Raw genomic sequence first — 72,089 nt, forward strand, 5'->3', positions numbered from 1 at the left:
AGCCATGGATTTTGTGATGCTTCATACTGGCATCCCCAAGAAAGGTACACATCACCCCAGGAAGAAATGGAGAGACGCCTATAAAACAAGGTAGTCACCTGTGGACACAGCACAGGGAGATAAATGAGTAGATAACTCAGAGAAGTGGCACGGCCTGTCCCAAAATAGTTCCCACACATGGGGACAAACAACCCAGACAGGGACCTGTGTTTTTGTACACAGGCCATTTCCTTCCATGGTTCAGATACAAAACAAAGCAGTATGTGTGAGCAGGACTGAGTTCTTCAAGCCCAGATATGTTCACCTCAGCTGAAGAAGGTTCCATCTAACCTCTTGACTGAATGACCATTCAATAAGGGTCTCCCCACACTGTATCTAACTTCTGTATGTTCTTCTCTCACTGAAGAGCTACCCTGCTCTTATTCTCAGCACTTCAAGCCAGCTTCTCAAGGTGGCTTGGATTTATCTAACAGCCAAAAGTTATTCTGTGTCCTTACACAGGTAGCTTGACATAATATAAGTGTCATTTCTGGAAGTAACTCCAGCAGCTGTGTACAGAATGAATGCTTTCTGTGAAACATAGCTGCATTTCCCACTGAAAATATCACAAATCAATACCCTAAAGATCCCTGTTGTGGCCATTATCATCATTTCAGAGTGAGCTGCAGGTAAAGCCTTGCTAACATCTTCTTTTTCCTGTTAATCTAAGAGGCAGCTCAATAAGAAATTCGGATCTACGTTATTGTATTAGCTGTACTGTATTTAGTCATGGGTACTTGCGACTTTGTCTCCAGCCCAAGCATGTGCACAAGGCTGGGTTTGCTAGCTTCCCCAGGTCATTTTCTGGTGCCCCTGGGTTGTTTATTTATTTTTATTATTCTGTTCCCACTTCAGCATCTTGTCCTAAAGGACAACAATATACAACCCTAATTTTTTCCATCTATCTTTGTGTACACAAGAATGTTATTAAGCCATCAAAGGAGCTGCACTGTGCCTGTGCTTATGAGTATAATTAAACTCAGACCCTCAATTAGTCATTTTAACCCATATAATGGATGAGTGCTCATTCCCACATTGCCACTAATTCTAGAGTGACCTTGAGAAACCCCATCGTAAAGTAATGCAAATGATAATCACGCTCTAGCTGGAATGCTCCAAGGACGTTTATTTTATCCTTTACTCTTGCATTAGCCATGACTAAGGAGGAGAAATAGTACTATTTTTGTGTTAAGGTCAGGTTATTGCCAGTATTTTTCATCTATTCAAAAAGTGTCTTAAAAGTGCTTTTAAAGTGTTGTGTGATGAACTGTGGACTGCCTTACCCCAGTCTCCACCAGGCCAAGGGTGTGCAGCTCTGCCTGGAGTACTGTCTTTCCAGGGTCTCTGGAAGGGACAGGACTTCGTATCTGTGGTGTGAGAACAGAGGAGACACTCACCCCTTGCCCCATCCCTCCCCATCTCCCAGACTCTCTCTGTAAAGCAGAAGAAGTTCTTTACTGGGTATTCTCCATGTTTAATATGATCAGAATACCTAGTTTTCTTGAGTCAAGGCTCAACAGAGAAGGTCATCTACTGTGGAGGAAACAGAATTCACTGGGAGCATGAGCAGGGGTCTTAAGAACTCATCCAACTGGTTGGCACCCACCAGAGCAGCCCCACTGGGGACAGGGCTTCCACTTCCCCAGCATGCCTAGCTCACTGATCCCAAGCCCAGCCAACAGGAGGTGGTGGTCTCTACTTGCATCAGGTTGCTCAGTTGACATGACAGAGTACCTAGGAGAGGGTGGCTGGAGTAATAGAGATGTCTATAAGGATGTAGAGGCCAGGAGTCTGAGTCATGATCATCAGGGTTGGTTCTCTGAGGTCCTTGTCCTTACCTGTAGCTTTCTGTCTTCTCCCTGTGTCTTCCCATGGCTTTCTTTCTGAGTATGTGTCCAAATTTTCTCTTCTTATAAGGATTCCAGTCAAGTTGAATTAAGACCATTGCTAAAGACTTCATGAATTGTTTCTTTAAAGACCCAGTCTTCAAATATAGTCGCATTTTGAAGGACTTCAAGTGAGGACCTTGAGTATGAATTTTAGGGAGATAAAATTCAGCCTGCAGCTCTCATAGTGGGTTTCCCTGTTTCTTTTCACTCTGGGAAATAATTTTTAATAAATGAAACATTCTTATGGCAAGGTCACAATGACCAGTATGAAGCATATTTGATTCATGTGCAATACAAATAAAAATCATACTTATTCTCTAACTTTTAAAAAAGCTAATGTTATTAGTCTCTATTTCCAGATGGAAGTGATCATAAAAGTAGTCTATAGAAAATTTTCCATACACAAGCTAACACTCTCACAAAAGTTCCTGTATGAGGGACTTTCAGAAAAGTCCTTATATAGAAGACTATAAAGGCCAATTAATGAGTACTGGACTTTTTTTTTTTTGGCATAGTTAACTGATGAAATCAATAGTTTCATTTAGTGATAAAAGATGACTTTCAGAGAATCTCGGTACATATTCATCATCAATTCTAATTGATGAATCAAAGAGTAAATAAAATGACCTCTGATTAAGAATTAGGTGGTCTGCATTTGTACCCCAGATTTGCAGCATCTTGTCCAGTGTCCTGAAGGAAACGTGGCAGCTTTATCTTGGCGTCAGTTTCCTGACTTTGAAGAAACGTTTGGACTGCACACCTTCATAAGGTGACAAAGAAACTACAACACAGTTGGGGTATTTGCTAGCTGACCCCAGACATTCTCTAAGTGAGGATCCAGAAGAGATATACCCAAGTGGGCATATCTCTTCTGGATATGTCCACTTGGGTCCCCAAGTGGGTTCTCCTCAGGAAGTGCCATGTCTCTGTGGCCCAGCTGTGGCCTTACTGGTGTAATACTGGACCTTGAAACTGCAAGACCATCGGGAGGAAATTAATTTCTGAAAGAGCCCCTTCTAGAAGCCCATTCTGATGTTTCTATAACATGCATGTTGCCTAATGCAGCTGTCCCAATAATCCTGTGAGGCAGGAATTCTGATCCTGTTTACAGATCCAGAAGCTGATGCTCATAGAATAAGCATAACTTCCCCGAGACATACAGCTTGCAACTGAAAGAAGAATGCATATAAAGCCCAGATTGCATGATGATGCCTTTAGGTCCCTGCCACTCTGCTGTGTTCCACAAGACAGAGACCAAGCGATGACCCCAAGGATGTGCATATGTGTTTGTTTACAGTGAGGGCAGATGTGACACTCAGTCCACATTCTGGGTCTAAACACCAAGTTGGAATTGATAGTCGATAAAAGAAATTTACTTAGGGAAAACACCTGAGAGGAAAATGGGAGGGAACCAAAGAGAACTGGGAGGACCCCCAGTGCCTTCTCCTGCAATACTCTAAGAGGACCCCTCAGGTGATGGTCCTGCTGAGGGGGGTGGAGAGCAGGCCAGGCTGAAGGATCCAAGGGCAGGAGGGGCACAGTGCCTGTGTGCACTTTTGGGGGCCAGCAAGTGGCTCTGTGTGGATTGCCAGGGAGAGGTTGACAAAGAGGGTCTTGAGAGGGGACAGTTTAGTGGGAGTTGAGGTGGGTGAGGAAGGAGGGTCATGTTTCTGTGGAACCATGGAAGCTCGACTAGCAGGAAGTGCCTCTGTGCTCTAGAAATGTGGCAGTGTTCACGGGGGAGGAGAAGGACGGGGGCGGGTTAGGAGGTGGCATGGGGCAGGAGGTACCTAGGACAGCACTGGGCCCCTTTGCTTATCCTGGACTGGGTCCTAGAAGCTACAGAAAGAGCATCAGTCAGGGACAATATCATTGAGTTGAACGTGATGTTGATATGAGATGAAATCCAACTGTATAGGAGCTGCATCCATTCCCAATCTGACTGCAGACCTCGGCTGGGTAACCTGGGGTCACTGAGGTAGCAGCTCTGTGTCTCAGTGTCTCTGTCTGTAAGTGGGAATGGGCATGTCATGCAGGGCTGGGTTGAGGCTAAAGCGAGACCAAATGAGCTATGCCAGGTTGGAGCCCATCTTTACCTAAAATGGTGATATGTTCATTATGGATTTTTTTTTGCATCAATTTTGATGAAAAGTTATTTCCTTAAAATGTTATTTATCACAAACATGTGATCACACACAACACTACTGAACTATATAAAATGGTTAAGAAGGTAGTTTTGTGTCTGTTTTACCCAAATTTTACATTAAAATAATTAATGAATTTTTTTAGTGCCCTCTTAGCATTCCGAGCTGTAAACAGACAGTTGAGTTTCCATCTGTTTTCTGTGTCATATTTTTCAGTGAAGCCTGAACTTGGCAGAAAAAAAAGGGGTTTGATTATTGGGCTGCCAAGTCAATAATTGAGCCTGAGTGATAATAATGTGTGACAACACATGTGCTGGAATGAGCAGAAGTCAAGGGGGAAAGAGGAGGGAGGAGGAATAGAGGTCTGTTAGTTCAGACTTCCTCTCCAGCACCAGCAAAACAGCCCACTGAACAGATCCAGAAACTGAGGATCAGAGAGTCTCAATGTATTTTGCAAAGCCAGGCAGATAAAAAGATTTGAAATGCCACACCAGAGTTCTCTGCTGCCCCAGGAATGCCTTAGGGAGTAGAAAATATTTCCATTATTTATAAACAAATGATGACATTGATATGCATAAACTCATATGGGAGAAGATCAGGACCTGACAAGGATGTATCCTGATGTGCACCTTGTGCTCTCCATACCCTCTTCCTGGGTCTTCCAGAATGCCGACTGCCTTCAACTCCAGACTTTTTGCTTGAAATTCCTATGACATGCTTGAGATAGGAATGTTATCCTGGTTTCTTTCTAATTTCCCTGTGGAATAGAGGTAAAGAAGGAGAAGGCACCAGGAGAATGTGCTACTGCTGGCTTCCCTTTTTATCTCCCTTCTGTAGCTAAAGTCCATTAATATTGGCATCACTTATTCTTTCTTTCTCCTTTAATTTTATCAAGTTATCATTGATTTGACAGTCAAAGAAATCAGTCACAATCCACCATGCATATTCATTCACAGACCAACAGTGGCTGTGGATGAAGACAGGTACCGTGGAGGACGGCCTGCTGCCAGTTTGAGCTCTGGAGTGCAGGCACAGCTGGCCTCAGGCACCTATTGGATTTCTCTTGACCATCAGTCAGAGGTGTCCTTCACGATGTCATCTTTCGTGGCTACCCATTCTTTCTTCACCCTGTGTTCTTGCATAGTCAAATGCAAGCCGTTCAAGTCACTCTTTATTAGATCTTCATCTGCTCTTAGGATAATTAAGCTTCCCTAAAGGAAATTTTTACTGAAGTTGATTTCCAAAGATTAGAGCCCCTACCTTCTAGCTTTAGCCCTTTTATTCACCAAAACTCTCAAGAGGGAACTCTGAGCACTCAGGAATGAGGTACAGTTAATCATATTAACATGCAATTATTGTTAATTACTCTGAACTTTTCTACTATTATATCCACCAACACTTCACAAAATGAAAAAATAATTTCCTTGCTTGTATGTGCTTTTAAAGCAACCAAACAATATGAAAGGAATCAAATAAGCCTGCTTTCCTTCCCTTACTTTCTTAACCTAGAAGTAAACCAGTTAACTGTTTTATGTGTACATTCCAGAAAATGTATGTGTTTGTGGTTTGGGGCTTTTTGTTTTGGAGTTTTTGTTTGTTTGTTTGTTTTTGGTAAATCCAATATGCATCAATTTAACTATGTAAATACTCTCCCAACACTAGGTAGAGGCAAATTATCCTATACACTGCATGAATTTTGGACAAGGGTCTCTATTTCCATTTCGATTTCCCATTGTTTACCCCAAGGAGCATCAGTAATTCTTCTGTAGCTGGGAATGAATGGGCTCTCCTCCTGTCCTTCTCCATATGAGTGTGTCATCATAGTAGGAACTTTGAAGTGCTGGCAAACAGCACAGGTGTCCCTCCATACTTAGTTCTTGGGAATCATTAGTAGATTCTCAAGCAAGCTTGAACTTTATTAGCCCATATAATGAATGAAAACAACTTCAATGTGTTGTTTGCAAACAATTATTAGAATAAAGGTTTAGAATGTTGTGAGACTCACACTAACCTCCACGTTCTCAAGCCTTACTAATAACATCAGGATGCAGGTAGTCCCAAAGCACAAAGAGGCAGTGAGAGGCTTGCTCTGCCATTGATCCTCCCGAGTTCCCCTGCTGTGTCAGGACTTCACTGACCAGGTTAAACATGTGACCTTGAAGAATGGAGGGCATTCCACCACTGGCACAGTGGAGCCTGTGTCAGAGGAGAACCACCCCACCGAATCCAGCAACCTGCAAATATGTTGCCTTGCCTGACAAAAGCAATTTTGAAGATGTAAGTAAGAACAAGGGACCTTGAGATGGGAGACTGTCACAAAAATTCGGCCTGGGCCCAATCTAAGCATGTGAATGAGACCGCAGAAGCAGAGAACTTTCTCTGGTTGGAGTCCGAGTAATCTTAAGAATTAAAGATTGGGCATACCATGGCTGGCTTTGAAGGTGGAGGAAGCCAGATGCAAGCCAAGGAATATAGGCAGCCCACAGAAATTGGGAAAGTCCTCAGGTGACAGCCAGAAAAGAATTGGGGATTTCAGTCCTATGACCACCAAAAACTGTATTTTCTCAATATGTTGAATACTCAAGGAAATGCATTATCCCCTAGAGATGGGAAAGTATCTGTCCTATTGACACCTTGACCTTAGCCCTGGAGACACACCTATGAAGGGCTTCTTTTAGTCAGCTCTTTGCTACTGTGACTAAAACCCCAACCACAACAATTGTAGAGAAGGAAGAGTTTATTTTGGGGCTCACAGTTTCAGAGGTCTCGGTCCATTGATAGCCAGCTTTGTTCCTTGGGGCTCTAGGTGAGACAAAACATCATGGTGGAAGAGTATAGTGCAGGGAAGCAGCTCACATGACTATCAGGAAGCAGAGAGAGAGAGAAACTCCACTGGGTACAAAACATACACCCCCAAAGGCACACCCCCAGTGGCCACCTACTCCAGACATACCCTGCCTGCCTTCAGTTACTACTCAGTCAATCCCATAAGGTAATGAATGCACTGATTGTGTTAAGGTTCTCATAATCCAATCATTTCTCCTCTGAACTTTCTTGCATTGTCTCACACATGAGATTTGGGGGGACACCTCACATCTAAACCATAACATGTAATCTGATGAATTTATATTGTTTTAAGCTGCAAGATTAGAAGTAATTTGATTATTGTGGCAATAGATGGTTTTTTTTTTGGTTATTAAATAGCTTCTGTTTCATATCTGGATAGACTGCTAACTTTGGTGGTATGTTCCATAGGTCGTCGTGGATATTGGGACTGTTCCCAATATAGCATTTCCATATGTAGATAAGGAATTCCTTGCTAGCAAACATCATCATTGTGTTTGCTAAGGGTCTGTCTTTAACATGCCTGACTCATCATCACCACCTGCTTCCCTTTTCAAAAGCATTCTTCCTCCTGTGCCAAAGTCAGAGGGCATCCCAGACCCACTGTTCACTTGTCTTTTCCTGATTTATTTCTCAGTGTTTATCTACAACTATGTGGAAATAAGAAACCAAGGCTTGGAGAGCTACCGTGTTAAGTTTATCAGGATTAATCTTGTTCTTGGACATGGAAAGACATCAAGCAAGGAAATACAAGGCAAGTCCTGAACATCTTGGGGCCTGTATGCTATTTGTAGTCTTTTCCAAATCATAACTTCCTTTAGACTATGATGCAACTGCTTGGCTAAGCTGGAATGAAGAAAAAAAGAGTTGTATATTTTTTATACCAAAGTTGATAAAGTTTCTGACTTTAGAGCAACATTTCATCAATAAAATTGAGACAATGCCTGTTAGTCAGTAAGTAGAAATGGAACAATGGATGCATTAATCTCTCACAGCTTCTCTGTCCTTCATCCCTCCTGACAAATCTAGGGTTAGTTTAGTATTCCTGAGGTTTGATTATGGATACAGTGTTGGCAGTTCAACAGCTATTTATCAAGCTCCACACCAGGTACTGAGCTAGATGCTGATGACCTGAAGAAGAAAGGCCCATTCTCCATTCTTATGCATATGCAGGGAGGAGCATTGGTTGGGTGGGGTTGTGATAGGGAGCCTTGAGTGAGTGGATGAGTCTTGGTGAGGACTTTGAGTTTGACTCTGAGTGAAATGGAACTTCATGGGGAGGACTCAAGTGCCAGTGAACATTTTCGAGAATCACTATACCCCCTGTGTTGTGCCTCCTGGGGAGGCAGGGGATTGAGGAAAGAGGACAGAGGCAAAGGACAGCAGATTGTGATGCAAGCACAAGGCAGTGGCCTGGGGGATTCTGGAAGTGCTTTGGAGTTGGAGCCACTGGATTTGCTGACTGACTGGATGCGAGTGTGTGGGAAAGGGAGGAGTCGAGGGTGTGCCAAACCCAGGCCTACTGAGTGAAGTAGGGTTTAGGTACATGAGGACCTAACCATTAAGGAAACCCCAAGTCAGCCTCCAGTTGGCACTGCCCCACTTTATCCCCATTTCACTTTCACCTGTCTTCCCCCCATTAATTTTTTTGATTTACTCCTTTTGAGCATCACTTGATCACTGCAGTTGTGAATATAATTTGCACTGGTTAATTTTACTCTTCTTGATCTTTCCCTGTTCATCACCATTTTAACTCAAAGTCTCCAATGCAAGGGAAACTCAGAATTTAAAAGAAAACTAACAAAAAGGCTGGCTGACTTCGTGCTGAGTGCTCTAACAAAATATGTTAGTCTGGGTAATCTATAAGCAAGAGTAACTTTTGCTCAGTTCTAGAGATGGAGAAGTCTAAGGTCAAGGTGCTGGCAGACTCAGTGTCTGGTGAGTGCTCACTCCTTGATTCAAAAATGGGGCCTTTAGCTGGATGCAGTGACAATGCCTTTAATCCCAGTGGCTCAGGAGGCTGAGGCAGGAGGATCATAACTTCAAAGTCAGCCTCAGCAATAGCAAGGAGCTATGCAACTCAGTGAGATCCTGTCTCTAAATAAAATACAAATAGTGCTGGGGATATGGCTCAGTGGTCAAGTGCCCCTGAGTTTAATTCCTGATAACTGACCCCTCCCCTGAAAAATGGGGCTTTTATGTACCCTCACATAATAGAAGGGGAAAAGAAACTCCTTTAGCCTCTTTTACAAGGGCACTGATCAACTGCATTAATGAGGGCTCCCTCAACCTGATCACCTCTCTAAAGCTCTCATCTCTTAATACCATGACCTTGGGGGTTAATTTTTAACATATGTATTTTGGGAGACAGAGCATTCAGAACTTAGCATTGGCCAATGCTGACTCCCCCCATGATACATATCAGATGGAGGATGGGTTACACTTGTGGCTTAATCTTGCCACACAGTAAGTGACCAGTGCAGATGGGGAGTGCTAACCATGGCCACACTGTCCTTGAGATGTATCCATGTGCAGAACCATTGTTCTAAGACTGCTGCAATTCTAAATTTCTTCCATTGTAGTAACCTTGCACTATATATTTTATTTTTAACATTCTATATAAATATTCCATGATAAATATTTGTAATTAAAACTGATAGTGCAGTGTGTTTCTTGGAGAATTTTAACAAATTACTGGATTAAGTGAAATCATTTTTGATCATTAGGTCTACTATTCTAATAGTTAGTATGTTTGCATGATATATAAGAATCCTCTCCCTGCATTTCTTCTTATGCAAAAATTAAATCTATTCTGTCTCCTCATAAATTGTTTTGTTCAACATATCTCTAAGAACTTTCCATGTACATATAAGAGATTGGTCAAAGGGGGAATAAAATGAGCATTAGAATAAAATGAGCATTCTCTTGTATAAAGTAGAAATGTAATCTTATCATTTTTCTTACTTTCTTCCATCCCCTACCATCTCCACACTAGATATTTTTTCTTCTCAAAGAGTGGACCACAGACGTTAGCCATGGTTTTTTAACTAATCTAATCTAACTAATCATTTTTTTAACTAATCACTAGCCCAAACTTCCATTTGTTTCTAATGTCATATTCACCTAGCTAGAACCACACCATCATCGCTGGCCAAGCTGTTTAAGTCAGCATTTTCTAGCATCGCATGTTCTGTAGATCAAGTAAAAGACCACCAAGCGAGTTTTCAGAACTTCTGAGTTTATGAGGTAACAAGTCACAGAGATGGGTAATTTTCTTAGTGATTAAAGGAAAACTGGTTTTATTTTTAATCACTTTCTCTCAATTTTGACACAGTACTTAAGCTGTTTTGATCTAAGGACTGCTTTTATTAGCATTTTAAGCAGTGTTTCCCCCTAGGGAATAGATGTAGGAATATTGACTTAGTTGGGACGAGGGACTTATAAAACACAGGAGTTTGCTTCTCACCACTCTGAGATCAGAGTGGCAGTGTAATTGTGTTCTTATGAGAGTTCTTCACCAGGTTGCAGACAATTGACTTCCCCTGGGATCTTGCTTGCTCTCTTTTTTTTTTTTAATTTTTCTTTTGGTACTGAGGATTGAACCCAGGGACACTTTGTCACTAAGCTACATCCCAAGCCATTTTTATTTTACATTTTGAGACAGGGTCTTGCTAAGTTGCTGAGGCTGGTCTCAAAATTGCAGTCCTCCTGCCTCAGCCTCCTGAGTCACTGGAATGATAGGCATGCACCTGAGATTTCTTTCTTAAGGGCACTAACACCGTGCATGACGGCCTCACTTTTTGCTTAATTGATTTGTTTTTCCTTTGTTTCTTTCTGGTTATACTTAACAAGAAAATTGCTTTTGACATAATTATAAAAGCATGAAATATAATTTGCTCTAATTCCATCCCCAGTACTTCCACTTTCCCTCCTTCTCTCTTTTCTCCTATTCCCTTCCCTCTACTGACTTTTCTGCTGTTTACTTATAGTTTTCTTTTATTAGTATGAAGGCCCCACTCTTATGACCTAATCAACTCTCAAAGGCTCCTCCTTCTCCTAATACCATCACTTTGAGAGGATTTCAACATGAGAATTTGTTACAGAGGACAGAAACATTCAGTCCATCACAAAGACCAAAGCTGCAGAGAGAGATGGACACCCGCAGCCACTGTCCTGGAGCCCCTGAGAAGCTGGGACCTTCTCTTCCCCATTCCCTATCATGTGTAGCTGCTGCCAATTCTTTCACCACAGCGGGCTGGGCAAGGCACTGAACAGTTTAGGGAGCTGCTGAGGGCAGCAGTTCAACCTTGAATTCCCAGGCTACAGTGATCCTTGGGAGGGTTGGGTGGGGAAGAAGAGGAGGAGGCACAGACCACTGGCACATCTTTGCCTCTGAATATACCTTCAGTTTTCTGATGGTGGTTGTTGGTGTTTCATAAGCTATCAGTGAGTGATCTGAGCATTCATAAAACCAAGAAGAGCCATCAAGGAAAGCTTACCATCTAGATAAGTGAGCTTTAAAAATCACATGTATTCTCAGCTTTAATCAGACTTTGAAGTATGCATTATTAAATTTTCTTACAAGTAAATAAATTGAAAGATTACATGATTGCATATGGGGAATTTGGTGAGGAATCAACATAAAAGTTAGGAAGTTTGTTTTAATACGTGCTATTAATAATCCAGAACATAATGCCAAATCTTGAATGTCTTCAAACACACAATCTGACATTTAAAAGGGAGGTAGCCAATTACCAATAATCCCTTGTTAGTTGTGTTCTTCCACTTCTTAGAAAATGGAGAACTTGAAATGGAAAGAATTGGTTCACATTGTTATTGCTCATGATTTGCTGAGGATACAATGCTTGTTTTCCTGAAAACCACCTGCTTGGTGAAGTGAATATTGCATTCTATTTTGCAATATTTCTTAGCATATATTATGTACCCAGTGAATGAATGAATGAATGAATGAATGAATATATATATATGTATGTAGGTGTGTGTGTGAGTGTGTGTGTGCGTGCGCGCGTGTGTGTGTGTGTGTGTGTGTTGTGTGTATAATCTAGATTAGCAGAGAAGAAAGAAAACTTGCTTTATCCATTTTTAATTTTATTTGCTTCTGGCCCATGACATTTTCATTTTGCTATTGTTGCATTTGTGACTGGGCCATGTCAGGTAAAATGTTGAACAACTTGCAGCAGTGGTGGTGGTGGGTGGTCTTGACAGGAAGATGGTATGCTGGATCCAAGGATGAGGGTGAGGGCCTTCCAATGTGAGATAGGATTCTGAGATTCTGAGCCCACCACAAATATGGAAGAGGAGAACTTTGGGGGCATTATTGGATAACAGGGTAGGTGGGCATTCACCCACGAGTTGAACTACATAGTACCATTTTCAGCTTCAGAACTTGTCACAAAACTAAACAAAGCCTAATGAGTACAGCTCCCACCCCAAGTGAGGAAACAACAGCGATGGCGAGCACGTGCGTGTTTGTGGAGTGCAAAGGACCACATGCACAATTAGGTTTGCAACTAATGGTTTTAGCCACAGCGCATTTGCTCTTTTATCCCCCTTCTAATTTTCTTGTAATTTTGCCCAATGGGAAACTTCTAGCAGATGTTTCATAGAGCAGTTCACTATATGGTGACCATCAACTTTAATTGGAATTATGTAGCTAAACCCTAGGTAGCACTTGACAGGGAGAGGGTGTCTTGCTAAGTCAGGTATCTCTGGTTCCGCTCTGGGTTTTGTGGAACAATGTTCCCTCATGCATGGCTGACTCCAGAAGGCATGGACCCAGGCAGTTTTAAGAGGGCAGTGTTTAATAGTCAATGAAGGAGGAGCTCACCTGTCTCTTTCTGATGATTTACATTTATGAGGGGACGTGGGGAATATGGTACGAATTCAGCAACTACTGCTCTGAGTGCAGAATGGCAGTGGAGTTCACCACCAGCCCCAGTCAGTAGCTGGGCTTTGGCCACTGAAGAATTCTGTCAATGAATATCAACAGTAATTACTGAGACATCATGATTCTTATTTATAAAGAAATTGCCTTCCTTGCGAAAAGACAGTAAGGAGCATTGTAATTCAAACAGCAAGACTGTGCTAATCTTTTTTAAAAAAATTAGGGGACTTTTTTCCTTGGAAATTGTTCTGACTTGACTGTGATGAGGTGGCAGCTCTGTACCCAAATGTGGAGAGAGAGGTCAAGAGCTGCTCAGGGACGTTCAGCTTCCCAGTGAAAGTCTACAGAGGTGCAGCTGATCCTAAAATGGATAATAGCACCTGGCACTTGTGGTGGGCATTCCACAGTGTTCTGGTCATTTACTGAAAATAATGAGGCCGCCCTGCCGATGCCACTGGAGCAGGGCTAGCACTCTGCCATTTCTCTCCCCCAGCATGGCATGCTCATTTGTGTGCAGACACAGTTGCAGGCTACACTTCCTGTTCATGGAAGTTGTGGACTCAGGTGTTCAGGGGCCTCTTCTGGCAGAAGTAAAAGATATCAAGCAAATAGAAGGGCATTCTGAGACATGCTGATGCCCACAAATTTGTTGGCATTCTTTGGCATAATGAGATCAAAGATGGGGCAAAAAATAAAGTGGTGTACTTTGGCCTCAAGATGAACATTTCCACATCATATCAGTGTGTCTTATGCAGAGAGCCTCCTTCACATGCTCTGGGATATATCCAGGTGAAGGCAGATGACTGAAGGCAGATGACTTATGCCACTATCTACCCCCTCACACATATGCCCCTAGGAAGAATTTTGATTCTTACCTGGTGGCATTTGGGTACAACTCTTTGACCATATAGAAGGACCTTCTTTACTTGCACTCATCTCGTAGTGCCTGTGGGTCAGGAGTCCAGACACTAACCTGCTTCCCCAGTTGATATCAAGGTGTTGATAAGGATGAGTTCCCTGCCAATGGTTCCAGAGAAGAATCTTCTGATGGCTGGTTACTTCTAGTGTTGGCAGAATCCAATTCCTTGTAGCCACAGGACCGAGGTCTGTTTCCTTGCTGCCCACTCCTCTGGCCTTACCTCCAACCTGCTTCTCTCCCTTCCTTGCATGAAGCCTTCTCTATGTCAGAACGAGAATATCGAATCAAATTCTCTTACTTGGGGTCCCTGTGATTCCAGCCAAAAAAGCAGAGAATGCTTTCTGCCTTTAAGGTTCATGTGATTAGAGTGCAAGGACACAACCTAGGACAATCTCCCTGTTTAAGGTCCAAAACCTTAATTCCATCTGTGGAGTCCCTTTTTCCATGTAAGGCCATCTAGTCACAGATTCCAAAGATTAAGGCATAGACATCTTTGAGAGGCCAGTATTTGACCACCTCTATGGCCCTCAAAGATACATTCATTCCCACATACTTTTATCTCATCCCAAGCTCTCTAAAAATTTATCCCATTACAGCATTTGATTCAAAGTTCTAAATCTCTTCACCTCCAAACTCCAAATCTGATTTATCTAAATCAGGTGTGGACGAGCAATCCACTAAGCAAAGCTCCCAGGAAACAGTCCCATCTATGTGAGACCTGTAAAAATGAAGAAACAGGTTATCTATTTCCAACACAGAGTGGATGTGACAACAGTTAGAGACATTTGAGGTCCAAAAGGGAGGAAGTAGAAAGAAAAGTGGAGTCATGCCCCAAAGCAGCCTGGAAATCCAGCCCAGCAAACTCTACTAGGCTTCAAGGTCAAGGTCTTACCTTTTGTCATTCTCAGCTCTGCCCTCTGCATAAGATGTCAGAGAAAGGTGGCCTTGGAGATGCCACTTGAATGACTTGGATTCACCAAGCAGGTCAGGGATACTTGCTTCTGCCTGCCTTTGCATATCCTTATAGCATCATAAACCTTCACTTGCTTATTGCTGTGGAGCCCCGTGGGGCAGCAGAGCCTCTGGTGATCCTTTCCCAGCACTCACAGCTGCCTACCTATGCCATCTAGTACCTAGAGATGTTTAGGAGAGACACAGCACAGGTAACAGGGCTTGGTAAAGGGCACTGACAAGATTACTCCAGTGAACCAGGAGCTAGCCATGATGTTATGACACAGTGACTGGCTCAGGATACCAATAAAATGGAGGTGGTAAAAAGGGCTTGGTAAAAATGGAGAGGTCTTGTACCAGAACTGGCATTAGATGCAGAATTCTACCTCTTCTTGCCAGGTCCTCCCCTCTGTCAAAGGCTTTAGTGATCTGCTAACCCCACCTCTGAGCAGATGTGCAGATTGGTGTGCACACACCATTTAGCTGGACTGCACCTGAGCCCATATCTGTGATTTTATACCACTCTTCCCATCTACCTTTAAAAATAATTTGCACTGAATTCACATGAGATTTGCTTCCTTGCTGGAAACACATTTAATGCCTTCTGTGTCCTTATTTCTTGATCACAACTCACAATTTTCTGCTATAAATATTAAGGAAATTTACCAATGTCCAATTTTAATTCAATTTTATAGAATTACAATTTAAGGAAAGATTCTATTGAATGAGGTGAATGATAACCCTTCCATCCATTTCAGCCTGTGTTCATTTTCTATTGAACATTGAAGAGTCAAGTTCAAAGGTGATTGTTTCCCAAATCCTTCATATTGCTGGTTGCTGCTTGCAAAATATTTAGTCACATTACACACACACACACACACACGCACACACACACACACGCACACACACACACACACACACACACACACACACACACCTGTTTATCTGTAATCTTCTAAAGGTCAAAGACTAGGTATTATGTTGTCTTTTTATCACAAGATGGCATTGAGTATAGAAAAAGCATATATCTACTTTTTTTTTAACTTGAATGGATTTATTTCTGTAAATTCTTTCTTCCTAGAATAGGTCCACAGCATCCATCTGACAAAATCCATAACTATGAACTTTAGCTCAATATTGTTAAGTATAGGAAAAAAGTTAGACATAACCTGAGTGTCCATTTAGGTGCAAAAAGTCTAAAAAATGTGAATCATGATCTGTTTATAAATGGAACACCAGAAGTCATTTTATGACTAAGTGAGATCTGTAGGTACCATCATAAAAAGAGACAATGATACATTTTCTAAGCATAAATGCAAATTTTCTGAGGAAACAGGTGGTTGAAAAACAAAATCATACCTGCCCAGGTCATTTATTAGGAGTGGAAAATAATCTTGGATGATAAACACCAGTGGTCACAGTGATTTCCTTTGGGAGCTCAAGGACTGTGCTCTCATAGCTCTGCAAGAGAGCTCACAGCATACATTCAACTGAGTAGCCAGACCAGGGAAGGTGCACCTGCTGCAAGTGGCATAGGTGTCCGTTGCTGCTGGCCACCTTATGCCTCTGAGCCAACATCATTCTCTGTACTAGTTAAATCAGATGGAATACACAGTGCTCTCACAGACTATGCTGTGGAGCTTACACCACATGTTCAACTGAATGGACCTCCCGTTTCCCATAAAAAGTGCTTCTGGTGCAGATGGCCAACATGTGGGAGATCAAGCCAGAGAGAAAAACAAAAGATGGGATTTGAGGGACCAAATGCTTCTGGTTCCCTTCCTACTTTCTTATCATTTTAAACCTCCATCATGGATTTTGTATTGGAATTACTGAGGCTGTGACCTTATTTCTGCACTGGTTCCTTACGGTGGGTGGAAAGTACATCATTCTTCTTCAGGTACCTGGTCATGTACAGCAAAAGCTGAGTGCTGTAGTTGAAAAAGTGGTAGATCTTGTGTTTAGGAGGAAAAGGTGAAAAAAGGAAAACCTCATTGCCTACAAAGCAAAGCCCGAAGTTTCACCTAATGTGATTTTTTACCAATTCTGTAATAGTTGAATAAAAGTAGAAACTTAGGTCCAAAGGCTTGTATGAAACCATTACCCATAAAAGAGACAAGCACAAGCACATTTGATAATATATATTATGTCCATTTGATAATATATGTTGTCTCCTGCCACTTGCAGACAATAGGCATATGGGTGGGTGGGTGGGTGTGTCTTGGTCCTTTTACCTTGTCTAGTGAGACTATATTAATCTTTCTTGTGTCTCAACATCATGTACATTTTAATTAAAAATATTTTAAATTTGGGAGCAGACTGGACTAGAATCAAATAGAGACTAGAATATGCTGGAATTAATGTTGACAGCATCTAATGTTGATGGACTGTTCATTCCTGTTATTTTCTGCACATTTTTTGATTACCAGTGAAATTGGTAATTATTTTTTAGTAGTAATTGGACAAAATATCTTTATTGTATTTTTTTATTATTATTATGTCGTGCTGAGGATAGAACCCAGGGCCTTGCACATGCTAGACAAGCGATCTACTGCTGAGCCACAAACCCAGCCCTGTGATTCATATGTTTAATAACTTAAGGAAAAGTCTATGGAATATTAATGGGGAATGACATTAAGGAATGATAGGTTTCTTTTAAAAAATTAAGAAATATTAGTTTTCAGTATTATATGTTTCATTTGGAAATGAGAGGGGTTGTTGTTGCATGATTTTTTATTTCTTTTAATTTCAATAACAAATCCATTTCTGGGCTGAGGATACAGTTCAGTGGTAGAGTATTTGCCTAGCATCTGTGAGGTCTTGGGTTCATTCCCTCTTCCTGCCATCAAAAGTTATTAATTTCTTATAATCAATGTGGTCTGAGTTCAAGGTCTAATCAATCACACCTCTAAAAATTTTATTTATTTAATTTTTGCAGTGCTAGAGATCAAATGAGGGTCTCATAGATGCTAGATAGCCAAGTATTCTACCTCTGAGTCACAACTTCAGTACCCTTGAAAGATATGGGCAGAGGTCATTTCTTTCTGTATATTCAGGACCTAGCAAATTGTTTATCATAGTTGCTTTCCCATATCTAATAAATAGTTGGTTAAAGCTCACCATCAAAGAAGTCTCCCCTAGCTTTTTAACTCCACATCTTCCAAGACTTTACCTTTTCTTTGTCTTCATGGGAGCCATTGTTAGAAAAACACCGAAGCAGATGTTACTGCCTTGGGTTCCTACAAGAATAGTACAAGCTCACAGTATCCCCTTTGTAATGACAAAATGATTATTTCAGCCACCCAGAGCATTCTAGACAATAAGTCATGGCCTACTTGAGTATGCAGAGCTCACAGTCTTCAAGGGTAGCTCCCAAGTGAGAGATTTACACAAACACTACCATCATTCCCCTCTTGAGAAGTGTGTACAGCATTGTTTCTCAAAAAAGATCCACCAGCAACATTCATGTCAACAATTTGAGGCCAAGACTGGCCAAGTCAAGTCAGGCCCATCTGTCAGTTGGGTCAGTATCATGATCCCTGGGATCTCCTTATATTGATAATATCAGATAATGTCGAAGTACTCAGAGCAATATTGTTTGGTCCTAGAAGTGTGTTTGGCTTAAAAGATCTGATAAAGCCAGTCAGTACAGCCAAATACCTTTGGCATGTAGACTAGAATGAGCACTAAGCATCATTTCTGCTTGCAGTTAAGATTAAGCAGGGAAAGCAGCCACCTGTGTGTTGGGATTTTGGAGGGTCTTGTTACAGAGCCCAACACTGCTCCATTCTCAATCCTTTTACAGTAACACACAGAGAGGATTTTTCAGACATGCTATTGGGAGCTGTTTGTTCAACATACATGTATGAAGAAAATAGGATACAGGTAGGCCCGTGCTTGCCCTGGAATTACAAACACAATTACCAAAACACATGAGATAGGACCTCCACATCAGGGCTTTAATTGGGCTGAGGCTATGTCCTCGTTTGCACAGAAGCCTCAGTTTATGCCAATTATCCCCTAGTCCATCTGACTTGTATTGTCTTGAATTTCTCCTCGCTCGCTTTTTTTACTTTTTTATTTTTTAAATTGAACCCTGGCCTTGTGTATGCTAGACAAGCATTCTACCACTGAGCCACATCCCCAGTCCTGGATTTCTCATTTAAAAAAGTATCATTATTAAAACTTTTATTAAAATGAGATGGGAGGGCTGGGGTTGTAGCTCAGTTGTAGAGCACTTGCCTATGGAAAGCATAAAAAATTTAGAAAATAATTTTGTGTGTGTAGTTTCCATTCTTAAATATTGATGGCATATTGCTTAAAATCTTTTTCTAACAACATACCCACTGTCCCTTTTTTTTAAAAGGGTTCACATATGTGATTTATATAGCTCTTTCTTGCTGCCTGTGGGAATCTCTCTCTTACAATTTATTCTGGAGCATAATTGGTTTTCTGGATTAATTAGGCTCTTTGTTCTCAACATTCTAAGAAGTGATAAATGTGAAGAGGTACAGATATCTTTCTTTCTTCTGTGATGTCATATTTTTACAGAAGGAGGTGCATTTTCTTGTGACATTACCTGGCCATTTTTGCATGTGACTTTGAACATCTTGCTCCTTGGCAGCCAGGGGCCCCTTCCTGAGGTGCACCTCCCCTGAGGATCAGAAAATAATGTGCTGATTCCAGGCTGCCTTTTCAGAGAGGGGCTGAACTTTTTACAGTTGTGCTGGGCTGTATGGGGAAACTAAAGAAAAGAGAGAGAGAGGAAGAGTGTGTGCCCGATGCCTTTTGTGTAGGAGAATCCCAGCTGAGGAGATAGACAGCCTACAGCAATGGCACTCTGAGCATTCTTTAGCAGAATCAGGGTGGCCAGATACTGTGAAGAGTGGGGATTCTGCTCAGCCTCAAGGTGTCCTGTCCTTACCATGCTTGTGTTTCATTTGTTCCTCCTTTATTAGCTTTTAAAATTCTTTATTATTTTTAAAATGTTATTGTGCCTACTATAGTATACCAAGTGGTGTTATGAAATTAATAGTAAATAAATAAACATATAAATGGTTATTACAGTGAAACAAATGAACATCCATCATGTCACAGTTACCCATTCTCCCCACCCCAACCCCCCATGGCAGGAGCGACTATAATCTACTAATTTAGCAAAAATCCTGAATGTAGCACACCATGTTTAACTGTGGCCCTCACATTGTTTACTAATCTTTAGACCTGTTCATTCTACATATCTGCTACTTATGTTCTTCTCTCACCCACCCACCCCACTTTCCTGGTAATCACTGTTCTTTCTGTATAGCTTTGACTTTTTCTTTTTAGATTCCATATATAAGCAATATTTTTATTTCTGTGTCTGGCTTATTTCACTTAGCATGATGTCCTCTGCTTCATCTATGTTGTAGCAAATGGTAGGATTGTTTAATGGCTAAGTAATATTACATTGTATAAAAGTGCCACAGGTTTTTTTTTTTTATTATTTTGTTGACAAGATACCTAAGTTGTTCTCACATCCTGAGTAATGCAAATAATGTTGCAACAGACATGGGCATGAAGATATCTTTACAGGTAGTAATTTAATTTCCTGGTATATACTCAAAATAAGAGATTCTGGGTTATATGGTAATTATTTTGATTTTTTTTAGGAACCCCATACTGTTTTCCATAATGTTTGCACCAGTCTATATTCCTACTAACAGTGTGAGAGGGTTCCCTTTTCTCCATGGCCTTACAAACACTTGATATCTCTTTCCTTTTCTAACAGCTGTCCAGACAGGTGTGAGATGGTAACACAGTAGCCTGTTAGCCATTTGTGTGTCATCTTTGGAGAAATGTCTATTCAGGTCCTTTGACACTTTTTTTGATACCAGGGATTGAACCCAGGGGTGCTTAACCACCAACCATATCCCTAGTTCTTTTTATGTTTTATTTTGAGACAAGGTATCACTAAATGGCTGAGGCTTACTTTGAACTTGGGACCCTCCAGCCTCAGCCTCATGAGACACTGGGATTGCAGGTGTACACCACTGTGCCCAGCTCCTTTACCCATTTTTTAATTGGGATATATGTTTTCTTGCTACTGAGTTGTATGAGTTCTTTATAAATTTGGGGTATTAACTATCAGATATTTGGTTTATAAATGTTTTTTCCTAATCTATATGTTGTCTTTTCATTTTGTTGGTTGTTTCCTTTGCTACACAGAAGCTTTTTAGTTTGATGTAGTCCCATTATTTAATTTTTGCTTTTGCAACCTAAATTTTTGGTGTGATATCAAAAAAAAAAAAAAATCATTTCCAAGGCCAATGTCAAGGAGATTTTCCCCTATTACCTTCTATAAATTTTATGATTTCAGGTGCTACATTAGGTCTTCATCCTTTTCAAGTTGATTTTTATGTATGGTATTAGTGCCCAGTTTTGTTCTTTTAAATGTAGAAATCCAGGTTTTTCAGCACTATTTTTAATAGCTTTATTTTGTTTATTTAGTTTTATGTGGTGATGGTAATCGAACATGGTGCCTCACGTATGCTAGACAAATGCTCTACCACTAGCCCACTCTTCTCATTTCCAGATCTATTTATTGAAGGCATTATTCTCTTCCTCTCATTGTGTTCTCTTGATGTCTTTTCAAAAATTAATTAGTTGACCATATATGTTTGGATTTATTTCTGGGCTCTCTATTCTGTTCTGCAGTCTGTGTGTCTGTTCTTATGCTAGTACCATAGCATTTTGATTACAATAGCTTTTTGTTATAGAATTTTAAACCAGGAAGTGAAATACCATCAACTTTGTTTTTCTTTCTCAGAATTGCTTTGACTATCCAAAGTCTTTTGTGATCCCATGAAAATCATAGTATTGTTTTTTTTTTCTACTTCAGTGAAGAGTTCCATTGGAATATTGATAGAGATCAAATTGAATCTGTATATTGATTTAAGATGAGCATTTTAGCTGTATTCTTTGGATCCATGAATGTAATTCTATGCTATATCTTTCCACTTAGTTGTCTTCTCTTCAGTTTCTTTTATTGGTGTTTTATAGTTTTGAGTATAGAGTATTTTTACCTCCTTGGTTAAATTTATTGTTTTTTTTTTAATTTCATTTTTGGGGAGGTCATTATTTGGGTACATAAATGCCACAGAGTTTGTATGTTGATTTTATATTCTGAAGCTTTATGGAATTCATTTAGTAGTTCCAATAGTTTTTTGTTTTGTTTTGTTTTTGGTGTAGTCTTTCTTGTTTTCCACATATGAGATTATGTCATCTGCAAATAGAAAGACTATTTTTCCTTTAAGATTTGGATCCCTTTTCTTTTTTTCTTTTATTTCTTTTATTTTTTTCCTGTCTGATTGCCTTTGCTAGTACTACCAGAACTGTGTTTAATAGAAGTGGTAAAAGTAGGCATCCTTCCCTTGTACAATATCTTAGAGGAAAAGCTTTCAGTTCTTCTTCATTGATTATGACATTAGTAGTGTTTTTTTTTTCATAAATGGCCTTTATTGTATTGAGAAACTTTCTTTCTAACCTAAACTGTTGATAGTTTTTATTTAAAAAAAAAAGATGTAGCACTTTGTCAAATGTTTTTCTGTGTCAATTGAGATACTAATGTGTGCTCTATCTTTCTATTAATATAAAGTATCACAGTGATTAATTTGTATATATTAAACCCACCTTGCATTTTAGAGATAAGTCCCTGTTAATCATAGTATACAATTTGTGATATATTATCAAATTTGATTTGCTAATACTTTATTGAAGATTTTTGCATCGATGTTCATCAGGTATATTGGCCTATAGCTTTTCCTTCTTATGATTTCTTTGTCTGTTTTAGGTATCAAGATGACTGAGGTAATTACCTCAATCACTTTTGTTATTCATCTCTTCAGACTTTCTATTTCTTCCTGATCTTACATTGGTACATTTTCTTTCCTTTAGGTCATCAATTTTGTTTGGCCTATGTATCTGTGAATTTTCCAAAATTTCTACTGTTTCTGTTTTATAGTTTCATACCATTTTGGTCAGAAGATACTTGATATGATTTCAGATTTCTTAAATTTGTTAAGACTTGTTTGTGGCCTGCCATATGATCTATCCTGAAAATGTCCCTGGTACATTAGAGAATAATGTACATTCTGCTATTGTTGGATGCTCTAAGGTCCACTTTGTTTAAAGTGCAATTCTGTTTCCAGTATCTCCTTATTAATTTTCTTCCACTGTTGGAAGTGAAGTATTGCTATTTTTATATTGCTATTTCTTCTTTCATGTCCTTTTCATACTTTCTTTATATGTCCGGGTGCTCTGATGTTGGTTAAGTGTAAATTTACAATTGATATGTCCTTTTTGAAGAATTAAGCCCTTTATCATGAAATAATTACCTTCATCATCTCTGTGACAGTTTTTGACTTGAAGTCTAATTTATCTGACATAAGTATACTTACCTCTGCTCTCTTTGGGTTGCTATTTGCATGGACTATCTTATTCCATGTCTTCATCTTTAAAAGTCCATGTGTGCCATAAAACTAAAGCAGGTTTCTTGTAGACAGCATACTGTTGGATCATGTTTCCTTTGAATCCATTCAGTCACTCTGTCTTTTTATTGCACAATTTGTTAATTTCATGAAAAGAAATTACTGATAGGAAAAGATAACTTCCATTTTTTCATTGTTTTCTGGTTATTTAATTCTTTCCTTTTTTTCTGGGATGCCAGGAGTCAAATCTAGCATCTTGCACATGCTAGACAAGTTTTCTAACACAGATCAACTCCCCGTTCTGTTTCTTCCTCTTTATCGTGTATCTGCTATTGTTTTTTGCTTTTGGTTCACCATGAGGTTTACATAAAATATCTTATAGTTATAATAAACTATTATAAAAGATCTAAAAATTCTAGATTTTTATTTCTCTCAGTTATATTTTTTGAAATTGTCATTTACACATTCTTATACTGTATATATATATATATATATTTTTAATATCTTCATTTTATATATTTATTTTTATTTGGTGCTGAGAATTGAACCCAGTGCCTCACATATTCGAGGCAAATGGTCTGCTACTGAGCCACAACCCCAGCCCCTTATACTATATATTTAACAACATATTATAGTTATAGTTTTTTAACTGTTTTGAACTGTAGCATTCATACTAGAGATATGAATGGACTTACAGACTACAATTATAATGTTAGATTATTCTGAATTTGATTATATATTTACCTTACCAGTAAATTTTATACTTTCATATGCTTTTACATTATTAATTAGCTTTTCTTATTGAAGAACTTCTATAACCATTTCTTGTAAGGTAGATCTAACAGTAGACCCCACTCAGCTTTTGCATGTCTGAGAAGGTACTTCTTCATTTCTGAAGGTCAGTTTTGATGGGTATAATATTCTAGGCTGTCAGGATTTTTTTTTCAGCACTTTAAATAGGGCCTTCACATTCTCTACTATCCTGCAAGGTTTCTGCCAACAAATCCATTGAAAAACTATATCCACTGATATAAGAGATCCTTTATGCGTGACTTGTTCATTTTTGTACAAGTAAAATATCAAAAATTTTGATATTTTTGCTGCTTCTTATTTTCTCCTCGGCTTTGCCTTTTGATGGCTTGAGAATAATGTGTCTTGCCGAGGACTTCTTTGGGTTGAATCTTTGAGCTAATGAATCTGAATATCCATTTTCTCTCCCAGGACTTAGGAATTTTTCAGCAATTATTTTGTTAAATAAGTCTTTTGTTCATTTTTCTGCGTTCTTCTGAAATTCCTATAAGGAGAATGTTTGTTCACTTAATGATATCCCATAAGTCTTGTAGCCTGTTTTTACTTTTTTTCATCCTTTTTAACCTTAAGTAATTTCAAAAGACCTATCTTCAAGTTTGTCAATTGATCTTTTGCTTGATCTAGTCTGTTGTAGGTGTTGGCACCAAGATACCTGATAGGTTCTTTTAATGATATCTCTTTGCTAAATTTTTTATTCAAATTGTGAATCATTTTCCTGTTTTCACTAAGTTGTCTCTCTGTACTCATATCTTATATCTTGCAGAGTTTCCTTAAAGTCATTATCTTGAGTTCCTTTTAAAGCAATTCATAAATTTCCTTTTTTTTAGGGTCAGTTACTGGAGAATCATTGGGTTCCTTTGATAGTATCAGGTTTTCCTGATTTTTCATGTTTCTTGTGTCCCTGTTCTGATGTCTGTACATGTGATAGAATGGTCATCTCTTTTAAACTTTACAGAGTGACTTATGTAGGGAAAGACTTTCACCTGCAGATAGGTCTTAGGGTGGTGGCTGGGAAAGGTACATGACTATGGTTCTGAGTAGACATAGTGGTATAGCTTCCATGTAGGTTCTTAGCTGTGGTCAATGTCAGTGATGTCTGCTGATGTTTCAATGGCATAGGCTGTAGGAGATTGTGTCAGTGAATGCTGTTAAAAGTATGCTGAGTAACAAAAGTTTGGGGGTGTCTTCTTGTTCTCACTTTCCCTACAATGATGAGTTTTGGCATTGAGTCTGACATGGCCCACAAGAAGTTGCAGTGGCATTGGGCCCCAGGGTACAGGTTCTTAGAGCAGTTATAGACCCATGGTTCTGGGCTCAGGGTCTCTCAAACCTACAAGGACACCTGGGACTTGGATCCTAGGTTCATTTTTCAAGACACTTTGGGAAGCAGATTGCCTGCATAGCTGATTCTGAAGCACACTACAGCAACTTGGATCAAGGGAACTGGGTTTTACTTATGATTCTGATCTTGCCGTCAGGGTCCAACACTGGCCTGCCTTCAGGAAAGATGGGGTGCTCTGGGGGTTTAGTCACTAGAAAACAAGGCTCAGCTATGATTTGGGAACCAGAGCCAATAGGGACATTAGCAACTCTGATCTAGGAGATAAGGTCCCCAGTAAGATGACACTGGACCCTTGGAATTGTGGGACATGGCAGATTTCCAGTGACAGAAAGATCCAGAAATAGTAAAGCGTAGCTGTGGCTTGGACTCTAGGGGACAAGGATTAATGTAGTGAAGACTACTCCCCAGTAAGTGAAGACTACTCCTCAGCAAGGTTCCACAGTTCAGACTTCAGGGTTCTAGACCAGTTCCAGGGAAGAAGAGTGCTAGAGCTATTTGGCCTGGATACAGCTCTCTGTCCTGGAGGACAGATCACACAGCTCACCCAATACTCTGCTTCAAGGGGGAATGGGATCCCATGCCAGCAGCTTGGCTCAGCCACTGCACTTTGTTCCCTAGGGGCAGGGAGTGCCATACCATTTCAGCTCAGGTTTCAGGCAGAGCATTACTTCCCTGGGAGGTCAAAGCAGGGATTCCCTGAGGGGCAGGGCAGTGCTTCACCTTTGGTTCTGGGGGCCATTACTGTTGTGGGTAGTCAGTGTATCATTCCCCTGAGAGGCAGGGCTCCAAGTCGGCTCAGATCCTGAGCAGCAGGGCACAACATTGACTAGGCAGCATGGGTAGAGTGGATCCATGCTGTTGGTCCCCCAAGATAGACTGTTAACAGCATTTGGCTCCAAGATGGTAAGTTATCAGATGGGGGTGGTATATGAGTACTCTCAAGGGATAGAGAAGTGCAGTAGGTACTCGCCCCCAGACCAGGACAATGTTCTCATTCCACAGTGGTGCAGTTCATTAGCTGCACTTGTCACAGGGGATGGGGAGCAGTGTTGGCTTCTTCATCTGGGGATAATGCAGCTGTGTGGACTCCAGGTAGCTCCCTGAGTAAGGCTTAGTGCCTGTGAAGACTGCAGGATTCCCCAGTGGCAGGGCTTAGGTGGTCATGGTGGTAAGGTGGGCAGTTCCTCTTGCCTACCTTTTCCCTGCAAGGAGAAGTCCTTCCTGATTCCAGATTGATCCTGACTGAGGGTGAGGTGCCAGAGGTGAGGTATTCCTTCCTCTAAGAGGCCATCCTGGTTTTCTGCTCTCTACAGGGTTTCTGCTACTCATTTGATATATTTCAGCATTCTTCAGTTATTTCCATCAAAATGTAGTTCTTCATTTGTGGATTTGGCTGTCCTTTGGGGGGGGGGCACAAGCAGAAGGAGCTTCTAGTCACTCATCTTGCTGATGCCATTTAACTTTAGCTTTTATCAGAGGATATCATGATGAGATTTCACACAACCATTTCTCTCCCTGTACTCCTTAGTACAGTACAGTTTCTCTTACCTGAGTTGGTGCTTAACAATTGCTTCTAGAAGGAGGAGTTGCGTACAGTAATGAGCTAATTAGTTGAGTGAACATGAGCGCGCTGATATCCCCTTTGGAAGGACAGACTGCTTTTGCAGGCAGTAGTAAGTGATTTGAGCCACCATCAATGACTGCGGCCGGGTGCTCCAGTGATTTCAAAAGCCAAGCATTTGTTTCTCTTTGCCTGTTTCCATGGAATTGGCTTTTGCTCTTGCGGCATAAAACATCTGAACTAAAAAAGGGACAGCACAACTATTGAATATATTATTGAGTACTAAAGAAAGTAAGACACACCTTCATTCTCTGGGTGATTGTGTATCTGGAATGACATCACAGTTGCCATTACTCTAGAGCAGGGGTCAACAAACCTCTTCTATAAAGAACAAGATAGTAAAGATCTTTTACTTTGTAGGCTCTGTTACAACTAATTTACTCTTGTAATACCAAAGCAGCCTCAGACAATATATAAACAACCAGGTTCATTGTGTTCCAATAAAACTTAATTTATAAAAATAAGCAGTGGTCAGTTTGGCTCCTGTGGCCCTAGTTTGTTGGCCCCTGTTATAGATTGCTTCATGATCTCTCATGTTCTTTTAAAATTATTATTAATTAAAATATGCTTATTTTGTGGAGATATGTCAGAGGGAGGGAACATGCCTAGCAAGTGTGAGGCCCTAGGTTTGATCCCCAGCACACAAAAACAAAATAAAACAAAATGTGTTCATTATCCTGTTCTTTTTCATTGCTTTTATGGTAGCCAATGAAAGGGTTGACTTATTTTGAATAGCAAGTTTTTTAAAAATTACTTTTAAAGGCATATGTGGTCAGGTTGGGCAGGAGGTGAAATGTATGTCCATTAAACATGGCTACTTAACAGAATGCCATGTTCTTCCCAAACCCCAGTCAGCTCAGCTTCATAACCAGTCCCTTTTCACTCTTATCCTCCATAGCGAGGGCCCCTCTCATATGGCCCCAAGACTCTGCCTCCCTCTAGCCAGCATGACACTCAGGCAAGACTAGCCAGCAGCTCACCCCTTCTCTTCTGTCACTTCAGCCTTGATACAAAGCTGTGAACTGAGTTCATGCTGACCATACAAACTCTCTGGAACCTCTTTAGTTCCCTTCCCACAATACTGAGTTCAGCTTATGGTTGGCACCCTTTGGTACACTGCCCCTTTCTTCACCTGCCCTTCTCACTCACTTGCTAATCTTCGTTCCAAGTTAAAGGGTTATCATGAGGTTGAAAAAGCCAAGGTTTTCTCTCCACCATATTTTACTCCCCTAAGGACATGTCTTTGAGTCTAGATTGGCCAAATCAAAAAAGTCTGGTTGGCAGTTTTACTGGCTTTCTTTCAACAAGGAGAGTGAAATTGCTGGTTTCCAAGCAACATATATGCCATGACTTCTTCTAACAATGTGAGGTTCAAAAAAATAGCAAGAAACATTTGTCTATATCATCATATCATGAGCGGGGATCCTGTGGGACAGGCAGGGCAAGCAAGTTGATACAACAACATACTATCTTTTCATTCCAACTTTGGTGTCTTTCCCTGGAGACTCACCTGGAGAGACAGAGGAGCAGGCCTTCAGCTCGGTGCAATTGATGGACAGACTTATCATGAAGAATGCCGTAGTATAGTCAGTCACCACCATTTGTAGATTCTGTAGTTGCAAATTTTCCTACTTGATAAAATTTCTTTCTAATTTTTTAGTTAGCTTTTTCACTGCTGTGACTAAAAGGGCCAACCAGAACAATTGTAAGGAAAGATTTATTTGAGGGCTCACAGTTTCAGAGGTCTCAGTCCATAAAAGCCCAGCACCATTCCTCAGAGCTTCAGGTGAGGCTAAACATCACAGCAGAAAAGTGTGGCAGAGGAAAGCAGCTCACATGATGATCAGAAACAGGGAGAGTGGTCTCTACTTACCAGATACAAATATATTCCTCATAGCCACATCCCCAATTCCCACCTCCTCCAGCCACACCCTACCACTTCAGTTACCACTCAGTTAATCCCTATCAGGGGATTAATTTACTTTTTTGGTTAAGATCCTTATAAAGCAATCATTTATCCTCTGAACCTTCTTACATTGTCTCATACATGAGCTTTTGGGGGACACCTCATATCCAAACCATAACGGTAATCCCTGAATAATACTCAACGCACTTCAGAATCATTTCAGGACTTGCAGAGTAGTAGAAACTTTGAGTTTCCAACCCATATATTCCCCATTGAAATGGCACAGGGTGCTACTCTGCCTTCTTATGTCAGCTCTTCTATTTATAAATAAGTGTGCTTTCAAGTTGATGTAATGCTACATGGTTTTTGTTTTGTTTTGCATTTTTGTGTTTTTGTTGGTGATTTCACTGTTTTAAATGATCCTGTGCATGGTGCTAACGTGTTGTCTAATGTAACAAAGGGCACGAAAGCTGTGATGTGCCTTGTGGAGAAAACACACATGTTAAATAAGCTTCACTCAGGCCCGAGTTACAGTGCTGTCAACTGCAAGTTTAATATTAATGAATATTAATATTCATTAATATTAATATTCAGAAAAAGGAAGAGGAAATTCCCTGATCTATATGTAAGAGCACTCCAGAAAATACTAAGCTAATATCTGTAGTACATAATGAAGCTATCAAAATGATTTTATTTTTATTTTATTTTTTTTTGAGAGAGAGCGAGAGAGAGAGAGAAAGAGAGAGAGAATTTGTTAATATTTATATTTTTTAGTTTTTGGTGGACACAACATCTTTTTTTATGTGGTGCTGAGGATCGAACCCAGGCCGCACACATGCCAGGTGAGCGCACTACCACTTGAGCCACATCCCCAGCCCCCAAAATGATTTTAAAAAGTAACTGAATTTGTAGATTCATGAGATGATGAACAGTTAAAGAAAAAAAATCTGTAGCCCAATGTATTGTTGTGAGGCCAAAAGCCATAGAAATTTATGGTCATATTACTCTGGTTCAGGAAATTATTGAACCCTTCTTGGTTAGTGTTTATTATAAAGCAATACTGCATATGTTTTAGTACTTATTAGGAATAGGTATTATATAAGTTATCTTTCAACAGAAATACAAATAAAACAAGGTTATGTAATGACCAGTTGATGAAACTTTTGTGACAGGATCCTCACCAGAGGCTCACTAAACCATGCATTTCCCCCAAAAGTCATGGACCATTATTCACTAATTCAGGACTCACAGGTATTTTATAGAATCTATATGATCATAACTATCCCAAATGGAACCCATCTTCTGCATCCCATATTGAAGACAAGGCCAAGGTGCACTGTCTTTGCCATAATAAGACTCAACCTCTCCACTGAATGGCTATGTCCAGGATACATCCTTTCTGGACATGAAGGGAGTTAAATGTATGCAGCTTGTCCCTGGTGCCCCCCACACCTCCCTTATTGCTCCTTTCACCACTTCTGTCACTGGTTATTTTGTGAAAGGGAAGCCCTGGTATATTTATAAACTGTCCTGGTACTGAGCCATTGTGAGCTCAGCATCCCTGAACAGAGACACCTTAATTGGTCTCAGATGGGAATGAAAAACTATCACATCACAGTCTCTCCTACCTGAAGCTGGATTCAGGTCACATGTGAAATGGCCCCTTGTCTGTTGACAGTGGCCTGCATCTCCCACAGTCTGCTGAACTGGACAGTCCCTCCCCAGGGGGTTCAGACATGCAGATGAACTCCTCTCATCTGGCATTACAAACACATCGCAGAGATATGAACATAGGGCATGTGAAACACAGAGGCGGCCTCAGCCTTCAGGGGAGGGGGATGCTCCAGAGATGAAATGGCACTTGGCAAATGCTGCTGATGAAGTAAGAAGAGGCCTTTTAAAAGCAAGACAGAAAAAATGGTAGAACAAGTATAGGAATGAAAAAAAAAAAAAACTTGAGACATTCCATTAGGAAAATACTTAAAGTGTCCAGAAACACAATCAGTAAACCCATGGGCCTCATTATCACCACTCTGGACACTCTGGCCACATACAGCAACTGAAAAGTTCTCAGAGGAGGCCTTTCTAGAAAGTTCTTTCAATTGCTGAGCAAGTGAGTATTTGGGTTTGTTTCTGTGTTTCTCCACTTATCAGGAATACAAATACATTTTTCCTTCTGTGCCACTAGATGCAAATATGAGAATTAAGAGACAGTGAGGATAAAGTGGTTCCAACTCCTTATAAGACATTTTGCATGTATTACAAACACATAGATCTTCAATACAAGTTCTCAGCAGGGAACTGCTTTTTGTTACAGGGATTGCCTATGTGCACAGACTTGCAGAGAAAGGCAGTGTATGCAGATAGCACGCTGTGTCACTGGTCACAAAGTCATTTTCTGTGATCCCTTCTTCCCATTTCTATTCCCAGGCCTCATTATGTGCAATGTCATATGCACACAGACAAACAGGAACACCCCATCACATCCAGGAGAGAAGTGCCCAGGGAGGTGTTTGCATGAATTTCATCTTTGGAGTAAGAAGCACTTGCTCAGCTGCCAACCACAAGTAGCCCCATGCTCCCATGCTGGAAAATGATGCTAATTGGTGTGCCATTTAAAAAAAAGGAAGAAAAAAATACCAACCGCAACAAAATAACCATGTACAGACCTAAAATCCTACCCTGACAGTCAATGTGAAGCATGGCCCACTAATACAGCGTTAATTCACTTTGTTTGCCAGAGAGAGCAAGCTCACCATGCTGCTTCTGGAGACTCTGGGGAACATGAACTGTCGCATCACCATGAACACTCACATCTCTGCTGCAGCTGGGAACTATGCAGAAACCCTGTCTACCATCCAGATTGCATCAAGGGTCTTGAGGATGAAGAAGAAGACGACGAAGGTAAGCAGTTCACAGTGGGTGGAGTGGGTAATGGAGCTTTGGAGCCTTGCCCCAGTACTGAGACAGAGAGAGCCAAATCAATATTGCTGATCCCCAAACACAGGGGTGCATGTGAAAGCATCACTGCTGTGGTCCTCACTTGGGGGCAGGGAAACCTTCTCACTGACAGGAGAGAATCAGGTCTTCTGTTGGCCCTGGGCATCCAGTCTGACCTCTGACAGGTAGTGCTTGGTGTGCTTTAGATAAATTTTAAGATGAAAAATGTTAAAAAGATGGAAATTATTCAGTTTTTCTCTTGCCTGACTTGTCCTATGTAGATGAAGACTGTGTCCTTCAATGAGTCAACTCTCTAAAGAGGGTTATTAACTTCTTGCTCATGTGGCCCTATTGCCCACCCCATGTTCAGGAGTGATTTCCTGGCTGCTGGAATTGTCGTGTTAATTCAATGTTTTCTGCTTGATACTGAGTCTGCTAGATGCCACTGGGCTCCTTTCCTCTGGCAGAAGCAAATCCCAGACAGTGGCAGCTTGGCAAGAATGTCTGAGAGAACCATGGTGGTTGTGGCCACTCAGATCCTGGGGGGGAGTGGCGGGCAGCAATTAACATGTGGGAGGGCTTTTCTTTCCTTCTCCTTTATGTATTTTTTAATGGGGGGATCTAGTATAAAACAGGGTTTCCCAACCAATGTTCTGTTAGTTGTATTCAGGAATAGCCCTTAAGAGGTCAGAAGGTGACTGCATCTCTTCTGCTGAGCAGCCTCTAATTCCTCAGGGTGCCATATACAGCACATACAGCTATGATATGGAACATTGGGCACTCTGGTCTGGCCCACTGGAGTCATGGTTCTGGTTTTCAATGTGGGAGATCAATCAAAGGGACCTTCAGTAACTCCTGTTGAGTCAGTGGCTTCTACCATTTACCACATAATGTCAGGCTCACTGGGAGGGCTTGTCTCAGAGGTGCCACATTATTAACTGTTCTCTCACTTATAGTACATGTCGAGCTCCTCTGGTGGAGAAAGGCAGAAGGCACAGGCCCATCTAGCTGAGACTCTTCCATACCAGAGCCACAATGGACCCCGACTTCCCCATTGCGCACCTGTCCAGTGATCCTGACTACTACTCCAGCAGCGAGCAGTCTTGTGACAGTGTCATCTACATCGGGCTTAATGGCACAGCCCCCTTTGACAAGGAGCTCACTGACAATGAGGGGCCCCCAGTCTTTGTTCCCATTGTACATGCCCTGCAGAAGACCAGAGGTGACAGCCAGCCCAAGAGGCAGGAGAGGCTGCAGCCAGCAAATCAGAAAGGGACTGCTTGAAGTGTAACACATTTGCTGAGCTGCAAGAGAGACTAGACTGCATCGATGGCAGCAAGGAGCCCAGTAAGTTCCCTTTTGAAGAGCTGCCTATACAGTTTGGGGCAGAGCAGGCAAGCAAATGCCCCTTGTTAAGCCAAGTGTCTAGGGAAAACTCACTTTCTGAATGTGATAAGGAAGACAATGGGTCAGTGACCAGCTGACTGATTGGGAAGGCCCAGACAACCTGACCTGTAAGATGCAAAGGAATCATTCCCCTGTGTCTGCCACAGTATACAGCAACAGCCCCACCCCGGCCTCACCCTGAAGCATCCCAGGCAGCAGTGGCCAGATGGTGCAGAGCCCTGGCCTCCAGAGCAGCCGGGAGAGCCTGAACTCCTGTGGCTTCATGGAGGGCAAGCCTAGGTCCATGGGCTCCCCGTGGATGGGCATTGCCAGCCTATCCAAGACTTCTGAGTGCAAACCCCCCAGCTCTCCTTCCCAAAGACGCAAAGTCTATACCAAGAAGGGGGTCCTGCCAACCTCTGCTCCACTGCCACCATTGAGCAAGGATTATGGCATGGTCTCTAGCAAGTCCTTGCTGCAGCCTGAGGTACGTATCCCTTCAGTTGGAATGAACCCCCCGGTTTTGAAGAAATCTATGTCTGCTGGGAGTGAGGGGTTCCCAGAAACCCCTGTTGAGGAAGAGCATCAGGCAGCATCTTCTCCAGATTCCAAGAAGAAGATTCTGAGCACCACAATGGTGACCATGCATCAGCCATTGGAGCTGAACAGGGAGGATGAGCTGGTGTTAACGCTGGTGGAAGAGCTGAACATCAGTGGGGTCCTGGACAGTGGCCGTCCCACCAGCATCATCAGCTTCAATAGCTACTGCTCTGTGCAGGCCTTAGCCTCAGGCTCCCAGCCGGTCAGCATCATCATCAGCATCAGCGATGATCTGGAGGGCTACTCCAGCATGGCTCCCGTCTCTGAAGTGAGCATCACACAGTTCTTGCCTCTTCCAAAGCTAAGCCTGGATGGGAAGACTCAGGAGACAGGCAGCAGGCATTCCTCTAACAGCTCCTGGCTAAGTGAGATGAGCGCTGGCAGTGATGGCAAGCAATCATGTCAGAGTTTCATAGCCCAGACATGTTTTCGGCATGGGGGAGGCCATGGCAGAACCTCCAGCCTCAGAGTTTGTTAGCAGCATCTAGAACACTGCTGTGGTGTGCAGAGAGAAGCCCAAGGCAGGCCCTGATAACCTGATCATCTTGTCTGAGGTGGGGAAAGTCTCTCAACAAAGCCACCCCCATCAAAATCTGCAAAATATCCACACTGGGCAAGGCCATGGTCACAGCCAACCTGAGCAATTGCGAAGGGTACATGCCCATGAAGACCAACATCATGGTTTACCCCTGCATTGCCATGAGCCCTTGGAACGTGCAAGAGCCTGAGGCTTCTACTGCCATCTCCAAAACAGCTGCCAGAGCAACCCTGTCCCAGGAGAGTAAAGAAACCAGTGCAAAGAAAGAGATGAAATTTGAGGACCCCTGGCTGAAATGAGAAGAGGAAGTGAAAAAAGAGAATGATTTTCACAGTGAATAAGGGATTAGATATGAGACTGCCACAGGCCCCACTAAGCCTGAGACCAGACCAGAGCAAGAACAGGATAGGAAGCCCAGCCCTGGTGACAGGCTCAGCAGCAGCAGTGTAGAGGTATCTGCCTCTCTAGTGACTGACAACTTCAAGAGGGTTGTGGATGGCTGTGATATGGCTCTGCCTTGTTTTGTGGCCCAGAGCCCAATACATTCCAGCAAAAGCCTGAAATCCAGCATCCTTCCTAGAGCATTTCAGAAAGCCAGCAGACACAAGGAGCTAGACAACCTTTTCTTCCACTGCAGTGCTGACACCAATGGCCTGGGGATAGCATCAGGCACCCAGGCCTCTAAGGCAACCCTGGAGCACAAGGTAGCTTCACCCAAGCATTGTGTCCTTGCCCTGCCTAAAGGGAATCCCCCTCTGCCCCCTGTCCACAAGTCCAGCTTGGACCAGAAGAACTGGTCCAGCCCCTAGCACAGTGCCAGCAGCAGCAGCAGCAGCAGCAGCAGCAGCAGCAGCAGCAGCAACCCCTTGAACCAGCCGGCCACCTTCTTGACCAGCTTCCCTGATGAGCCCAGCAGCAAGATGAAGGATGCCAGTAGCAGCAGCAAGTTCTTCAGTGCCAAGCTGGAGCAGGTGGCCAGCAGAACCAACTCTTTTGGCAGAATAACAGTCAGCCACTACGGATGCTTGTTGCTGGAGAGGGTGGAGAGCCTGTCCTCCATGAGCTTGCAACTGCACACTGGCAAAGACAGCACCATGCCACTTGCTGGCAGGTGCCTGGACCAGCAGCACAGGGGCCTCACCACCCAGCTGCAGCACCAACCAGTCAGCAGGGGCTTCGCCCAAGGCTAGCCAGTTCAAGATTTCAGCCATAAGCAAGCTCCTCCTGGCCAGCCCCAACGCCCACAGCCTGTCAACCTCCACCACCAAAACACTCAGCTTCTCCACCAAGTCGCATCCTCAGTCAGTGGGCCAGAGAGCTCCAATATGCTCCCCAGCAGGAAGCACATATCCTGGTCCATCCAGTCACTCAGCAGGAACCGAAACTCTGGATTGGCTTCCAAACTGCCTCTGAGAGCAGTCAATGGGCGCATCTCCGAGCTGCTGCAAGGGAATGGGGGCGCCCAGGGCTTGCAGGTGCGGGCTGGACCCGAGGTGGAGGAGCACAGTGGGGCTCCTGTGGAGGACAAGCCTGCAGCAACGCACCTGCTGCCCTCGCCCTACAGCAAGATCACCCCACCATGGAAGCCACACCGGTGCAGCAGGGGGCATGGCAGCAACAACAGCAGTGTGTTGAGCGGGGAACTCCCGCCGGCCATGGGGAAGACTGCCCTCTTCTACCACAGTAGTGACAGTAAGCGAATAGGAGAGCATGATGAGGGACAGCGAGGCCACTGGCAGTGCGTCCTTGGCCCAGGACTCCATGAGTGAGAACAGCAGCTTTGTGGGTGGCAGGTGCCGGAGCCTGAAACCCCCAAAGAAATGGTCCAATTCAGGCAGGCGCTTGAGGACAGGGTCCCAGGGAGATAAAGGGCAGGTGTGTGTGAGGTCCACTGCTCCCCTGTCTTTTGATGAGGGGACCTCCAGGTCCTGGGGATTGAGGTCTCATCTCTTCTTTCTGATATCCTGTCACTTGTAGTTCTTGGCTAGGGATAGGACCACAGAAGGCTTCACTGTAAAAACTTGTTGTTCTGTGTATCATTAGACCTTGAGGCTGCCACATTCCTCACTTTCAGCAGGGGGAAAGGCCAGGGTGCTGGATGCACAGGAGCATCCATGAATCACTGGCTCTTCATCCATGGTGTCTCCTTACCTGGTCCCTGAGCCGTGGCTTTATTTGCTCAAGCACTGTACTACTTTTTTAGAGGTCTCTGAGGGACCAGGGCAGGTTCCCTGACCTCTGGACTACAGAAACCTGTATCTGGGACTGAAGGTCTCCAAGACCTTGGCAGCCTCTCCCAGGGATGGAGTATACTTTGATTCACTGAAGGTGCAGTGGGAGAGGCCTTTTTCCACTTCCACCCCAAAGACAGTCATGGACAGTCAGGAGTGAACTCCAGCTGCAGGGGTTGCACTTCTTCTGTTCACACACACACAGTGCCACACCGTATAGAACCACTTATACACTACCACCACTGTGGTGGGTGGGAGTCTTTGCCATCTCTAGGAATCTGTTGTCTAAAGGCACGTACTCCAGAACTCAGGAAAACCACTGACATGTTTGTTGGAGTTTAGTGTGACGAGTAACAGTAAGTTCTGATGGGCAAGGAGAAGAGAACTGGGTAGGTGAAGTGAAAGGATTGGAAGGAGAGAAGGAAGCAGGGAAACAGAAGCAAAAGGTACCAGGAATAATGAGATACTTGAGAATTTTGCCTGGAATAATTTCTATTCTTCAATGACTTCTAAAGAAATTGTCCCCATCCATTCTTTAGCCTCATCATTCAAATAAAAAAAGAATAATGCCAAGCCCCAAAGGCAATGCAATTCTGTGCCTTGGTTGAAATGCAGGTGGCAGGGGGCCTGTCCTCTGACACCCCTCCCCCTTCTGTGGAATTCTAGGCTCTCCAGAAGCCACTGCTTTGCAGAATATGGGTGTCAACAGACTATTTGGGATTAAAAGACAGGGTGATGCTCAGAAAGGGGGTCCTTTTTCTACTGTACCAGCTGCATCTGCAGCTCCTGTCCCAGAGACTTTTTCTATCAATCATGACATTGCTTTTCCATACTCCACCATCAGTGAGTTCCAGCTCTGGAATGCTCCAATTCAGATGTAAGGATTCTGATCAGAGCACATCATAACACTTTGTCTTCGTCAAATCAAAGAAATGGCCTTAAGGGATCATGCATTCATGCAGTTTTTACATCCCCAGATGTCCACCCCATCCCATTGCAACTCACAGAACATGGTGGCGAGGATGTTACATTCTAAGAATGTTTGGAAAACTTCATGGCTGTCAGCACCTTAAAGTCTTTATTTCCCAGTGGTGTGTGTTTCAGCATCTGATGCACTTGGTCTGTGCTATGCTTCACCCCCCTCAGTCTCAGCAGCAGACATTGGAGCAGAACCCCATATAAGACAAGTTGGAAGTGACAAGCTAGTCAGTAAAACAAAACAGCTGCTGTGTCCTATCATCAGGGCCAAGGGCATATCAATGTGTTGTATTAGTCACTAAACATTACAAAGTTTATCTACACCACTATCTTTTTTTAATATTTGTTTTTCAATTGTAGTTGAACATGATACCTTTATTTTACTTATTTATTTTTATGTGGTGCTGAGGATCAAACCCAGGGCCTCGCACATGCTAGGCGAGCACTCTACTGCTGAGCCACAACCCCAGCCATGCCACTATCTTTGTGGAGAAGAAATATCTGCTTGCCTCCCCAGTAGTTGATGGACAAACCCCGTTATTTCAACCTACCCAGTGTTGATCTTCAAATCCAGATGATTGTGTGACATTTGCTATATGGTCATCTGTGTTTTAGTGTTAGAGAATGCTTTCATTACTTCTCTCTAATTAAGCACCTTGAATTGATTGTTCTTTAACTGCTTTTTATTCTCTTTCAAGACATTAATTTATTGGTTTGCCTGTTGTAGTGGAACAAAGAGGAGGAAAAAGATGTGAAAGAAACAAATGTGCACAATAGCTCCTTGGAGAGTGGCCGAAGGTTCTGCACATGACCTTGCCCAGGGCTGAGTTCTTTCACAGGCACTGTTCTTTGAGGGCCTCTTTTTAGGTAACGCCTTTGGAGGAAATAATATGAAATTAAAATGTGATGGTAGGTGCTAGAGATAGGATTTCATATGGAGTGTCCAGAGCATCAGACCTTTGTTATCTGCTGCCACAGATTCGGGGCTCCATGATGAATTTGGTGGTGAAGTGGAGCTCATTTCAGGTTAGGTGACCTTGACTCACTTGTTTATGATTATTATTAAGAGAAATGCTGGATGTCAGGTGTTATAAGCATCCATCAAAAACCATTTCTTTAGGAGAAACCATAAAACCCCTCAAAGGAAATTCCTAAGTAGATCGCTAACGTTTTCAATTACTAGGCAGTTGTCTTTTATTTGAGGTGGCTTTTGAGTTAGGAAAATTTTAATGCTTTGGTTATTTGCTTTACAAAAAGGAACTAGAATTTTATCATTGGCTAAATAATGGTGAGCACTCAGATTTCCTTGTGATGCATATAACAATAGAAACCATCAAATATCACCACAGTTCATTATTCCAGCCTCATTCCTAGAGACCCATGTTATTAGTAAAGAGTGAACATAATCAGGCTTATTCTTACGGTCTTTGTGCGGAATGGTGCAGTGAGAAGATTAAGCCAGAAAGTAGAAGACATGGGATCTTGAGTTGTGTGATCGCTCAGAAATAATTAGCCATGCTGGGCTTCAGTTTTCTCATGTACAAGTTAAGTAAGGGATTTGGTAGATAATAGCCATGGTCTGCCTGCTGCCCACATCATAAGAGACTATGTCAATTAATACAAAAAATATTGATGGCAATATGACATCCTTTTCATAAGGCAACCCATTGTCAGTAAGCTTTATTTTTGGTTGTTATATCTGATAGTTTTCCATTACTATAACAAAATACCCAAGTCAGTCAACTTAAAAAGAGCAAAGGTATATTTTTTATTGTGGTTTCAGAGATTTTGGTCCCTGATTAGACAGACCTATTGCTTTTGGCAACACAGCATAGTGGGGAGTGTGTGGTGAAGCAAAGTCACTTACCTTATGGTGGCCAAGAAACAACACCAACAAAAAAGACAGTGGATTCTCATTATCCCCTTCAAGGGCATATTTGGGTGACCCAAGACCTCCTACTTGGCCCCACTTCCTGAAGTTTCCACCACCTCCCAGTCATGCCATGGGCTGGGGACCAAGCCCATAACATATGGGCTTTGGGGTTATACCCAAAATTACACCACAACACTTGTTAAGCATTCATCAGGCATGTACTCTTAGAGCTTAGTGATATAGAAAGCTCCAGTGAGGGAGGAGTGTCAGCAACATAAATTACAAGGTGACTATAAGGAGTCTGTAATTTAATTAGAGAGAAATGAAGAAAAGCATAAAATTGAGAATGGTGGAGTCAGGGACTGAGGGCTGCCCTGTGTGATTGGGGAGTACAGACATAAGCGTATCAGATATTTTAGGTAAAGGCAGGACCCTGTGAGTCAGAGCAATGGTAGAAGGCTGCAGGGAAATACCAGGCTGGGGCCTGGTCTTGAAGGATCCTGATATTTTCACAGGCAGAAGAGGTAGAAGGCACTGGAGACTGAGAGAGTAGAGCCCAAGCTCCAAACTGCAAGACCACGATCAAGAGGGGCCTATTCTTATTGAGAGACTACAAAATGCAATTCCAGATTAAGTTACTCATTGACCATCCAGGATCTGAATAAAAGTGCCCACTATCTTATACTCTATATCAGTCTCTAAAACTAGAATATATATATATATATATATATTATTATTTTAGAGAGAGAGATAAATTTTTTACAGATAGAAAGAGAGAGAGAGAGAGAGAGAGAATCTTTATGTTTATTTTTCAGTGTTTCAGTGGACACAACATCTTTATTCTATTTTTATGTGGTGCTAAGGATCAAACCCAGCGCCCCGCGCATGCCAGGCGAGTGTGCTACCACATAAGCCACATCCCCAGCCACAAGAATATATATTATTGTAGTTGGCAGTGGGGAGTCATTACAGGTTGTTGACCAAGGAAGCCATGAGAGAAACTTGTAAGTTACTTTAATGGGTAGATTTTCATTTATCCTCACCCAGTTTCTAGCTGGCCCCTCTGTGGTCAGTGACGTGAAATTGTATATAGTCTAGGGCTATGAATTAGCGTAATGCCAGCCAGCCCAAGAGGGGATCCCACATCTGTCCCAAACAGAAGGCATGTAAGTTACTGAGGGTCTATCAGTCTATCCTTGGGTGGCGTGTGACAGATGCCAATGTAGCAACAGTCAAGCCCCCTATCCTAACACTACCACCTCCCTCTAGAGTCTCACCTCAATCATCATGTGATCTCTCCCCAGAGCATCTTTATCTTCTTCCCATGGTCCTTCATCCCACCCTGCCCTCTTGGCTTATTTCTCTTTAACTGGAAAGGTACAGCCAAGAATTAGATGAGCATCTTGGCCTGAATGAAGCTCATACATACTGCAGGGAGCCCAGGCCTGCTGCGATCCAGCATCCAGAAAGCTCCAGGGTGAGGGAGGGTCTGCCCACAGAGAAGCAACCCCAGGAAAGCCTGCTGGTTCTGAGACACACGGAGGCCTTGACCTTATCAGACATGAGCTTCTACATGTCCTGTTTTGCCCCTGCCTCAGCCTGCCTGAAACTCAGCACTGAGCAGGTGCAGTTTAACCTTGGATACCACTGATTCATGCATCGGTTGGTTGGCAGCATATCCCTAAAATTCAGCTCATATTTCTTTTCTATGTATTTTTCTTATCTTGTCCTGTTAGTGATAAGTGCTTGAAATGTTGAGTCTAGTCTCCTATTTCCTTTGTCAAAAAAGCACCAATCATGTGTCTTCCCTTCTCTTGGTGTCGGATAAACATTACTGACTGATGGGCCCATCTTGTGGGTTGTGATTTGCCACCTGTAGTTAATTAAGCTCCAGGGATACCAGATTCAGTTCACAGAGTGCTACACAAGTATCTGTGACTAATCACCTCTCGCCAGCGCCTGAGAGCACCGATTGTTTGCTTTGCTTCTCATTTGGTTCTCACGTGCATGTCCTGGTTTTGTTTTAATGGATTCCAGAAACACAGTGGCCGTGGGCTTAATGAAGACTGGAGGAAGGAGAGCCCACTTTCTGGCAGATTTAAGATTTCAAAAACTGTTTCTAAGAGGCTGAACCTAGAGAGAGAGGAGAGAACCTTTTTGAATATGTTATGGGGTAGGGAGGATTAATTGACTTCCTAAGGCACCAAGGAAGCTCTTTAAGAGTAAGACCCTAGATGGGGGCAGAGGGCATGATGTGGTCCCAGGTACAGGGCTGAGAGTCACAGAGAGTGTGTGAGGAAGCTCAGGCTCTGCTTAGAGGGGACCTGGGAGGCCCTGGGGCACCTGCCTCCTTCTCATCTATCTTCCTCATTTGACTCATCAGTTCTAGTATTCCAGGGAGCTGGCTTCTTGCAGATCAGTAAGAACATACAGAGTCATATTCCCTCATTCCCTTTCTCTCACTCTCTCACTCTCCTCTGTTTCTGTGGTTTCATTTCTACATAAGTACTTCATGCTTTCCAATTCATTGCTCTCCTAGTGCCTGCACCTTGACCCAGAATGTGGTGGGTGATGAAGGGGAAAGCTCATGCGGGAAGATTCCTATCCTAGAGACAGGCATTTGGAAATAGACAGAAGTACATGTCTGGAGAGTGTTGTGAGGCCTTCTTGCTCCAAATGCCCATGTTTTCTAGGCAGCAGAATCTTCAGCTCAGTGATGTCAAAAGCAGAAGGCCCCGCATCAGACTGCTCACCTGGTCTGTCTGTACTGCAGATGACAGAGAGAGATGGACAGTGATGGGTCATGAATATTGCTGGTGGCCAAACTCAGAATGGGATGACTGAGAGGGTTCAGCTTCCATTTAGTGAGAATGGTTTTGTTGAATGTTTTGTGAAAGTAACAGCGGTGACTTTCTCAGGCCAAACCTGGGACATTTTATACAGCAAAGTTATGTTGGCAGTTATCAGCCTGAGTTATTTCTTTACATTCTGTATTTTTCAAGTGCTGTGCTGTTTGAGCAGAAAGTGGTCAGAAAGAGAGACATCCCGATCCTCTAGCATTAGAAGGAGGCTGATTTCCAGCGCACCATCACAGACCCAGCAGGCAGTTTGTGGTGAGTGCTGCAAGACTCCTGTCTGGCTGGGGTGCCCCACTGGCCATGGTTCCTGCCCAGACCCCACCAGCAATCTGATAAGAATGGTCAGTGGCAGACTATGCCCAGCAAAACTTGGAAACATCTGCTTACAAGGTGTATATAGTAGACCTTGCAGAAAGTCCAAGAACTTTACATGGGGACCAGACAAGACCCTGGGGCCAGTCTTCTCCCCATGATGTCATAGCATGTCAATGTCATTGCTCCCTGGGTCCTTTAAAGGAAAGGAAGGACACCATCTCTACCTCTGAAATGTCCTCCACATCATTAAACTCCATTTCTCTACCCTGACTACATCCCCTTTGCCCCTGTGCTTGGTTTTCTCTATCATCACCAAAATCAGGCTTATGATGGATGTTTTAGTGGCTTTTTCCATCACTATGACCAAAAGACCTGACAAGAACAACATAGAGAGGAAAAGTTTATTTTGACTCATGGTTTCTGAGGTTCAGTCCATGGTCTGCCAACTCCATACCTCTGGGCCCAAAGTGAGGGCATGGTGGTGGAAAGCAGCTCAGGATATGACAGCCAGGAAGCAGTCAGGGATATTCTCACCAGAAACAAAATATAGACCCCAAAGGCAGGCCCCCAGTGACCTACCCCTTTAGCCACACCCAATCTGATACAGTTAACTAGCCAGTTAATTATATCATTGGGTTAATGTACTGATTTGGTTAAAGCTCTCATAGCCTAATCATTTCACCTCTGAATGTTCTTGCATTGTCTCACATATGGGTTTTTGAAGGACACTTCATATCTAAACCATGATAGTGTACCTTTGGAGGATCCTCAATTGTAGGTATAAGAATTGGATGTCAGTTTATTCTTGGAATTGATGGAAGGGCAACCAAATTCAAAACTTCGTGAACAACTAAGTTTCCTGTTTATTAACATTCAGGAGAATCTATTCATAGGTCCCAAAGCACAATTAACTCAGTATTGGGTAAACTTCCCAAAAAGGAGTGAGCTAGTGATGGAAGTTCCAAAGATTGCCAGATGGAGTGCAAGGAAGGCAATGGGAATTAGTTGGCTTTCAAGATATTTCTGTGAATCAGATATCACTCAGTGAAATGCCACTCTCCATTCAGGCTTGTTTACTTTTCTCTCTGTCCATCAGGGTGATCTCCACTCCCATCCCATGTGATGCTCTTGTGTGAGTGTTGGTGAGACACAAAGGGTGGTCCTTGTTCAGATAGTTCTCCATCTGACCACATGTCATCAGTGGTAGCCAGACTCCAAGATGGCCACCACCAGTCCCTTCCTCCTGGTATTCCCACCATACCAAGGTTGGTCTCTGTGAATCATAGGATAAGGCAGATTAGGTTATAGAAGTCACTGTCGCTTCTGTCTTAGCTGCTCTCACTCATTCTCTTGGATCACTAACTCTGGAGGAAGCCATTTGCTGTGTCATAAATGCCCACATAGCAATAAACTAAAGCTTCTACCAAGGGTCACATGAGTGAACCTAGAAGTGGGTCTCCCAGCCCCCATCAAGCCTTCAGATGATTTGTAGTCCCATGTGATAGCTTAGAGAACCTAGGCTAGAATCACTCTGCTAAGCTTTTCCTAGACTTCTGATCCAGAGTAATGTGTGAGCTAAGAGCTTCCATGGCTAGGATTCCCCAATCATTTGTTAAGCTGCAGTGGATAATTAATACACTGTCCCATTCCATAAATCTCCTTGGTTCTTCATACAAACAGTCCTTAGCAGGGTCATCCTAGAAATGCCTGAGCTACCCAGAGCTGCCCAAACACTGTGACCCCTGCCCCAACTCTCTCTCTCTCTCTCTCTCTCTCTCTCTCTCTCTCTCTCACACACACACACACACACACACACACACACATACACACAAATAGCTTCAGTTTTGGAATGCGTATTTCTACATTCTCAGGATAGGTAAGGAGGAAGAGCATTACCCTCTCCATTGATCAGACTATTTTTTAAGCATTATCTTGTTCATTCCCATTTTAAAAATCTTGGACACTACAGAGACAGACATTTACTTTGCCCAAGGGGTTGATGTTTCTCATAAATCAGTGCCTGCATTTTGTTGAAAAGTGAATGTAGGAATGGTGTGTAAGTGTGTGTGTGTGTGTGTGTGTGTGTGTGTACACAGAGTAAAGATCCAGGCTTTTAAAAGCTACACCTGATGTGAAATTTAGGGAGCATAGGGTGCAAATGATGTTTTGTGGAGAAAATTAACTCTGGACTGGGTATTCCTCATCAACTGACAGATACTTGCTGTCAAGTTGGGCTTCAATGTGTGATCATCTTGCCTTGATGTCCCACGTAGAGAGGATACAGCCTTTTCTGGTTCATGTGAGGTATCCCCTACCCAGGCTCCTGTGCTAGGGCAAGAATATTCAGAAGTGGAGCAGTGGGATTGGGAGAGCTGTAACCTTATCAGACCATACTTCATTGAGTAGACTGACTGACTGACTACTGTAGGCAGGTGGGGCATGGATGGAGGAGGTGGGTCCCTGGGGTCATGACCTGGGAGGGTGCTTCATCCCTGTGACTTGCCCCACCTTCTTTCTCTGTCTGTGCCTCTGCCTCTTTGCTGCCTAATGGTAAGCAGCTTTCCTATGCTGGGCTCCCCCATCATAGGCTGCCTCACCTCGGGCCAGAGCAATTGACTCAGCCTTCTATTGTCTGAGATCTCTGAACCCCTGACCCCCCTGGTAAACTTTTCCTCCTCTATGTTGTTCTTGTCAGGTATCTTGGCCATAGTGATGGAAAAGCTCATTAAAACAATACCATACGCCATCACTCCCAGTTTGACAAACCTACTTTGTGTGTGTGTGTGTGTGTGTGTGTGTGTGTGTAGGGGAAGTGAACCAGTTCTTTGTGCATGGTGTAGAAGCACTCTAAGGTACATATCCTATCCCTAGGGTTGGAGCCTCATGCCCTAATTGCCCCCTGAAGTCCCACCTTTCAGTGCTGTTATGTTGAGGCTGAAGCATCAACAGGAATTTTGGAGAGACACATACATTCCAACCACAGCACCCGATAAACAAGAGCCCAGGGAGTTGGTCCCCTCTAGATGTGCCCTGTGGGAGAGGAGTCCCTCAGCTTGACCTGAAGGACACTGTATTAGGAACTCAGATCTCCATGAAGGCAGAAAGATCTCTGATAAAGCAAATTCCTGACAATTGTAAAAGCTAGAGCCACTTTTGTTTTTTACAAGTTGTAAGAGAATAATGTAGCAGAAAACCCCAACTGTATTCTATGGTATTGAACACACAGTGTGTCTGCATGTACATCAGCAGCTGAGGGGGCGGGGATGGAGAGGCACAGCAGCAGCATTCACTATACTACTGAAGTTCCCCTGCTGCAGATTCACACTAGAGTGATGTCCCTTTCTCGTGTTAAATGGAACCCCCCAATGGGAACCACAAAGACATAACCTGAGGACATACCCACAAGAGATACAAGAGTGAAAATGTTTCACCACAAATATCAACAAAACAGGTGAGAAGATAATCGTAGAATGACATAAGTCACACTGAATCAAAACTTGCCCTGCTCTCCTTATAAGGACACAAGCCAGGCTGAACCAGGAGCTCATCCTAGCCCCTTATGACCCCCATCATAGGAAATTTTATCATAATAATGCCACTCTGCAAAAAAAGTTCTGATCTTTCGCTATGGAGTTTTGACCTACACATGTCTCTGAGGGATACGATTCAACCCATAACACTCCCTGCTCTTACCTATCTGAAAGTTTGTAGTGATAAGTGTTGACTTTGGTTGTATAATTATTCTCCGTCAATCCATACCATCATATTGTCTTTCTAAGCTTGTCCATAAGTGACTGATGTAGGAATATTTGTATCTACCATTCACAATGGATTTGGGTCTGTCAGTTTGGGGTTTCTTTTGTGATTTTATGCTGGCACCATCTTTTCTGGCTTCATGGCCCCATAATACCTGCTTCATGAAATATATTGTGAATTGTTCCCTGTTCTTCTACTTCCTGGAAATGTTTGTATACAGGTAGTATTAATGAGTATTCAAAGGTTCTAGAATTCTCCAGTGATATCTTCTACAACTGAAGATCTTTTAGGAACTTTTCCTATGAGGAACTTAATTTTCCTGATGGTCACCCAGCCATATAAATGTTCATGTTCTTATGGTAACTCCTGCTTCTCCAGAAATCGTCCATTTCATTCACATTGTACAGGTTTGTAGAGTGTCACTGATATTAGTCTTCATGTTTATTTTTTTCTCCTTGTGCTGGTTTTGGGTTTATTTTGATCATCATTTTCTGTTTCTGAAAGTAGAAGTTTAGATTATGGATTTGAGAACTTTCTATTTGTCTAACATAAGCATTTGATGCTACGAATCTCTAAGCAATGTTTTCATTGCATGCACAAACTTTGATATGATGTATTTTAATTTTTGTTCAGCTCCAGATATGTTCTCAGTTTTTTCTTTCAATGGTCAAAACATATCTTAAAGAACTCAAAGGGAAAAAAATAACATCTTCTATTTACCTACATATTTGTTATTTGTTTTTTTTTTTTATTTTTCCCTTTATCCCTGATGCCAAGTTTCTTCTAGCATCATTTTCTGTCTGTCGGAAGAACCACCAATTATTTTTGTTAACAAGTCAGCTGGCTCTTAGCTTTCTTTTATATGAAGATATAATTATTTTCCCTTCCTTTCTGAAGAACATTTTTGATATATGAGATTTTGGTTTTCCTATGTTTTTCCTTTGGGCATTTTAAAAATGTTGCTTCGCTGTCTTCTCTCTTACCTAATTTCTGATAAGAATTCCACAGTCATTTAAATGGTTCCGTGCCAGCCAATATGGTATTGTTTTCTTCTGGTTAACTTCAAGTGTTTTCCTTAATCCCTGGTTTGTAAATGATCCATGTGTCTGGGCATGGACTTTGAGTTTCTCCTACCGAGGTTTGCTAAGCTGGTTAAGTCTGTAGATTCATGAACTTCACCACATTTGGAAAATCAAGTCCTAATTTCTTTCTGTGGCATACTCTATGCTTCTCATTTTGGATCCCTGATGACATGAATCCTAGACCATCTCCTAGTTCCTGAAGCTCTATTCATTAAAAATAACAAGAGCAGAGCTGGGGTTGTGGCTCAGTGGTAGAGCTTGCCTTGCACCTGTGAGGCCCTGGGTTTGATCCTAAGCACCACATAAAAATAAATAAACAAAATAAAGGTATTGTATCCAACTACAATGAAAAAAATTAAAAAAAAAAAAACAGCATCGACAAACTTTATTCTCTCCTTTGTTTGATTGGAGCAAACTGTGTTGATCCATCTTCAGGTTCACTTTCTTGGGGCTTCCCAGCACCCTATGCATAGTGGCCCTCAGGGCTGCCATCTTGCTCTCACTGATCAGTGAGACCTGCTTCTGTTCAGAGTCTGTGAAGGTGTTTGTCACTTCTGGCTTTCTGGAATGCTACCCATAAAATCCTCAGAGTTGTGGATTCGCACTGACCCAAACATCCATCCCACCCTCCCTACAACTGACCTGAGGGTTTCTAACTCTTTATTTTGGCTCACTTTACTTTACAAACTTCAGGGTCCCTAGAACCAAAAGAAAAGAGCAATTCCACATGGGTGCATTTGACTATGAAGTCAGTAGCAGCGCTGAGATGGTTTAACACCTCCAGTTCCTGAAGCCCATGTGCTTTCTCCCTAGGACCTCTAGCAGGAACCAAGAGGGGATTCTGGGTGCAGAGACCGAATGGCGTGCAGTGAAGCACCCAGCCACTGCTGCAGGCCACTAGGTTCTCCTCTTACTTCCCTGAACATGGGATTATGGGGATGATGCCACAGAACACTCTGGAATCTCCAATGCCTCTCCAGAGGTGCTTTCTCCAACAGCTGCCACATAGCCTCTCCACACACCTCAGGGAGGGGCCTATAGACTGGGAAAGGGGTACTTTCTGGCCAAAGAAATCTGCCCAAATGGAATCAATCATACAATGGCTCAAGGGGAGAATCTCTGTATACACATGGCCAAGGGGAGTGAGTCCTCACCTGCATTGGCTCTAGGCAAGTGAGTCCCCATCTAAACTGGCTCAAGGTACACGAGTATCAACCCTGAACAGGAAAGGGAGGCACTGTGACCCAGGCCTTGGTCTGAGGTCTTACCCTTCCCCAGAGGTCTCCCTCTTTGGTTTTGTTTTTGTTTTTTCCTCTCCATCTTGTTTTAAACATGGCCTCTTTTATTTATTATTAGTCTTTGGAATAACAATTTTATCTCATAATTTGTGGGAATAGAAGATTATTCAGATCCATCTCTGCTATCCCAAAGAACAGCAGGGCAGGTGCAAGAAATAGAGGCATTCCCACGTGCCTGGGTCTTTTCCTGCAGCTATAACAAAGCATCTTAGACTGGGTAATTTATTAAGAATAGAAATCCACTTCCCACCTTTCTAGAGACTGGCAAGTCCAAGGTCTAAGTGCCTGATTCCTGTAACCTCACATGACGTCCTCCAGCTACACCAGTTCACTGACACATATGGGCATCTTCAGGTCCTCCAAGAAAACTGCCAGGCCTCGCAGGCTTCGGATTGGCAACACTTCACGCCCTCTCATTCTCTTTTTTTTTTCTCAAATTTGACTTTACATGGGGCTCTGTATCCTTTCTATCCTAAGGAGCAGCTACAAAGGCTTCAGGCAAACTTCACCTTTTTTAGTCATTCTGGAGCAGGAGGAGTCAGAAATTCAGAGACACAGTGGATCAGGCCCCCTTCAGCCTCAGGATGAAAAACTATTGTGATTATGTCCGCTTTCCCAACACCCTCCTGCCCAGGAGAGAGCCCCTGATGCCCCTGATGTGCCTGTCCCTTCTGAAGGAGTACTCAGGATCACAGTCCAGGCTTTAATAGATTGAGCAGAGACACCAAAACTTCCCACAGGCAGAGAAACCAGGGAAATGGATCAAACCCTCTAATTCTCAAAAGCAAGAGGCAAGTTTCCTTTCATACATGGGTGAAAATTTTACGTCCTGTGCTTAGAAGGCCAGAAGGCCACAGCTCACTCACTTATGACTCTGGTCATAAGGAAGATGATGCTTGGGTCAGAGGGAACTATGGGCCTTGTTATAACTTGTTATAACTCATGTGCTTGTTATTTCTCTTTAGAGATCAGCCCCTAAGGACACAAAGGAGCTGATCATCTCTGTTCACCATTCCCAAGTCACTTCTTATTTGTTTTCCATCTCTGAAAATAGACATAAGTGATCTGAAGACAGGCAATCAAAAGGATATTTATCTTCAATGAGCATCTTCTCTCAAATTCTCATTTTGGCTCATATGTACCAAATCCTGTGGTATTTAGTCCCAACACATCTTGTCAGTCAACTTTACATTGCTATGATAAAATACCTGAAATAAATAATGTAAAAAAGGAGGAAAGATGTATTTTGGCTCATGGTTTCAGGATTTGACCCTGTTGCTTTGGGCCTGCAGCAAGACACCATAGCCTGTTGGGAGCCAGAGGTGGATCAAAGCTATCACCTCATGTAGGCCAGGAAGCAAAGAGAGGGAGTGGGCAAAGGGACCAAGGTTCCAACATCCCCTTGAAATGCACATGACCAATGACCTAACTTTCTCCCACTAGGTCCCACCTCCTAAAAGTTCTACCATGTCCAATAGCATAACCTGCTGAGGACCTAACCTACCACTCATGGCCTTTGGGGGGCATTTATGATCCAAACCATTACATCCTTTCAAGAAATCATTTATTACCTGATTTTGTTAGTGTGTGTGTGTGTGTGTGTGTCTGTGAGAGTGAGAGAGAGAGAGAGAGAGAGAGAGAGAGAGAGAGAGAGAGAGAGAATATGAGCAATGGATTTTTTTTTCAACAAAGAAACACCGAGATCTTGGGTAAGCTACTAATGGTCTTTGTACCTTAGTTTCCTCTTCTGTGAGAATTAAATGAGATACTGTGTATATATTGGTAAGGATAGGTTTGTCTAGGACAGAAAACCCCCTACAGCAATATAGAGATTTAGTGTCATGTGGTAGTCTCCAGAGTGCTGGGAGACTAGGATATCTGTCTTGTTTTTCTTCTTTTTTGCTGATTGTTTCTAGCAGCTATACATACCACTTCTACTTATATCCTATTGGTCAAAATCATGCCGGAGTATGGTCTGCACTGGATTTGGCCATGTGCCCTGCTGAAATCCTGGTGTCTCTTGCTGAGGAAGGAAAGAATATGGTGCTGCACAGATAGCTCAGTGGTGGAGAGTTGCCTAGCATATGCAATGCCCTGGGTTCAATCCCCAGAACCACACACACACAAAATAGGATAGATATTGGTGGTCAGCTAATAGTTTATAATAGTGCATCAGGCATGGTGACTAGTGTCTGGCATGCAGTCTGTGTTTACTGTAGTGCTGTTGTTATAAACAAATACACAGTATTTTCTGGAAATACTATAACCACACTTTCAAACACTGGGACCTTTTTTCTCTAACATGGATGTATCTTTCATTTCATTTTGGCACATGTCCCCATGCTGAGCACACTCAGGGTGGTTCACAGTTCTAGGCTGCACGTTGGGGGTTCTAAGAGCAGAGCAGGAATTTTACTGGGCTTCTCCAGGTAAATCCCTGGGAGTTCGTGCTGGGGTCAGGGGTGGGAGGTCAGAGCATTTCAGTGCAGCTTTGCAGGTGACCACAGGGTCCCTGCCATGACCCCATTCCTTGCATCAAAGAAAGATATCAAAATTTGAAGTGCAAAAGAATCAAACGTGGCTTATTCCTCTCCCTAGGTTCTCAGAGACGTTGGCTCATCCTAGCATTGTCCCTCGATACCTCCTCCCCTGTGAGAAAACCCACCACCAGCACAGGGGTCCGCTGGGTGGATGGCCCCTTGCGGAGCACCCAGAGGGACCTCGGGGAACCATTTGAGATCAAAGTCTATGAAATCAATGATGTGGAGAGCTTGCAGCGGTGACACAGTGGCGCCAGCAAGGAGAGTCCATTTCCTGGAGTGGGAGCGGTTCCCCATGGTCCTGCCCTGAGAAGGTACCTGCTTCTGTTGTGGGAAGGTGGGTTACCATGGGCCCATAAAGTGGGATAGACACTTTGGAGGGAACTCTGTGTCCTCTCCTGAAATGCCTTAAAGACTCATATGCTGGGGGACACAGTGGTCTGAGGGGCTTTTCTGGCTCCTCGTCTTGAGGATTCATACTTATGCAGACCAGCATTTGCCAAGTTGGAGCACCATCTGCTTTCTACATTTAATAACAGCCTGCAACAGTCTCCCCCATGGCTGAGCTGCCTGGTTTATCAAGGCAGAAATCCCACTGAGGTCTCTGAAGCCCCTCCCAGACTTCCCAGTGACCATCTCCTTTCTTATAGACATTCTTTAGAAGTGTTCCTCTCTAGAAGAGGTCATGTGGACTGGAGAAGAGAAGAAGGATCTCTTTTTCTTTTGAATACACTGCCCCTTTCCTTCTCCATCACTGTACAGGAGGTTATGTGCTTTAACGCAAAACTGAATATTCTGGAGCATCGCCAGCAGAGGATCGCAGAGGTCAGAGCCAAGTACGAGTGGCTGATGAAGGAGCTGGAGATGACCAAACAGTACCTGATGCTGGACCCCAACATGTGGCTCCGTGAATGTAAGGCCCATGGTTCATTTCTATCACTGTGGCTAACAGGTTCCCCAGTGACAGACGCCTGGCACCTAAACCAGGGTGACCTCTGCACACTTCATCTAGGGGCAGATGGAGACAGTTGTTCTGAGGGAAAAATCCTACTCTTCTGGGGCAGGTGGGAGGGGCTGGAAACAGCAAAGGAGTGGTGAATATTGCTCTTGCAAGATTATTTCTTATGTGTTTTAGTCCAAAGCACTTGAAAATGAAATTTTTCCCCCCTGCATGTGACAGATCACCCAGACATGAAGGCTGTATTATAAATCTCCTAGGCCACAAAATCACACTGCTTATCTAACCTGAAATAGACATGAATTTATAGAGCTCTTGATAGGGTAGAGTGTACGACCATAGTAAAGCCTCACGGAGGACCCAGAAAGCAAGAGGAGCGGCCTGGTGTTATTTCCATTTAATAGAAAGCCCCGAATGACAGTAACCATCTAGTAATGATTCAGAGGAATTTTGTTCCCTTTGAGAGGTATTCAATTGTCTCTTATTTATTTCTTCCTAACCATTCCATTTACTGCAAAATAAAACTTAAATCTGGTCCCAACTACTACACTGATGTGGGAAACAATCCCACAATCTGGGGGATAAAATATGCTACTCTCATTAAAATTCTCTCCCTGTTTCCCATCTGGCTCTTTTCTCCAGCCCTCAGCTGCCTCTGTCCCCTCTCAAAACACCCCTCCCCTGCATGTCCCCCTTTCCTAGTGTTCCATGGAGTGAGGATAGCCCACGAGTGAGGTCTGAGGCATAGATTTGTGTGCCAGAGAAGCTGTTTTTTTAAAATATTGGGTGAAATGATTTTTGGTGAAAAAGAAAGTGCCAGGATTTGTCAGACGCCTGGCTCATCCCAGCACCTGCCGCTTGTGACAGGTTTCTTTTCCATATAAATGGAGTAGTACCATGTCCCCCAAGTACATCAGTGGATTCTAGTGACCGTACCCAATAGAGAGAGCATCCTTTGCTTCGGGGATGCAGATCTGTGGCTAGGCCCACTGTCCCACAAACACAGCCTGTGACTGCAGGCACCATACGGGAAATGAAGTCCTCTATTAGAAATTTTCTTCCTTCAAAGGTATTTTTATCAAAGGTATTATGGGGCAGACAAGACAGAACATTAGCTAATGTCTGACTAGGGCACAAACATGGAGCCTAGTGCTTGTTCCTCTCCCACCTGTGGCTGCCTTTTCTTTTTTTTTCTTTTTTTTCCCCATAAATCTCTGGACATTTTGAGATCCTGGGGCATCCCTTGAGACAGTCCCTTCATTTTTAAAAAAATGTTTCATTGTAGTTGGACACAATGCCTTTACTTATTTTTATGTGGAGCTGAGGATCAAACCCAGAGCCTAACATGTGCTAGACGAGCACTGCACCACTGAGCCACAACCCAGCCCTCCCACAGTCCCTTCATTTTTAACATTTTCATTAACATTTTATTTTTCAAGAACTGTTTATGCCCAAGGCAGGCTTGAAAATGATCCTCATCTTACAAAGCACATTTTATCCCAGGAAGGGAGCAGGCTTACACCTCAGTACACCTGTGTTTCAGATGCTTCCAAGAAACATATGAAGACATTCCTTCTTGCCTTCGTATATGTCAAGAATTAGGTATTGTTGATGCTAAGAAAGAGAATGAACAGAAGGCCACATGAAAGGAGAAGCACAGATTGTTTTTCTAAGATGAGTGGAAAATAAGAATGGGGAAAAAATTAAAAAAATACTATGGAGGCTGCATGCTGACTATTCCTGTTGTTGGGCTGGCAGGGTATTGGCAAAGAAATAGATGTGCTGGGTCCATTTTTATTTTTTAGATTTGATGCCCTTTTGAAGTGGTCCAGTGATGAGGTCTGATGGGGTTATGGTGTAGTGTGGTGTTGTTTCTTCAGTATTAGAGGGGCATTCAGCCTGTTAGACTGGGTCTCCCTCCAGCTGTAGTCCTTATTAACTGTAACCTTGAGTGAGTGTCCTCACAGTCTCGATCTCAGGGATGCCCTCTGTATAAAGCAGTTTCCTTCTGTTACAGTCCCTGATAGTCCTGTAGCATGACATGGTTTTCAAATATGTTCACATTCGTTATCTTCTTTTTGAATTTATTCTTCTCAACAACTCAAGGTAGATAGAATAGGCAGGTTAGAAATTATTACACTCATGTTACTTTTAAGGACATGGGTCCTGCAGAAGTTAAGGTCACAGAGCCAGTATGGAACAGCTGGGAATCAAACGCAAGTCTCCAGCTTTGGATTCCACGGCCACTCCACTAGCTGTGGTTGCTGCCCCTGCTGTCCTCCCCATATGGGGACTCCTTGCAGCACCTCTGGAGTTAGTACCAGGCAGCCCACCCCTCTGCCTAGCCACCATGGACATAGTAGGAAAACTGAGTCCAGGTGGGTTTGACTACAGACACCTGCTCTTCAGAAACTGAAGGACTCAAACTTTTCACCCCTTGTAGGCCTGAGTGTCAGCATCCTGCTCCTAAGTGTCAGCTTGTCTTCTGAGCTTAAGAAAGCTCACCTATCAATTTAAATCTATTTATCATATTTCCTGAATGATCATCGAGTACATGAGACTGCCTAGGAAGACCAGAGACAGGTCAGGTTTCTCAGCCTGAGAGGTGGATACAAAGTGCTCATGAAGGAATAGGAAGCAGAAACAGCCTTTATCTAAGGAGGCAGAGGGATTTGTCACGTTAGATCACAAGGGAGCGATTTGTCCCTCACCAGCTTCAAGATCTGCATTCTTCATGGAGAATAATGGTGTCATCTTTCACAGATGCTGTGGTGGAGATGCCAGAGGTGGGGGCAGCTAGATTTTTGCCTTATTTCTCAGAATAATCTCAACAAAATGTTAAAGATCTAAAAACTGGTAACCAGTGTTTCAATCCACTGGCTGAGAAGCCGGGGATTAGGTAGGAAGGACACCAGGTCTCTGGGGTCAGGTGAAGAAATCAGATCTGGGGACAGAGGGGCAGATACGGGCAGTCCTGTGGTCTGGGCTGAGCAGATGGGATGGCTCTTTCTGCCTGCCAGAGTCTCCAGGCCCTTCCTCTTTTGCAGTCAACTTGGAGCAGGTGCTGGAGCTGGATTCCCTGGAGTACCTGGAGGCCCAGGAGTGCATTACTGAGCGCCTGGAGAGCCGCATCACCTTCTGCAAGGACCATCTCATGATGATCACCTGCTTTGACATCACCTCCAGGTGCTGATAAGGAGCTGCAGATCCCCGGTCCACCAGTCCCTTTGCTCCCCAGAGGGATGTCACCCTCCCCCAGGCCCTCTGTGCTGGCAACACCCCAAAGACTATAGAATGAGGATGAAGGTTGATGGCAAGTCTGGAGGGAGCATTGAGTGGAAGGTGAGTTTTCTTTTGTTTTCTGAAGTAGGGAAGGTGCAAACCCTGAACCCATGGAAGGAGAGAATGATAGGAAGCCCAAGGGACGTCAGAGCCCCATGAGACTGAAATAAAAGCACTTTGAGGAACTTAACTTGCTCATACATAAGAACTGCTGGCAAAGAGACCTCTCCGTTTTCATACTTTTGTGAGGGGGAGGGTGGACACAGGATTTCTGTGGAAAGTGAAAACAAAACACCCATGACAAGATGACCCAGGGTGACGGATTAAGTGCCTTGCAAATGTTTATGATTACCCAAACATTTGTGTTCATACTCTTCTCTTGTACAGATGGTGCTAGTCAAGACGCAAACAACAAAACCCACAGAAGAAAAAATCCCACACGTTTTTGAAATGTACTCATGGCTCATTTTTCTCTTGGTGTTTTATCCTTTTTCTGACTTGCTGTTTTTAAGTAAGTTGTGTTTGTAGAGCTAGTTCCTAACCAGTATTGCATATGAATAAATGTTAACTGTCTTATATGATGACTCTGGTAAGGCCACTCGAACAGAACAGAGAGACTTTCATCCACACAAGCAAATGTGAGTTTCCAAAAAATGGTTTTGGAAAGGCAGGTGATGCTCACTGCCTCCTCCCACGAGCAGCAGTTGGGCCAGCAGACCCAGAGGGCTGATCATGGAGCAGCATGAGTGAACTTGAGCCATCAGAAGAGGAGACAGGGCTTGCATCTCTAAGGGAGCAGTTGTCCTTTGTGACCTGGGCCAGACTTCTCCATCTAGGTAGGCAATTGTTCCATCTCCAGCCCCCCATCCTCATCCTTGCCCCACCCATCCAGCCATCCAGGGTTTTTAATATCCTCAAAACAAGTTCATGCTCATTTCTATTCCAAAGACCTTGGATTGAAAACTTGAATCAATTAAGCAGAGCTATATTTCTTTGTTTTTGAGTTTTGTGGATTTATTGAAGTGGCAGTGGAGGACAGGGGGTGGGGTGGTGACTTTGAGTTGAGAGGCTTCTTCTGCTGGTACGTACTTATAGACTCCAATCACATTGGTGTAGAACAAGAAGGATGCTTGGGAGCACACTGCTTTTCTGTTATCCAGAGTCCTGCCCAAGAGCAAGAAGTTCAGTTCTTCCCTGTCCCAAAGCCTGCATACCACCTAGGAACTATGCTTGTTTCCTAAAGCTTGGCACCCAAAGTCAGAGAGACGTTCCTCCTTCCTAAATCCCATAACTATAGACATGTAGAGTAGAGTTGAATGAATATGTATATCCAGGTATTGGCTCCCAAAACCTTATTCTCAAATTGCAAAAGTTCCCTTCAGGATTATTATATCTGTGTTAGGGACAAAAACTTGAGGCACAGAACCACCAAGGGCATTGAGGTAGTGAGAACTGTTCATCTTTGCCCTCAAATGCAGCTGAGCTTTATGAGCCTCTTTCCAGACTAGTTGTCCCCACTAACCAATTTCTCAGCCCAAACTCCCCGCCATGGAAAATTAGCCTTTGCATTTGTTGGTTGTGCCTCTGTATTGGTAGCCCAACACAGCTATCTCACCAGCAAAGCGGGGCTCAGCTAGGTTCTAAACAGGAACTGAAGTCTATGAGCATCAGAGCACCTGACTTGTAACCTCTTCAGAACAGGGCACATTAGCTCTCTTGCTTTGGAAGTCAGCCCCATGGACTGACTCCATAGGTCAGGAGTCCAGCTTTGCACACTCTGTAAGAGTCTGCTTCTATGCAAATGTACCCACACATGATCTGCCTGAATATGCTAGTTGAATGGACTAAAATATGGTGAAAGGGGTCATTTTCCTCTTTGTGCATCCTACAAGTTAAACAAGTGTGTTACCTTAAAAGTAGAGCCTCCCCTAACTTCTCAAAAAACCCATTCTGCAGAGTTCTGGGACTCTGAGCCCATCTCTGGCCTCGCAGTACTTGCATGCATTGGCTTGCTTAACAACAACATTCTTGGAAGCATATGGACTCCAGGGGATGCCAGTGCTTTGAGTTGGTTGTTTGTCCTTTGGTATCCCTTTGGGTTGCTAGTTTGAAATATACCATTTCATGAAAAGCCTTTCTTTGAGGAATTTTCAAAGGTGAGTATGACTTGTTTTTCTGTTGTGAACAAATACATTTGATAAGTCATCAGTGAACTTGGCTTTTTGCCACTGCTACATTCTCCCTTAGCCCTGAGGTCCTCTTGCTGCAGTGACTTCCTTTGGAAGGTCACTGACAGAGCCTGGTGCTTTTGCTGGGGTGAGATCAAGCAGAACAGTGAATTCTCTCCTAGGGAGTGGCCTTCAGCTTGCTTCCTGTATAAATGTGTTTATATACATTTTTAACAAATTCATGATATGACAAAAGGTTGATATTACCCACAGTGATCTTACCAAGTCAGATTGACTTCCCAAGAGATCCCATCATGGAACATCCCCAGGATCCTACATGCCATGGTATAGGAGAACAACTGCCTTTTTTTCTTTCTTTTCTTTCTTTATTTACTTAACTGCAAATGTTTTAATTTACCAAGAGTTGATAAACATGTGAAGCAGTCATGCATTTGACATTATGATGAGCTTGTTCCTTGCTCTATGAATTGATGATACAAATGATGATCTTTGAGCACAAGAAATAAGGTACTATATCCAAAGCAGCCTCAGTAACCTAAGGATGTCAAATAGGGTCCAGATGGGAGATGGTTCCAGGTCTCCTTTTGGTTTTAGTGACAGAGGGCCCAAGAAGGCCAAGGGAACACCCAAGAACTGATTTCTATTTCATTATACACAAATAAAATGTCTCTTTGAAATTCACACTTAGAGGCATAAACCTCACTCAATTCCTTGTCTGAAACTTATCCCACCAACTCCTGCTCCAAATAGTTTAGTGTGAAGTAGAAACATTGCCAGCAGAACAAAACTGAGATTCAATAAGGGAAATAGAGATCATTTCCCCTGGAGTAGATCCACATTGCAATTTATGATGGTGTTTTATGCTGCAAGGGAGCCATAGTTTGCTTTTTCCTTGGCTTTCAAATCCCGACCTGAGAGCTGGAACCTATGATCTTCTTGTCCTTGAATTCCTCTTGACGTCATGAGAAACTGCCTCTCACATTCATCTCTTCCAGATATGAATCAGCACACCTCCCTGTTGTTTTATCTGCAATTGCTATTCTGAATATGGGGGAACTTCAGGTGCAAATGCCGAAACGAGTTCTGTGAACTCAAACAAGTATCCCAAGCAGGGAAAGGACTCCAACAGAGATTTTTTAAAAAGAATCTCTCTCTCTCTCTCTCTCTCTCTCTCTCTCTCTCTCTCTCTCACACACACACACACACACACACACACACACACACACACACACACGGCAAAAGGGGATCAGCTAGGTTCTAAACAGGAACTGAAGTCTTATGAGCATCAGAGCACCTGACTTGTAACTCATCAGAACAGGACAAAGAAGACCCATTAGTTCACACCAAAAAAAACAGTGGAGGTTTAGCAGGCAGAAATTTGGCCCAGTTTGTCATGAAGTAGCCTTAAGCTGGAAGTCTGATCACAGACACTTATTCCATCCACAGTGGTGGTTCAAAAAAAAAAGTCTTTTTATACACACATCCAAGTCTTGTGCTTGCTCCAAAGATTTTCATTCCATGATTGGAGTTGAAGAAGAAGGGAATTTGTGCCCACTTGGGTATGTATCTCGTGTCCTTATAAACTACCTACCTTGTTTAGGCTTCAAATTCTAATGCTTATCATTAAGTTGGGTTCATACAGAAGCCTTCATCACAGATGTGTCTATTTAAAATCATCAACCCGACCTTGACTTCTTGGGATAGAAGGCAGGTCTGGTAAGAGCCCACAATTTGTTCAAAGCAAACACAGTTGCTTGTGTCACTGGTAACTTCTGATCTATACTCAAGCCTTTCAAAATGATGATGTAATGAATGTTTTTAGGTTCTTTATTCCAACAAGAATTTTGGCTATAAAAATTACTAAAGATTAATTCATTTCAAAATCGAATAAGATTCATGAATTTAGTTGTTCTTCCCCACTGGAACATCATTAACCCACTTTTTGAGCATATGCAAAAATATCTCCTCACTTTTCAGGGCAATATTTATCTTAAACCCTGCAATCATGCCAGTCAGAAACAGGCTGGAAGTTCTGTGTGCTATTAGTTGATGCTATCTAAACCACTCCATGCCCTTGTTCCTGGGCTCACTGCCTCTGCCTGGACATTGTGGCCTTCCTTTCCACAATGCAAGGAACACTCTATAGGGCCACCTCATATGAGACTTCCAAGCAGGGAGAAAAAGAACAGTTCAGGCTGCTTTACTCTAGGTGACAAAGCCAGGCATTCAGCTTCACTGGAACTGCCAGTCTAAAATTGGTTTGGCCATGTGGCATTCTTTGGATCTTAGTATATCTTTCTTATCCTCCAAAATGTGTCACAATTTGTGGGTTAAATCTCATAAATCGTGTCACTTAGCAATCTTCCTGACAAAATGACATATTTCTAAAACACAAACTGATTCTTATTTCTGCATTAGTAAAAGCAGAATTCCAATCCAGGAGAAGCTATTAAAACTTAAGCTTCTCATCTCAAAAAAGTACTTTGATTTTTTTTAAATTTTAAATCCCAAGAGCAAATTCACCCATCGCTAAACAAGCATATTCTGCTTTTGGGTGGCCCTACTTAGAACCTGAGGCATGGTCTTGACATTAGACACCAACCAGTGCTTAGGTAGTATCACATCAACGTTGCATCTTATTGATATTCTCTGAATAAGTTGTTTCCTGTGTGCAGATGTGACTCAGATACTGGTACTCACACATCTGTTTTATGTTTCACACAGAAGTTACCTTCAAAATTGGCAGAGTCAGGCTGGGATTGTAGCTCTGTGGTAGAGTGCTTGCCTAGCATGTATGAGGCACTGGGTTTGATTCTTAGCACCATATATAAATAAAATAAACATCCACCTACAATTAAAAAATATTTTAAAAAGAAAACTAGCAGAGTCTTCATCTCTAATGTCCCACATTATCATACCTAATTTATGAAGAGTTATGATTTATTTGTAAACTCAGGATGTTGTTTTATAACACTGCTTGTGTTTTAGAATTTCTTTATACATCATGGTTGGAAATGGTCTCCCTTGCTATGCATTGAAGTGTAAGTCTGGTGGATATGTCTGTGACAGTGTGGGTTTTCTTATGCTTTTGTTTTCATTTTTTTGCTTTTCTGTCCCTAGCAAAATCTGTCAGCAGAGACATGAGTGGGGGTTGGGAGAGATAAATAAATCAGGAGAACCAGGATTAGTGTCCAGTCCTCAGAGTACAGGGCTTAATTCAAAATCTCAACTGTTTCTATAGTAAGTAACCAAATGGGAAAGGATCCTTCCTTTTGACTTGGATAATAATGAGCTTAGAAATCAGCATTCATGGGCCTGGGTGAAAGAGGATTCAGCTTCTCTTACTGGTTCAACATCAAATTCCTGAGAAAAGTGCTGACAGTATTAAGTTCCCACATTTCCTTAAGACTCCCATTCCACCTTCAGTACTACTGAAGGGGGCTGGGAAAGCAATGACAGACCCTCACCTTGGATATATCAGAGCAGTTTTTATTCTGGAGCAACCAAAGAACTTTAGTGAGTCTTACAACCTGTAATACTTAAGGCATCTTGTCCCTTGATGGATCCCTGAGAGGCAGGGAAGGGCTGGGGCCAGTAGTTTCATTTGAGAGGAAACTAAAACTAGGAGGAAAGCCTGGAGCCCCAGGAGAAGGTGACCAGGGGGCCACGCCTGATTCATCACTAGCTATGCAACCTGGGTGAGTTGCTTCATTTTACTGTGAAAGGTTGCGGTCATCATAGATATCCTTCTAGGATCGTGTAAAGAGGAAAAACAGTGGCAAAACTGATGGGGGATGGGCTTTGAAGAAATTAAAGCTCTCTTTAGGAGCTGGGGAAAATCATTTCTAGATCAAGAAACTGATGTCAATGGTCATCAATTGGGCCATGTACACAGAACACTTTTATAGCAGAACTGGACTTGAGTCCAGGACTTCCTGTTAGATGGTATTGCACCAGATGTGTGGACAGGAACACACATCAGTCCTCTGTACTTCTGTGTGTGTACATATGTAGTGCATGTGTGCAGAAGGTATGTGGCATGGCAGAAGAGCACAGGACAGAAAAACTGAGTTCAGATTCCAGTTTCCAAAATAGTCGCATCTATGTACACCTTATCAACATCTCTGGAACTGTTTTCTAATTTATAAAATGAGGACATTGTGCTACATGGTCTTTGTGCATAGCATTCGTGCGTGCACTTTGTGGTTCTTTCAAGCACTGGTTCTATGATTCCATGATTAGTAATGTATGTGTGTGTGTGTGTGTGTGTGTGTGTGTGTATATATATGCTTATCTGTAGAAATGGACCCATTTGAAGATTGGAGACAAGGCCGGCCCAAGTGCATTTATTGTGTCGGAAACAGTGAATTCACAAACATGTTTAAAAAATTCTTATTTGAAGTAAACAGTGGTATTGAATGTCATTGTTTAAAATTCACTGTTTAACTGGATAGAAGATTGGTGCTATTTTTAAAATTAAATTCTTAGTTCATAAGTGTTTGCTGTTAATTTTTAAAAAAAATAAAGCTCATTTGTAAAGGTCAGAAATTAACTATTCAGTACTTGGGTGGGTCCCAGCAGCCTATTTGCAGGCTGGATTTTGTGTATGGGCCTTTATATAGCTATATAAAAATTAGTTGTTGGCTTGGTCATGATAACTATGAGCAGGCTTCCTGGAGAACAGTCTGGAACAGAGTGTTACATAATTCTCACAAACTGGTGACATAAATCCATTGAGCTGTGTGCCATTATTATGTGAAGACATTGTTTGCTGGCTAAGATCTCTGACTTTTTGAGGCATATGAGGTGTAAAATGTTGTCAAAAAAGAATCTGGTGTTTAAAATAATGAAACTGTGGTGGCATTAAATGTTCACGAATTCTTCTCTCTCCAGTTTATCCTTCTGTACACAGGGTGAGGTGTTCTTATTATTACAACACCTGGGCCTGGGTCTGCCTCCCAGGTCCTTCAGCACTTCCTGAGGTGAGTCCTGTGGGGCTGGCCTCTAACATATTTGGAAACCAGCCACAAGTAGGTGGAGATGTGGCTAAGTCACAGAGCTTCTGGAATTGTCCTTCCCAGATTGTCAGCCATGAACTGATCACACATGAAAATGTTAAGAAGCTTAGTGTTGATGTTGTACATTTTGTGTGTTTATTCATTTATTCTATTTATTTAATTTTTTTTTGGTGCCCTGTGTCCTTAACCCAGTGTCTCTGGGACTCACATAAAATCAGGGCATTTGCAGTCATTGCAGAGAGTTTGGACCTGGACACATGGTCCCCTTTTCACATGGATACTTGTCTCAAATGCAACTAAGCACACTCAAGCAAGAAAGCCAAACCAGACTGCGACTGGACAGATGTCCCCTAGGTACCCTCTGCCCCTAAGGACCACCTCTTCCCCTCCACTATAGACTTATTCCCTCAGCAGTATTAAGGCTTCTTCCTCAATGTTGGTACCACATGCATATAATCAGCTGAATGCACCACAGTCCCAAGGACAGGGCCAGGTGCCCACCAAAGCAAATACACCCCCTTGCTTCCTGGCAAGGGCCCTGCTCTGAATTCCTCCTAGTCTCCTACTCTGTGGAGCTCGCTGGCATGCACATCACCCAGGCTTTCGGCCATCTACTCCCTGAATCCTTGGCAAGACCTGCCTGGGCTTTCTTGACATCACAGGAAAGAAACCTTAAGTTTAAAAGCTGTGATTTCCTAGGGGGAAAACACCTTCAAGTGGAAAAGCTAATGGAGATGCTGCCTACTAGATCAGTTCCTCAGAGAAGAGAACGCAAGGGCCTCATTTGGAATTGTTTCCAATCCCCTTGCTCCTCCCCTCTAAAGCCTGCATCCTTCAGTTCACCCCGGTCTGGCAAGGCCTGTGATACCACCCCATCCTCAATTTCCATCAGAGCCTCTGAGGGGGCTGGAAGGAGGATACATGTGGTCATCAGAAGTATCTTCTCATTGGGGAAGAAAATTCTCCAAATGTATAGTCTTAGGTGTATTTTTCTCTCAAATTATTAACATTCTCATACTGTACTGACAGTACATTTTATTTTGCTCAGTCATTTTGATCCTATCATTTGTCTCAGGGACATCAATCAGCATCTCCATGATTATTATGTCTGCCTAGGACTTGGAGGACATAAAAAACAAAGCAAGGTGACACCTTCATCTAGCAACACCTTCATCTAGGTGCTGGTCAGGCTGTTCCAGCACCCAGACAGACGAAATGGCCCTGTGTCTCAATTTGGGCCTATTGCAGTATAAAAAGCTTCCATTGGCTTTTCTAGTTGAAGGGTATTTCTAGAAAACACTTATAATTACATGCAGAGCACTTAGAGTGTTGGCACATGGACCTGATGGTGGCTGGTATCTCTAGCACCATAGGTGTCTCTTGTTCTTCTACATCCCAGCATCTAAAACTGAGCCTGGAACAACTCAATCGATATTAGCTGAATGAATGAATAAAATAAAGAAATCAAGTTTGAAAGAGGAGGCAATAGAGAAACCTGGTCAGAGTCTGCATTTGTCTATTCCCAGGTGGAATGAAGAGAGGCCCCAATGAGAATCCCATATTCTCAGGCTCTTTGGCCTCCCAAGTTAGTGACCCACATTGGCCTTCAGGTTTTCTAAAGCATATTCCTCTTCAAAAGATGAAAAGGCATAGCATTAGTGCACTTCAATTCTACCCACATTTATAAAGCAATTGTTTAACAAACCTTTACTGAGCGCCACTTGCTCTGTCCCACACACTTCCAGTGGCTGATGAATAAACAAATCCTGGGCTTCAAGAGCTCCGCCCAGCACCAACAGGCAAACGTGCCCCCTCCCCACAATGCAGGACAACAGCTTCTCCTGCCAACCCCAACACACACCCTTTTCCCTCCAATTTAGTCCCCTTTGCTAAGCATCGCCTCCTGAAGAGTCTTCTAAGTCATGGGGTTGAGAGGGTGAGAAGAGGGAGAGAATGAGAGTTGATCACCTGCCTAGGCGAGGTGACCTAGAGGCCACCAGGCTGCCACCTGATAAAGCTTCTGCAGTGTGCAACATCCATCTGCATGCAGGGTAACAGTGTGTCAATTGTTCTTCATTTTATAAAATATTAAGTCCACCCTTGCCTGTTCCACCCTTTAAACTCTTTCCCTCCTCAGTGGGTCTCAGGGTCAAGATATGTACATGACACACCTTGAGCATGCTCAGAAGACAAGTTTAAAAGACTTCACACCAGAAACAGTCCCACAGATCTATAAGTTTCCTGACAACCCAGTGAGAGAAAGACCTTTTTTCTTCTTAAACTGAGCTTTGAAAGAATGCAGATACAGGCTAGGAATATAGCTCAGTTGGTAGAGTGCTTCCCTTGCATGCACAAGGCCCTGGGTTCAATCCCCAGTACCAAAAAAAAAGAAAAAATGCAAATAGCGAATAAAAATTACCTTTAATCTCACACCAGAGAGAAGCACTGTTACTGCTTTGTAGACACCCACACACGTGCATATATTTTTACAAATTTTGGATGATCTTAAATATGACCCTTTTGGATTCACTTTCCTCTTAATATTCCCACCATGTACATTATTTTTCCAGTCGGGATACGTGCTGTGACAACATGACTTGAATGGCTGCAGACTATTCTGTGACGTAGACTGAATGCCATTTATGTGCTGCTGTTCCCTGCTACTGGACCTTATGATTGCTTCTACTTTTTCACTTTTCCAATTACCCTGTAATAAACATGTGGAACATAAATCAAAATCAATCTCTCTTTCTTTTTCCTTCTGACATACCCCCAAGGATAAATTCCTAGATGTGAAATAGCTGTAACAGGATGAGTAAAACATTATAAGGCATTTCACACACATTGAGTGATCACTCTGTAAATCGTCCAACCCGAACTATGATGAGAAGCCTTCTCTGGTGGCCCTAGATAGAGTCATCTCTTCCTGTCTAAACTTCTGTTTCCCTGATTCACTATTTATTTGTTCACAAGTGCACATCAAGGAGCTCCCACTTCGGACAGTGCTCCTGTAATAAGCTGCATCAAATTCTTTGTATATGTATCTCTATCTCTAAATACTAGGTTTCTGGAGGCCAGAGGTTAGGGTTAGGGTCTCTGTCTCTCTGTGGGTAGCTCAGTACTAGGCGTACAATTGAGTTAAAATATATAATGTTTATGAAAAGCTGTTAAAAAGAAGGGAAATATTGGGCTGGGATTTTGGCTCACTGGTAGAGCACTTGGCTAGCATGTGTGAGACACTGGGTTTGATTCTCAGAACCACATATAAATAAGTAAATGAATAAATAAATAAATATCCATTGACAACTTAAAATATTTTTTTTAAAAAAAGAAGAGGAATGTTATATACAGAATAAGGAAATAGAAATAAGGAAATACAGAATAAGGAAAAGGAGGTGCCAGGGTTCCTCAGTCCTCATTGAGGGCACTCCCCCAGAGGCCTAAAGACTTCTCACTGGGCTCCACTTCTTAAAGGTCCTGCCATCTCCCAATAATGTAACCCTGAGGAACCAGGGTTTACACATGGGTCTGTGGGAGACACTTAAAATCCAACTATAGCAGTAATGATGTTTAAAGTGCTGACTATAGGGCCTTCTGGAATACTGACTAACACTGAATTTCTCAGATGTTAACTTACCATTCCTGAATTGTAGATTCTAAATTATTACTGTAGAAGTGAACTCACCATTCCTAAGGTATGGAGCAAGGTTAACTCTGTTCCCCTACTACTACTGTTTACATGGAGAACTCTAAAACAAGATACCATCCAAATAATAGAACGGTCTTCCAAGCTCCTTGCTTGGAAGGAGCCCAGGCCTACTCAGCCCACACCTGCTCCTCCCACCCTGCTCTGCAGCTTCTCCACCCACCACTGAGGAGCAGGGTGGACTGCAACTTTCCATTTTCCATGCTTGAACAAAGCAGATGATAATAGTCTTTGTCTAACACTGTTTCTTTGAGAAATTAAGAATTATAGATTTTAACAAGAGCATGCCTTTCTATGAAAAGGGGAGGAAACTCCTATCCTCAAGGAACCTGTGGGCCTTCTAGGCAGCCAAGGCCCATATCTAATGTAAGAAATGTTCACACCATGCTCCAGGCCACGCCTTCACCCCAGGTTTCACAGAGCCCACCTGAGATGAGCTAAGGTGAGCGAGAGGCAGGGGAGGTGGTAGGTGGTGAATGTGCTTGTGCTCCTGCTAGGGACCACTGTTCTGCATCCCTATCAGGTATGGAAGGTTAGCCCTGGAAGCTGAGAAGGAGAGCTGTGATCCTGAAGTCTGGCTTCCCACTCTTGAATATTTGCCCTCCCAATGTATAGCAGCACAGAGGTTCCTCTGTATGTGCATACCTGCCCTGAGAGAAGGAATGCCTGTCAAATGCAGAATTTCAATAACTTCAATGGATGTCTAATTGGAAGACACCAGCCTGGAGCTGTTGATTGTTTTGAGACTGGGTATTTTTATTCTGGAGATGGCAGACAAACTGAGGAGTCTGCTTTTCCAAGAAGCAAAAGAAGATAGATTTTACCCTCTAGACTATTTTGTTCAACCCCTGGGTTACTGTCCTGTGAGTTTTCTTTCTAGATTATTGACAACCTACACAGATTTTACTGGCTACGCATGAATCTCTGCTCTCCTGTGAATGTGTACTTTAACCTGGGATAGACAGTATTCTCATTTTCCTTCCCTCCTCCTGGCCCTCGCCCAGTTTATCTAGCATTGTGTGTGTTTTACGGGGTGAAGAAACTGTGCTGCCAAACACCTGGTAAGCAGTCTATGTGGCTGTTGATGCAGCAAATTGGGGAAGGGAGCAGCTTTCAAAACCTCAGGGCTGTGCACAGCCTCATGAGGTCACCTAGCCCTGCCACATCTCCATGCAGTGTGCTCCTGCACCATGGCAACAGTGTGAGCACTTCTCAGCTTAGAGAGGTGTCAGAGGAAGATTTCCCCTTTCCTGGAGGCACATTGGAAGTCACCCAGACCCTGGATGCCCCTCTTCTCAGCCTCCAGAGCCATTGCAGGTCCAGAGTCAGTGCAGGCTCTTCTATTATTATTTTGTTTGGGGGGCAGCACTAGGGATGGAACCTAGGGCCTCCTGCATGCCAGGCCAATGCTTAGGAACCAAGTCCCCTGTGCCGCCTCTATTATTTAGCCATGGTTCTGCCCCCTGGCATTCTGGTGTGAATCTGCTGGTGTAGGGAGTTGGGCATCCTCTTTCTTTGCAGACACGCATCCTGTTGGTTGTGATCCTCTGGAGAAACCTGACTTAGAAAGGCTACTTCCCTTCCAGGACTGTGAAATTCCTTTTTCTCTAATAAGAGCTCCCTTTGGGGCAGTCCAACGAGAAAAAAAGAAAACCCCTCATAGGACCTTCCACATGAACAGAGACTGCAGGAACCCTAATTACTGCACCTGAATTATTCTCTTCTACTTGAAAAGGAGAGGATCTCCAAGGTCCTTATTAAACCTATAAAACTTCTGAAGAATGGTGAAATGAGAATGCTGGAGTCTCTTCTGCATTGATGGGAGCATAAATAGGTCCAGAGGACATCTGAACCCCAAGCATGTCAGACCAGACCAGCTTCACCCAGTATCCCCCCAGAAGGGAAGAGGCATGGAGGAGGGAGGCGAGTTTATAAAGGCTTTATAGTATAGCCAGTGCCTTCAGATTTATTATCATCTTTGATCTTCAGCACCACCCCACTAAGGTGTTAGCTCACAGCTTTGGACATGGACAAGACAGAAGGTAAGAGGGACAGTGAAAAAGATACATAAAAAAATAAGGATTTGCTGTTGGTTAATTCACTTATTCACTGCACAAATATTTATTGGTCACCGCAATGTGTCAGATATGGTTGTGTGAGTGGGGAGCCGACAGTGTGTGAGACAGACATGGTTCAAGCCCTCATGAAACTTAGGTCTAGAAGTGTTTCTTCAGCACCTTCCTCTGGCTGGATACTGCTGGCAAAATCCAAGCATATGGCAGCTCAGGTTAATGGAAAGTGGCCCAAACTTTTTTAAATCTTTAAATGTGTTTCTAATTAATTATACATGAGAGTAGAAAGCATTTTGATACAACATATATAAATGGAGTATAATTTCTCATTTTTCTGGTTGTACATGATATGGAATTCCTTCAGCTATATATGCACATACTATCCTTCTTATCCCTATAACCCTTCCCCTCCTTTCACTCCCCTCCACCTAAAGTATCGCTTCTTCCCTAGCACTATCCTCTTATTGTGAATTAGCATCTGCACATCAGAGAAAACATTTGGTCTTTGGTTTTGGGGAATTGGTTTATTTCTTTTAACATGATATTTTCTAGTTTCATCCATTTACCAGCAAATGCCATAATTTTATTCTTTAAGGTTGAGCAATATTTCATCATACGTGTGTGTGTGTGTGTGTGTGTGTGTGTGTGTGTGTGTGTTTTATCCATTCATTTGTTGAAGGGCAACTAGGCTGGTTCCATAGTTTAGTTATTATGAGTTTTACTACTATACACATTGATGTGGCTGCATCACTGTAATATGCTGATTTTAAGTCCTTTGTGTATAAACCAAGGAGTGGGATAGCTTTGTCAAATGGTGGTTCCATTCCAAGTTTTCTGAGGAATCTCCATACTGCTTTCCATAATGGTTGCATCAATTTGCAATCCCAACAGCAATATATGAGTGTACATTTTTCTCCACATCCTCACTTGCATTTATTGTTGTTTGTATTCTTGATAATTGCCATTCTGACTGGGGTGAGATGAAATCTTAGTTTTGCAGAAGGTGGTCCAATTTTGAAAGCTGTCCCTCCTGTAAACTCCTCCACCAGTTCAAGCTTCCTCTGCCACAGTCATGGTGATTTTGTCATCCTCAGGGGCAGGATCATCACCACCCAGCCCAACAGAGACAATGTCTGGCTTTCAGGTCTTAAGGCACATTTATGCTGGGAGCCATCAGCCAAGTAGGTATGAAAATTTCCTTGCCAGCGTACCCCCATGTTTCTTTAGTGGAAGGACTCATGGAAATAGGACATTTTGCAGGACATTGCATGTAAGGTGACCTTGCTCAAGGACCAGGGTGGATCCGTGTTTAGGGTGTTCCCCCTTTAGAATAGGGCTGTTTAGCATAATAAGAGATTAGGGTGTTCCCCCTTTAGAATAGGGCGGTTTAGCATAATAGGAGATTAGGGTGTTCCCCCTTTAGAATAGGGCGTATCCTGCTGCTGAGTTCCTCTTGAGTTCTTAGGGTCAGACAGTATATTTTGGGAGACAGAAGCCCAGTGGAGTGGATTTGGGCAGAGTGTGGATTTGGACAGAGAACGTGGATTCCCCCAGAACGTGTTTGTAGACGGCCGGTATGAGTTTGGGAATAAAGAATTGCTGTTTGAATCTACAAGCTGTGTGGAGACTCATGATTTGTGCCCAGCCAGAGACTGCGGCACATTTATCCAGTGATGACCTGCTATGAGCAAAGTGTCAATAGCTGAAGTGACAGGGAGAAATGAGACCCAGGTCTCTTTCTCCAGAGATCTGGAATTTAGTACAGAGGAATAAGCAATGGTTAGAGGTGATAAGCTACCTGGGGAGTGAAGGGTGCTCAGGCAGCATAGAAGAAATAGCTTGGGGAGGTCAGAAAGGATAAGAATGGTTTCCAGGGACACCAAAGGGAAGAAATAAGTGCATTCTGAATGGAGTCAGTAGAATGAGCACAGACACATGAGAGCACAGGTCAGAAGCTGGACTACTAATGTTCTATAGGCATCTGGATAATGGGATGAGATGACTGGGCACCATGTTAGAGAGCTTGGGCTTCCAAGCACTAGGGGCAGATATCTGGCATGGGCACTTGTGCATAGGAATGAAGAGTCTTTGGTTCTCATGGTAGAAAAATAATGTCCCTCAAACATAAAATATATATATATATTTAATTTGGAGTGAAAATTAGATTGAAGTTGTTTAGTCCAGTGGACTGAACAAAGGTGGTTTGTCCAAGATCACAAAGCTAATGTGAAAGTCAGGGTACAAGAAGTTTCCCAGACTTATACAATGTCACACATCATCCTAGGCAATACCTGAATATCACCTTCTCAGGAAGAACTTGCAATAATCTCCTGTTTGTCTAAGATGTTAATCTCTTCAGCTCAATTAGAATTATTTCTTGATTTATAGGGATTTCTCAGGAACTTTCTGGCATGTTAGAAACTTACTCTCCAATAGTTCATGGGAAAAATGCTTTATGCTTATAACTTTTCTTTAATTCTTACTCTTTTTTAACATCCCAATAGAAATAATGGATAATGTCTTGGAAGCTGGATGTCCAAGGTCAGTGTACTGGCAGCCTGGGCACCTTTGAGGCCTTCTTTGTGCTTGCAGATAGACACTCTCTTGCTGTCTCTTTACCTGGTCTTGTATTTATGTGTCCAGTCTCTAGGTGTGTCTGCATTTCCTCCTTCCAGGGACATTAGTCAGACTGGACTAGGGCCCACCCTAATGGCCTTTTTTGTACCACTCAGTTGTCTAACTACCCACTTTTTTCTCTATATCCAAATACAATCCCATCCCGAAGCACTGATGGTAAGGGCTTCCACACACAAACTGAGGGAAGGAGATGCAATTCACCCCTACAGATCATTTCTTCTCTTCATTTTTCCATCTCTTCTCTCTTGTGAGTCAAATACCCTTCTATGTTTTAGCATTAGCAATGTAGATTGTCTACAAGGCCCTTGCCTGGGCCATGAGCACCCAGGAGATAGATGCTTGGTGATGACAAAAGTCCCGTTCATCCCATTTATTACTGATACTTCTTGCTCACAAGTGTCTCCATGGCTGGATGGTAAGTTCTAGTTGGGCAGAGACAGTGCAGTGCCTGCTTCCTTAGTACTCAGTGCTATAGATAGATATTCAAGACAGTCTCAGTGGGTGAATAAATTCAATAGATCCATTAACCAAGAATCTGAAATCTTAAAAAAACAGAATAACAAAGTACTGGACAATATGAAATCTTTTTTATTTGTTAGAAACACATACTCTACCTGGAGGAAGTGAAAACCCACAGGATGAAGCCTGAGCATGGTCTTTGTGTCCATGAAATTTTTTTCTTTGTTTTTAGGTTTTCTTTCTTTTATCTTCTTCTTGTTTTAGTGGTTGTTGTTGTTGCTGAGTTTGTTCTGCTTATAGTGTGCTTGCAGTGTGATGAAGCAATGTTCCCTGAAACCTCTCAAGAGCCCAGTAATTGCCCAATATTAAATGTGTGGAAAAATTACCTAATTCCCATCGTCATATTGCCTGATGGGGCACAATTTTCTTGTCTAACTCATTTTTATTTCCCATTCGTGATTTTAAATGAACATACAACCACATGAACATAGCCATCAGTATCTGGTTTCTTAAGACTCCCCCAAAGTAGAGACGT

The 72,089-nt window shown here is 42.7% G+C and overlaps 1 pseudogene; it reads left to right on the forward strand.

Moving 5' to 3' along the window:
* Positions 1 to 6,497: 6,497 nt before the first annotated feature.
* On the forward strand, positions 6,498 to 55,384 carry LOC143389684 (kinesin-like protein KIF26B; annotated as a pseudogene).
* Positions 55,385 to 72,089: the final 16,705 nt, after the last annotated feature.

The sequence above is a fragment of the Callospermophilus lateralis genome, unplaced genomic scaffold (genome assembly GCF_048772815.1).
Source record: "Callospermophilus lateralis isolate mCalLat2 unplaced genomic scaffold, mCalLat2.hap1 Scaffold_63, whole genome shotgun sequence".
In the NCBI taxonomy this organism is placed as follows: Eukaryota; Metazoa; Chordata; class Mammalia; order Rodentia; family Sciuridae; genus Callospermophilus; species Callospermophilus lateralis.